The 72,089-nt window shown below is 35.4% G+C and overlaps 5 pseudogenes; all 5 read right to left on the minus strand.

Annotated features, from left to right (window-relative positions):
- Positions 1-1,985: 1,985 nt before the first annotated feature.
- LOC147793103 (14 kDa proline-rich protein DC2.15 pseudogene) lies at positions 1,986-2,333 on the minus strand (annotated as a pseudogene).
- A 19,183-nt stretch (positions 2,334-21,516) lies between these two features.
- LOC147793104 (14 kDa proline-rich protein DC2.15 pseudogene) lies at positions 21,517-21,864 on the minus strand (annotated as a pseudogene).
- Positions 21,865-26,807: 4,943 nt separating this feature from the next.
- On the minus strand, positions 26,808-27,233 carry LOC147793105 (14 kDa proline-rich protein DC2.15 pseudogene; annotated as a pseudogene).
- A 30,396-nt stretch (positions 27,234-57,629) lies between these two features.
- Positions 57,630-58,040, minus strand: LOC147793106 (14 kDa proline-rich protein DC2.15 pseudogene; annotated as a pseudogene).
- A 13,825-nt stretch (positions 58,041-71,865) lies between these two features.
- Positions 71,866-72,089, minus strand: part of LOC147793107 (14 kDa proline-rich protein DC2.15 pseudogene) — a 411-nt pseudogene continuing 187 nt past the window's right edge.

The following is a 72,089-nucleotide window of genomic DNA, read 5'->3' on the forward strand; positions in this document are numbered from 1 at the left end:
ACCATGATCACTCTATTTAAAGAGTCATGTTTGCATGTTCATGCAAATTTGAGATCACCAAATTTTGAAACTTAAAATTCCACTCAAATGTTTGGGATTATGTGGCAAGCATGCATGTTTGAGTTAACCAAATTTTGTCACTCAAAATTCCACTCAAACTTGTGGGGTTTATTTGGCAAGGATGCAAGTTTGGTTAAACCAAATTTTGACACCTCAAAATTCCAGAATTTTTCATTAAATGGAGTCAACATTTTGACTTTCTTCATTTTAATTCAACAATTAATTTGAATAATGAATTTCAAATTAAAGTAACATTAAATGATTAATTAAACTATTTAATTAATGTTTAATATTAATCCAAATGTCAATCCCAATCAATTCCGACACATAATTGATTAAGATATTTAAATCTTATTTAAATATCTCAGATTCTCTCTTTTTGTTTAATTCATAAATAAAACAAAAATGCGGTTAAATATATCGTATATATGTAGCGCATATTCCCTAATTTGAATTCGAACATTTCGAACTCACTCGTCACACTGTTCTATGATTTAGTCTGATATGAGCTAGCAGAGGGACCTAATGGACCTATAGATCACGGGCTCCAACGATCCAAGATTAACCGGTTAAACTCATTAACCTTGTTAACCAACATTCGTTAACTACTAGGACACTCCACTATAGCCTAGTAGTTGCACTCTCCTCACTGTAGATATATTTCTGTCCATTTGGTATAACCATGATTAGTAAGTCGATCCTTCACAGGTTGTTCGTAACTAGAGCTGGGTCAATTTACCGTTTTACCCCTAAAGTTACTTCTTGTTCCTTATGTCTCACTGATCCTCTAATGAACAATTGGTTTGTGGTCCAACCAGTAAACCGAATCCCTCTCATGCTAATGAGAGGGTGGGGCCCCTTGTTCAAGACCTGGAGTCAGTGCTTAAGGGAACTACCCCTCTTCTATCCCTAAAAGTGGGTAGGAGTGAATTCCATCTTGCACCCCACGTCCCCAGCCATTCACCCAGTCTTACCCCTGAAATGGGAGGCCTATTGAGTCGGCGAACTAGAGCCACTCTCACCCATGCAAATCTAAGGATAATTCCGAATAAACAGGAGTTCATGGTTAGCTCAGGATTAAAACCGAGTTACCTAGGTTATCGAATGAAAAGAAAATCAGTCTCAATAGTAAACGACATTATAAAGTGAGAGTGGTTTTCTTCATGGTCCGATCTTATGCAATACTCATTGCATAGGACGCCCCCACTCCAATGTCTCCACATGTACAATTTAGTGATCACATTGTTTATATCATATACAAAAGTGGGCCGCAGTGTCCCTATAATAAGGTACCCAGCCTTATGCTTATACTATAGATCATTTTGACTATATATACTTGAACTTGATCCACTCTTATGTCTCTACATATAGTTCAAGTAATCATACTATAGTCAGAGTGTTCTTAGTTTATTGGATTTAGATTGATGATCGTAAAGTTCACTTTATTCAATAACAATCTTTACTGAATAAACAACAATAATAACTTTATTGAAAATAGAATATGTTTTTGTTTACAAACTATTAGTTTTAAGACATAAAACCCAGCATCATCAACATTGTCATTTAAAACTTGAGTGTTAATATTACTCTCTTTAATTTTTCGTCATGAAAATTTTAAAGTTAAGGGTTTATTATGATTTCATGCAAGTAACACAGGTGAAACAAGATTTGAGGTTTCAAACATATGCATCGTCAAATTTGTAATAAGACACAAGAATAGACGAACAACATTGTTCATTTGAAAAAAAAAACTACGTACCATTATGTTACATTGCATTGTAATGAAACTATAAAAAGATGGTGGAATTCTGAGAAGATTTCCAAACCCATCATAACACGATGTACGACCAAACTAATTATTTAAACATGACATTGAAATGGAAAATTGAAGAAGAAACAAGAAACGGAAATGAAAGGATTTGGTTTCAAGCAGCGCATTGGAAGCCGAACGGAACCTTCTTTCCACAGTAGTTCAAAAGCAAGCTGAGGGAAACTGAGAGGTCAATCTTGAGACCCAAGGCTCTGGCCTTCACCGTAGTGCAAAGGCACACAGCAGCTTCCAGGTCAACAAGGCCTTGGATTAGGGTGCAGCATGGGGATTTTGGTGGTGAGCTGATCACTAAGTGCACTAGATCGTCCAGCAAGTCGGCGCAGACGTCGAGCTTGAGGGTGTCCCTGGGGCACTTGGGGAGTGATGGTTGCTGCCTTGACGGGGTGGGCTTGTGGGGCTTGGGTGGCGGCGGTGGGCAAGGGACATAGGTGGAGCTGACCATAGTGAAGAGGAGGAGGTTGAGGAGGAGGAGGAGGGCAATGGGTGAAGAGAGCTTGGAAGCCATTGGTGGAGAGATATTGAAGGGTTTGTAGGTTTGTGGGATGGCTTGTGAAGAATTATGAGAAGGGTTAGGGTTTTTATAAATGGGGTTTGGGAATTTGTTGTATTTAAAAACAAAAATTCCTTATAAATTGCTGGATATGAAACACCTAACTCTTTGAGTTAGTTTATTAAGTTTTGAGGAATTGATTTGAGAGATGGGTTTTTAATTAGTTTGTCTTTTTTTAAAGTATTATAAAAATGTCAAATGGCCTACAAACTAGACCAAGTGATGTTCGATAATAAGATATCAAATACTTTTTAAAATGAATTATTTGATAGAACCCTTCCAGACAAGTGGGTAATAGATGATAATCTAGAGATTATTTTTAGCACAAATAATTTTTACAAATATAATATGATTTTTTTTTTTTAAATATAACTATGAGATTCCACGTCATTTTGATGGAGTAACGAAACATTTTTTTTTATAAGGGTGTGGAAACCTCTCCCTAGTAAATTGTAAAATTGGCGGCGATATATAATGAGTCAAAGCGGATAAATATATGTTAACAATGAGTTTTGATATATATTGATGTTAGTATGACATAACAGTACAACTTCTAAAACATGACAAGACTAAGATTGTTATTACATGCATGCTTTGAAAATCTTTTAAAGTTTACTTAAGATGAAAATGGTTATAAGATAAAAGATCTAAAAAAAAAAAAAAAATTAGACTTCTATTTAGGATCCCAAAAATGAATTTTAAAACATATATTGGACGGTTAAACTTCGATAGCATGAAACCCATCCTTGTTTCAAATAAAAACATGTTTGAATAAGATATTAAAAGAATGAAAAATTGAAATATAAACAAAACACTATCGAAAGTCTCTCCGAACTTCTATAGCAATCACTGTGCTGCTTAAGATTTCTTTGCCTTTACCTAAAAAATAGAAAATATTGATTATAAAAAATATTTTGTAAATAATCTTATTTCTAGGATTAGTAGATACAATCATAAACAAAGTCTTAATTAGAGGATTAATGTTACTTAAGGGGTAGAATGTAATTAAAGGAGTAAAACAAAGTTTTGAAAAAAAATATACCGTAAATAGAAGTGAGTTATTGGATCAATCGCCTAATTTGCGTTGGATATCAACATCAATTTTTTGAAGGAAGAATCGCCGTTTAAGGAGGTCATCTGAGTAAATTCTATTCTTGAACCCTCTTTTTGTTCATTGTGTTAATTTGCTAGCAATAGTTCAAATTTGAACTAGGGGATCACGTTTTAGTTTTAGAATTAAATTTTGTACCAAGCACCAACTAAAATATGTTGTATACCTAATGTCATGTCATGTCATGTAAAGTAAATGCATGTTATAGATTATATTATACTAATGATGATGCATGATGAAAGCCATGATGAATACTATGCATACATGTCTCGTATGTGTACTATGACATGAATAAAAGGATAAATGAAATGATTCTTACTGATTTTAAGCCATTGGGACCTCATGCATTTATGTATGTTGTGCATCATGATACATCTCCGTTATGTTAGTACATATGTGTACTTTCGATATTTATGTTCGTCATGATATCATGTGGGTCTTTCCCTCTGTGGTGTTCGGCGCGTCAGCACATTTAACCCAACGAGTCAAGCCTTAGGGGTATGTAAACGAGTCCATCCTTAACGGTCCATGTGCGCATGTGCGCTGTAACGACCCGAAATTTTCTGCTTAATTTAAGGTCGCTACTGTATACGTACCATAAACATTGAATGCGGAAGACTTTATTTGAATTCCATAAAACATGACCTTTATTTTAAAACAAAGTCATGGACTTACGTGTTTTGAAAACATCTTTAAAACGACACAACAAAAGACTTAAATAAAATGAATAAGAGTTTAAGTTAAAAACATCCTATTCTAGCCCAAGTCTAAGAAAATAAATACCACTACCCTCTGCATGTGCCTTGGTCTCGAGTTGCGATGTCGTCGTCAACCGTACCGGAATGCCTTGCCTTAACCTGAAAAATGTAGTAGTATATGGCTTGAGTATTTAAAGAAATACTCAGCAAGTGACCCCACTATTGGGGTTAAATGCAACAATCACATGCAATGAAATGATGAGACCTATCTTTCGTTTCGTTTTCCCTATGATGCTATCGTAACGGATAATTTTGGATGTGTACCATATACTAGTACTACACAAAGCCCATACGTTGAGTATGGGCTCACCAGCTAATTCGCACACTGCTGGACCACCTTCCTTACCCGGTGGGCATACTCTGGGAGACCCTTAGGCCAGACACTCGCTAGAACTAGTAACCGTCACGGCAGCGCTATGCAGACATAACGATCGTTGTCCTGCCATTGGATGTACGCATCCGTACCCTCGTGATGGGATAGGGGTATCCGTCCCAAATGCATGAGCACACATAATGCATGAGGTCCCAAAACTTTTCCATTTTCATTATCCTTTAATACAACCCCGCTAGCATTATGTACGTATCATATCATTTTTCATATCGTTTCAAATATCGTTCATCATTCATGTCATATTGTTTCTCATCCTTCAATTCTCAAATCATACATAATTCTAACGGGGTTATACTTCATGTCATTTATCGTAATTTCATGTCATCCATATCATGCTGTATACACACAATTTAGGAGACCTAACATAACGTTCTATGCTTTTAACATAACATTTCATCATATACACATCATACCATAACATATTGCATCACAATGTCTGATATCATAAACGAGTCATAACATAAACACTTCATAGTCATATCGTTCTCTAACTTATCATATCCTTAACGTTCTTTACTTATCACAGACATATCATTACGTTAACGTACCTTAGTCATCTCATCACAAGAACTTAACCTAACGCTATCGTTCTATCAATCTATCACAAACCTATCCCTTTCTACCCGTAGCCTAACTGTATTCTTCCATCAATCTCTCTTATCCATATCACTCCAGTATGTAACCTAACCTTAATGTTTCATGAACGTATTTTACTCCTATCGTTACATTTCGTTTTGTGCATCCTTCTCGTATCCTATCTCAAACATATCATTGAACACATTGTACTGTAATTATTATTAAACAATTCACATATTATAACATATACATAACAAATAAGAAGCATATCGATCCACAGACAATTCACACATATCAATATATATGACACGTGCAGAATCACGGGGCACGTGTCAACAGCAAATATAACCATACCGATAGTAAGTTCACTTACTTGGCTAGCTTAAATCGTTGCCACGAATATATCTTTAATGAATGTTTGATTCCGTCCTTTGAATTCCGAGTCAACCTATGTGAGCCCATGACATCAGTTTCAAATTTGAAATCTACAAAATTATTTCTCTCATTTACATGGGTCCATTGTTAAAAGTCTTGAAATATAATCAATAATTATATTTTTATTAAAAATCTTATTTTCCATGGTTATTGTGGTAGAAAGAGAAGTATATACAACTATTTAAGTTATTCTCGCCTTTACTACTGTCTGTATTTACCATCTATATTTAGTTTGTGGTTTTTAATTCCCTAATTTTTTTTTTTGTTCCATGTGCCCTTTTCATTCTGTTCTCATGTATTCTAAATTTACGATCTCTGTTTCCAAATTGGCTACTAATATAAATTTAATCTAATATTACTAATGATTTGCTAGAATTCATATGAATGATGGAAAATAGAAAGTTTATAATTAAAATATATCAAAAAAAAAGAAAAAAGAAGAACTTGAAAAATTGGAAGGCATCACTCCAAGACAATTTACTTAAAAGAAAGTCAAACTAATGGACAAGCAAAGAGAGGTGTGTGACACATCGTAGAACTCCACCAATCAATACATTGCATAATCAAATATAAAAACATTAATTAGTCAATTTAATGACTTTTATTTCTTCTTTTTTTTTGTAGTCTTAATTTAAACTTTATTCTCCACGTGCAACCATACATAAAAAGTCAAACCTTCAAGATTTGATCCATTAAAAAACATTATATTTCCTTTGTTGTTCATTCTTAATCAATCCCAAAAAAGCCATATCAACTCTACCAATAGTTTCTCTTTAACTATTCAAATATTGTAGTTTTGCATGTCAATAACTAAACTTAAATTTCTACTAATCATAATTTAGAAATAATGTTGAGGTTAAATATTTATCTTTGTATAAGTTTTTTTTAATTATATTTTTCTTTATGATCGAAATAGTAAACGCAAGTTAAATAAATTGTTGAACAATGAATGTATATGTCAACTATCGATGAAAATGTCATAACGGTTCGTATCAGTTATTTACGTGAGGGACCATTATGACTAATAAATTAAAGTAAAAAAAAAAAAAAAAACTGAATGAAATCGACCTACAAGAAATTAATATCCATATATTTATTTATTTATTTTTAAATTCAAATAAAACATTATAGTCAATGATATAATCCAATCCAATGATATATGTTCATTTTGGTTAATAGTCTACATTTTATTAAAAAGATAGGTTTCATATTTATAATTTTAATTTCATGTGAAATAAATTTAATTCTTTTAATTAAAGTAGATTTTAAAAATTAAGAGGTGGAATTTATAATTATTTTAAATTAAGTCATTACTACACATAAGGATCTTGAAACAAATACAAATTTACTTCTCAATACAAGAATGTTTACCCTACTTCATGTGTTCCATGTGTTTATGCTCGGTAAGTACATGATCGACAAGACTCTAGTGATATATTATGAGCCTTTGCAGTTAGACAAAAGCTTGAGTAAAGAAAAAAAATATCTATATAGATTTTAGCTCGATAAGTGATGAAATTGCACATTAGAGAGATAACATTTATCACATGAAAATGATGATGGAGAAGTTCCTAGAGTTATTCCAAGCTTAAGATGTGTGTGTTATTTCTCAATCTTCATACTATCATTTCTTTTATTTCTAGCCAACGCCAATTTGGAGAACATGATGAAGAAAAAAGAAAATGGAGGAAGTCGATTTGGAATTAGTTTTGGAACTATTCCTCAACGAGTAGGATAAAACGAACATCAACTCAAGAAATTTAGTGAACCCTGCACATGTCATTATTATGACTGTTTGCATGTATTATGTGATGCTATGCTATGTTATAAATTACGCTATGTCGTATTATGTATTGTTATAAGCTATGCTATAATACGACCATACCATGTTACCATCTTGTGGAATTATATTTATGATATTGATGATATGATGCATAAAACTTCATACACCAAGCTATGTAAATTATGTTAATTAGGGAAGATATGATAATTATTACGGATGCATGTCTCACAAACTTGGTATGTCATGAATGAATGGAGGTATGACTTGAATCATAAACTTATGTCATGGTTTTAAGCTATGGGGACCTCATGCATTTATGTGCGTCATTTGCACCAGGATACTTTCCCATTGTGATTAATACGAATGCGTACATTACGATATCTATTTTTGTCGTGATATTACGTGGGTCCTTTCTCCATGTGGTTTTCGGTAGCATGAGCGTGCATTAACCCGATGAATGAGGCCTAGGCAATATATACATGAGTCTATCTGGTGAGACTATGTGCACGTGCGTGGGCCGTTCAAGAATGCTGACTTGACATCCATTTGAAAAATCGGCCATTTGAATTAGGCTGCTTGGGAAATTCTAGCGACGGGAACAAACACTTCGTCATAGTCGATTCCCACCTTTTGCTTGTATCCCTTCGCAACAAGTCGCGCCTTGTACCATTCAATCTCGCCTTGAGCATTCATCTTTTTCTTGAATACCCACTTCCCAGCTATGGGCTGACTTCCTACCGGTAATTTTGTCACTTCCCATGTGTTGTTGCGATGAATCGGTTTGCCACTTCGTGTCTCGCACCGCCTCTTCAAAGCTGATATTTTCAGCATCTGCCATAAGACATACAAGATGTACCTCATTAGTTGAGTCATACAAAACTCGCAAACTCCGCATTTTTGGTTGTCGTGGTTCATCTTCATCATTGAAAATTTCTGAGTCTGTTGGTGTAGCGACTGATGATTCTCCTACTTCGATGTTGACATCCATCGAATTGTTCCAATCTCATTCGCTTGCTTCATTTACTCGCACATTGTGACTCACTATCATCATCTTACTGATCGGGTCAAGTAGCTTGTATCCTTTTGTCTTCTCATCATATCAAATAAAGATATACCTTTTGCTTTTGTCTTCGAGCTTCGTTCTTCGTTAGTCCGGTATGTGAGAATAAGCCACACTACCGAACACTTTAAGGGTGAGAAATTGTAGGCTTTTGTCCGTTCCAAGCCTCTTGTGGTGTTTGATCATCTAACTTTGCATGTGGACATCGATTTTGTACGTAGATGGTGCATTGCACGGCTTCTGCCCAAAATTCCTTCGACATCCTTTTTCTCTTAAGCATTGAGATAACCATGTCGAGAATGGCCCGGTTCTTTCTCTTGGCCACACCATTTTATTGAGGGGTGTACGGTGCGGTTAAAAATCACCTTATGCCTTGCTCCTCGCAGTACTCCATGAAAGACGTCTAAGTATACTAGCCACATCTATCGGATCGTACAGCTTTGATGTGTCTACCAGTTTCCTTCTCCACCATTACTTTGAAATTTTTAACACCTCGAATGCCTTGGATTTTCCTTTTAGATAGTAAGCCCAAGTTTTCCGTGAGTGATCATCGATAAAGGAAATGAAATACCTATTTTCGCTGAAGGACTCGAGGTTAATTGGTCCACATATATCTGTATTGATCAACTAGAGACGTTAGTTGGAAGGAGGAACGAAACATTTTTTTTCGATGTTAAGCACTTTTTTACAGCTTTATACACTCCGTTTCGTTGACATTCTATTCTTAATCATCATGCCTAATCATTCCCCAAAAAAGTTTCTTAAAACATGGATAGTTACTCGGATTTTTTTAGCCCGTGTTTCAAACGACCCGGTTTAGGGTTTCGATTTTAAGCACTTTTTTACTGCTTTATACATTCCGTTTATTCGACATTCTATTCTTAATCATCATGCCTAATCATTCCCCACAAAAGTTTCAAAAAACATGAACAGTTACTCGGTTATTTTAGCATGTGTTTCAAACGTCCCGGTATCGGGTTTCCGAATTAGGGGTTCAATTTTAAGTACTTTTTTACTGCTTTATACACACTGTTTTTTCGACAATCTATTCTAAATCATCATGCCTAATCCTTCCCCAAAAAAGTTTCTTAAACATGGATAGTTACTCGGTTTCTTTAGCACGTGTTTCAACGTCCCGATTTGGGTTTTCCAAATTAGGGTTTCGATTTGAAGCACTTTTTTACTGCTTTATAAACTCCATTTCTTCAACATTCTATTCTAAATCATCATGCGTAATAATTCCCCACAAAAGTTTTAAAAAACATGTACGGTTGCTCGGTTTTTTTAGCACGAGTTTCAAACGTCTCGGTTTGGGGTTTCCGAATAAGGGTTTCGATTTTAAGCACTTTTTTACTGCTTTCTACACTCCGTTTCTTTGAAATTCTATTCTAAATCATCATGCCTCGTCATTCCCTAAAAAAGTTGCGAAAAACATGGACAGTTACTCGGTTTTTTAGCACGTGTTTCAAACGTCCTGGTTTGGGGTTTCCGAATTAGGGTTTAAATTTTAAGCCCTTTTTTTTATTGATTTATACACTCCGTTTCTTCGACATTCTATTCTTCATCATCATGCCTAATCATTCCTCACAAAAATTTCGGAAAACATGGACAGTTTATCGGGTTTTATAGCACGTGTTTCAAATGTCCCGGTTTGGGGTTTCCGAATTAGGGTTTTGATTTGAAGCACTGTTTTAGTGCTTTATACACTCCGTTTCTTCGAAATTCTATTCTAAATCATCATGACTAAGCATTCCCCACAAAAGTTTCTTAAAACATGGACAGTTAGTCGGTTTTTTTAGCACGTGTTTCAAACGGCCCGGCTTGGGGTTTCTGAATTAGGGTTTGGATTTTAAGCACTTTTTTACTGCTTTATACCCTCCATTTCTTCGACATTCTATTCTAAATCGTCATGCCTAATCATTCCCCAAAAAAAGTTCTTAAAACATGGACAATTAATAAGTTTTTTAGCACGTGTTTCAAACGTCCCGGTTTGGGGTTTCCGAATTAGGATTTCGATTTTAAGCATTTTTTTTTAGTGCTTTATACACTCCGTTTCTTTGACATTCTATTCTAAATCATCATGCCTAAGCATTCCCCACAAAAGTTTCAAAAACATGGACAGTTACTCGGTTATTTTAGCATGTGTTTCAAATGTCCCAGTTTGGGGTTTCCGAATTAGGGGTTCGATTTTAAGCACTTTTTTACTGCTTTATACACACTGTTTCTTCGACAATCTATTCTAAATCATCATGCCTAATCATTCCTCACAAAAGTTTCTTAAAACATGGAAAGTTACTCGGTTTCTTTAGCACGTGTTTCAAACGTCTTGGTTTGAGGTTTCCGAATTAGGGATTCGATTTTAAACACTTTTTTATTGCTTTATCCACTCCGTTTCTTCAAAATTCTATTCTAAATCATCATGCCTCATCATTCCCTACAATAGTTTCAAAAAACATGAACAGTTACTTGGTTTTTTAGCACGTGTTTCAAACGTCCTGGTTTGGGGTTTCTGAATTAGGGTTTCAATTTTAAAACCTTTTTTCTTGTTTATACACTCCATTTCTTCGACATTCTATTCTTCATCATCATGGCTAATCATTTCCCACAAAATTTTCGAAAAACATGGACAGTTTATCGGTTTTTTAGAACGTGTTTGAAACGTCCCAGTTTGCAGTTTCCGAAATAGGGTTCGATTTTAAGCACTTTTTTACTGCTTTATACACTCTTTTTATTCAACATTCTATTCTAAATCATCATGCCTAATCCTTCCCCAAAAAAGTTTCTTAAAACATGGATAGTTACTCGGTTTCTTTAGCACGTGTTTCAACGTCCCGATTTGGGTTTTCCAAATTAGGTTTTCGATTTGAAGCACTTTTTTACTGCTTTATAAACTCCATTTCTTCAACATTCTATTCTAAATCATCATGCGTAATAATTCCCCACAAAAGTTTTAAAAAACATGTACGGTTGCTCGGTTTTTTTAGCACGAGTTTCAAACGTCTCGGTTTGGGGTTTCCGAAAAAGGGTTTCAATTTTAAGCACTTTTTTACTGCTTTCTACACTCCGTTTCTTTGAAATTCTATTCTAAATCATCATGCCTCGTCATTCCCTAAAAAAGTTGCGAAAAACATGGACAGTTACTCGGTTTTTTAGCACGTGTTTCAAACGAACCGGTTTGGGGTTTCCGAATTAGGGTTTAAATTTTAAGCCCTTTTTTATTGATTTATACACTCCGTTTCTTCGACATTCTATTCTTCATCATCATGCCTAATCATTCCTCACAAAAATTTTGGAAAACATGGACAGTTTATCGGGTTTTATAGCACGTGTTTCAAACGTCCCGGTTTGGGGTTTCCGAATTAGGGTTTTGATTTGAAGCACTTTTTTAGTGCTTTATACACTCCGTTTCTTCGAAATTCTATTCTAAATCATCATGACTAAGCATTCCCCACAAAAGTTTCTTAAAACATGGACAGTTACTCGGTTTTTTAGCACGTGTTTCAAACGTCCCGATTTGGGGTTTCTGAATTAGGGTTTCAATTTTAAGCACTTTTTTATTGATTTATACACTCCGTTTCTTCGACATTCTATTCTTAATCATCATGGCTAATCATTTTCCATAAAATTTTCGAAAAACATGGACAGTTTATCGGTTTTTATAGCACGTGTTTCAAACGTCTCGGTTTGGGGTTTCCGAATTAGGGTTTCGATTTGAAGCACTTTTTTAGTGCTTTATACACTCCGTTTCTTCGAAATTCTATTCTAAATCATCATGCCTAAGCATTCCCCACAAAATTTTCTTAAAACATGGACAGTTAGTCGGTTTTTTTAGCACGTGTTTCAAACGGCCCGGTTTGGGGTTTCTGAATTAGGGTTTGGATTTTAATCACTTTTTTACTGCTTTATACCCTCCATTTCTTCGACATTCTATTCTAAATCGTCATGCCTAATCATTCCCCAAAAAAAGTTCTTAAAACATGGACAATTAATAAGTTTTTTAGCACGTGTTTCAAACGTCCCGGTTTGGGGTTTCCGAATTAGGATTTCGATTTTAAGCATTTTTTTAGTGCTTTATACACTCTGTTTCTTCGACATTCTATTCTAAATCATCATGCGTAAGCATTCCACACAAAAGTTTCTTAAAACATGGACAGTTACTCAGTTTTTATAGCAAGTGTTTCAAACGTCCCAGTTTGGGGTTTCCGAATTAGGGTTCAATTTTAAGCACTTTTTTACAACGTTATACACTCCGTTTCTTCGACATTCTATTCTAAATCATCATGCCTAATCATTCCCCACAAAAGGTTCTTAAAACATGGACAGTTACTCGGTTTTTTTAGCACGTGTTTCAAACGTTCCGGTTTGGGGTTTCCGAATTAGAATTTCGATTTTAAGCACTTTTTACTGCTTTATACACTCGGTCTCTTCGACATTCTCTTCTAAATCATCATGCCTAATCATTCCCCATAAAAGTGTCGAAAAACATGGACAGTTACTCGGTTTTTGTGGTACTTATTTCAAACGTACCGGTTTGGGGTTTCCGAATTAGGGTTATGATTTCAAGCATTTTTTTACTGCTTTATACCCTCTGTTTCTTTGACATTCTATTCTAAATCATCATGCCTAATCATTCCCCATGAAAGTTTCGAAAAACATGGACAGTTACTGGATTATTTTAGCACGTGTTTCAAACGTCCGAGTTTCGAGTTTCCGAATTAGGGTTTCGATTTTAAGCACTTTTTTACTTCTTTATACACTCCGTTTCTTCGACAGTCTGTTCTAAATCATCATTCCTAATCATTCCCCACAAAAGATTCTTAAAACATGGAGAGTTACTCAATTTTTTTAGCACCTGTTTCAAACGTCCCGGTTTGGGGTTTCAGAATTACGATTTCGATTTTAAGCATTTTTTTACTGCTTTATACACTCCGTTTCTTCGACATTCTATTCTAATCAGTATGCCTAATAATTCCCCATAAAAGTTTCGAAAGACATGGACAGTTCCCCGATTTTTGTAGCACGTGTTTCAAACGTCCCGGTTTGGGGTCTCCGAATTAGTGTTTCGACTTGAAGCACTTTTTTACTGCTTTATACACTCCGTTTTTCAAAATTCTATTCTAAATCATCATGCCTGATCATTCCTCACAAAAGTTTCCGAAAACATGGACAGTTACTAGGTTTTTTTAGCACGTGTTTCAAACGTCCCGGTTTGGGGTTTCCGAATCAGGGTTTCGATTTTAAGCACTTTTTTACTTCTTTATACACTCAGTTTCTTCGAAATTCTGTTCTAAATCATCATGCCTAATCATTCCCCACAAAAGGTTCTTAAAACATGGACAGTTACTCAGTTTTTATAGCACGTGTTTCAAACGTCCCAGTTTGGGGTTTCCGAATTAGGGTTTCGATTTTAAGCACTTTTTTACAGCGTTATACACTCCGTTTATTCGAAATTCTATTCTAAATCATCATGCCCAATCATTCCCCCCTAAAGTTTCTTAAAACATGGACAGTTACTTGGTTTTTTAGCACGAGTTTTAAACGTCCCGGTTTGGAGTTTCTGAATTAGGGTTACGATTTCAAGCACTTTTTTACTGCTTTATACACACCGCTTCTTGGACATTCTATTCTAAATCATCATTTCTATTCATTCCCCAGAAAATTTTCGAAAAATATGGACAGTTACTTGTTTTTTTTAGCACTTGTTGCAAACGTCCCGATTTGGGGTTTCCGAATTAGGGTTTGATTTTAAGCACTTTTATTACTGCTTTATACACTCCGTTTCTTCGAAATTCTCTTATAAATCATCATGCCTAATCATTCCCTACAAAATTTTCGTAAAACATGGACAGTTACTCGGTTTTTTAGCACGAGTTTCAAACGTCCTGGTTTGGCGTTTCTGAATTAGCGTTTCGATTTTAAGCACTTTTTTATAACGTTATACAGTCCGGTTCTTCGACATTCTATTCTAAATTATCATGCCTAATCATTCCCCATAAAAGGTTCTTAAAACATGGACAGTTACTCGGTTTTTTTAGCACGTGTTTCAAACGTTCCGGTTTGGGATTTCCGAATTAGAATTTCGATTTTAAGCACTTTTTACTGCTTTATACACTCGGTTTCTTCGACATTCTCTTCTAAATCATCATGCCTAATCATTCCCCATAAAAGTGTCGAAAAACATGGACAGTTACGCGGTTTTTGTAGTAATTATTTCAAACGTACCGGTTTGGGGTTTCCGAGTTAGGGTTACGATTTCAAGCATTTTTTTACTCCTTTATACCCTCTGTTTCTTCGACATTCTATTCTAAATCATCATGCCTAATCATTCCCCACGAAAGTTTTGAAAAACATGGACAGTTACTGGATTATTTTAGCACGTGTTTCAAACGTCCCAGTTTCGGGTTTCCGAATTAGGGTTTCGATTTTAAGCACTTTTTTACTCCTTTATTCTCTCCGTTTCTTCGACATTCTGTTCTAAATCATCATTCCTAATCATTCCCCACAAAAGATTCTTAAAACATGGACAGTTACTCGATTTTTTTAGCACCTGTTTCAAACGTCCCGGTTTGGGGTTTTCGAATTAGGGTTTTGATTTGAAGCATTTTTTTACTGCTTTATACACTCCGTTTCTTTAACATTCTATTCTAATTAGTATACCTAATAATTCTCCATAAAAGTTTCGAAAAACATGGATAGTTCCCCGATTTTTGTAGCACGTGTTTCAAATGTCCCAGTTTGGGGTTTCTGAATTAGAGTTTCAATTTTAAGCACCTTTTTACTGCTTTATACAATCCGTTTCTTCGACATTCTATTCTAAATCATCATGTCTCATCATTCCCTACAAAAGTTTCGATAAACATGAACAGTTACTTGGTTTTTTTAGCACGTGTTTCAAACGTCCCGGTTTGGGGTTTTCGAATTAGTGTTTTGACTTTAAGCACTTTTTTACTGCTGTATACACTCCGTTTCTTCAACATTCTATTCTAAATCATCATGCCTGATCATTCCCCACAAAAGTTTCAAAAAACATGGACAGTTACTAGGTGTTTTTAGCACGTGTTTCAAACGTCCCGGTTTGGGGTTTCCGAATTAGGTTTTCGACTTGAAGCTCTTTTTCACTGCTTTATACACTCCGTTTCTTCAACATTCTATTCGAAATCAAAATGCCTAATCATTCCCACAAAAGGTTTTTAAAACATGGACAGTTACTCGGTTTTTTTAGCACGTGTTTCAAACGTCCCGGTTTGGGGTTTCCGAATTAGTATTTCGATTTTAAGCAAATTTTACTGCTTTATACACTCTGTTTCTTTGACATTCTCTTCTAAATCATCATACCTAATCATTCCCCATAAAAAGGTTTTTAAAACATGGACAGTTACTCGGTTTTTGTAGCACTTGTTTCAAACGTCCCTATTTGGGGTTTCCGAATTAGGGTTACGATTTCAAGGACTTTTTTACTGCTTTATACACTCCATTTCTTCGACATTCTATTCTAAATCATCATGCCTAATTATTCCCCTTTAAATTTTTGAAAACCATGGACAGTTACTCGGTTTTTTAGCACGTGTTTCAAACGTCCCGGTTTGGGGTTTTCGAATTTGGGTTACGATTTCAAGCACTTTTGTACTACTTTATACACTTCACTTCTTCGACATTTTATTCTTAATAATCATGCCTAATCATTCCCAAATAGGGTTATTAAAAGATGGAAAGTTACTTGGTTTGTTTAGCACGTGTTTCAAACGTCCCGGTTTGGGGTTTCCGAATTAGGTTTTCGATTTGAAGCACTTTTTCACTGCTTTATACACTCCGTTTCTTCGACATTCTATTCTAAATCATCAAGCCTAAATATTCCCCATAAAAGTTTCGAAAAACATGGACAGTTACTGGGTTATTTTAGCACGTGTTTCAAACGTCCCGGTTTGGGGTTTCCGAATTAGGGTTCAATTTTAAGCACTTTTTACTGCTTTATACACTCCGTTTCTTCGACAGTCTATTCTAAATCATCATGCCTAATCATTTCCCACAAAAAAATTTATAAACATGTACTGTTACTCGGTTTTTTTAGCTCGTGTTCCAAACGTCTCGGTTTGGGGTTTCCAAATTAGGGTTTCGATTTTAAGCACTTTTTTACTGCTTTATACACTCTGTTTATCGACATTCTGTTCTAAATCATCATGCCTAATCATTCCTCACAAAAGTTTCTTAAAACGTGGACAGTTACTCGATTTTTTTAGCACGTGTTTCAAACGTCCCGATTTTGGGTTTTCGAAATAGGGTATCAATTTTAAGCACTTATTTACTGCTTTATACACTCCGTTTCTTCGACATTCTATTCTAAATCATCATACCTATTCATTTCCCACAAAATTTTGAAAAACATGGACAGTTACCCAGTTTTTTTTTACACGTGTTTCAAACGTCCCGGTTTGGGGTTTGCAAATTAGGGATTCGATTTTAAGCACTTTTTTACAGCTTTATACACTCCGCTTCTTCGACATTCTATTCTAAATCATCATGTCTAATCATTCCCCACAAAAAATTTGAAAAAGATAGAAAGTTACTTGGTTTCTTTAGCACGTATTTCAAACGTCCCGGTTTTTGGTTTCCGAATTAGGGTTTCGATTTTAAGCACTTTTTTACTTTTTTATACACTCCGTTTTTTCAACATTCTATTCTAAATCAGCATGCCTAATCATTCCCCACAAAAGATCCGAAAAACATGGATAGTTCCCCAATTTTTGTAGCACGTGCTTCAAACGTCTCGGTTTGGGGTTTCCGAATTAGGGTTTTGATTTTAAGCACTTTTTTTACTGCTTTAAACACTTCGCTTCTTCGACATTCTATTCTAAATCATCATTTCTAATCATTCCCAACAAAAGTTTCAAAAAACATGAATAGTTATTCGATTTTTTTAGCACATGTATCAAACGTCCCGGTTTGGGGTTTCCGAATTAGGGTTTCGATTTAAAGAACTTTTTTATTGCTTTATACACTAAGTTTCTGAAACATTCTGTTCTAAATCATCATACCTAATAATTTTTACGAAGTGGGTAATAAATGATAATCTAGAGATTATTTTTAGCACAAATAATTTTTAGAAATATAATATGGTTTTTTTTTTAAATATAACTATGAGATTCCACGTCTGTTTGAAGGAGTAACGAAATATTTTTTTTATAACGGTGTGGAAACCTCTCCCTAGTAAATTGTAAAATTGGCAGCGATATATAATGAGTCAAAGCGGATAAATATATGTTAACAATGAGTTTTGATATATATTGATGTCAGTATGACATAACAGTACAACTTCTAAAACATGACAAGACTAAGATTGTTATTACATGCATGCTTTGAAAATCTTTTGTGTGCATGTGTAGAGAAATATGACACATTCAGCTCTATCCAGACTGAAAAGTAAAGATCGTTGCATGTATTTGCATTTTCCGACCGCAACAGTGTGATTATTTACTGAGTATTTTTTTAAATTATCAAACCAAGTGCTATTTTTTTTAGATGAAGGCAAGACAACTATGTAGGGTCACTATATAGGCTATGAGAATGAAAGTATGATAGTTGCATTTTCTATTCAAGTTATAGCCCTTAGGTTAGATATCAAAATTAGTTACTTAACATTAATGTTTCAAATGTTAATGTTGACAAAAAAATATCGAAGTCTCGACTTTATGGAAATGTTAATATCAATATATAATTTTTTTAAAAAAATATATATAAAAAACAAAAATACTAATAAATTAAATTAATAAAAAAAAAACCTATTTTACAATTTTAAATATATTAAAATACTTGTTATTGACTCAGATAAAAGAGGCATATGATGATGTAATTAATATGAATTTTAATGGTTAACAATTCAAAAATTATGAAAAGGTTGTTATAAATAATTATTGGGAAAAAAAAATTAATTGCCCAGATGAGTGAACCACTCATTATTCATCATCTTTTTCAAAATTAAAATTAAAGTTGGATCTATAAATAATTAAATAAATAAATAAAGAAAAGAAAACAAAAAATGTAGCAATTATCTCTACAATTTGCTTTTCATTGACCGAGAGTATTGACACGGACCATTGTATTTTTTTTTTCATTAGTATGTCGATATCTAATATTGTCAACCAAATCCACTTTTTAATCATATCGTTAAAATTGACCTTATATTTTATAAAAATATCAACACATAATATTAATAATAACCCTATTCCTCGTTTAAAATAGTAAATTCTTATGCGACGGTTTAAATATTTTCATAAATTTTTCAAAAGTTCCCATGGACTATGAGATCTCACGTAAGTTGAAAAAGAGAACGAAACAATTCTTAAAATAATGTGGAAACATCTCTCACAGACACATTTTAAAACCGTGAGACTAACGGCGTTACGTCACGGGCCAAAGTAGATAATCCCTGCTAACGGTGAGCTTAGGCTATTACAAATGGCATCAGAGCCAGACACCGAGCGGTGTGCCAACAAAGACGCTGGCCCCCAAGGGGGTGGATTATGAGATCCCACGTCAGTTGGAGAGGAGAACGAAGCATTCTTTATAGGAATGTGAAAACCTCTCCCTAACAAACATGTTTTAAAAGGCTGACGACGATACATAACGATTCAAAATGGATATATCTACTAGCGGCGTACTTGGACTGTTACACTGACATCCATATTTTCATTAAATTGAGGCCTCTACATTTTTCATCTGATGGTGTTAATATAGCACCTGCGGAAGCAATTTGAATCTTGGCACTTTTAGAACATCAATTATAGTAAATAACTAGCATGTTCATAAGTATTAAAACTTAATGAGTTTAGATACTTACCTTTTGTAGTTCAAACTCCTTTTTCCTCACGAACCGGCTTCGAACCACCACTAGTGTCTTCTCCACTATCCTCCGGCTTTGGAACGAGATTGTAGAATCCGGTGAGTGACTAAACTTGGGAGGGATTTTGTATATGTGAAGAGAGTGTTTTTGAGAGGTTTTTCTCAATGTTTTTCACCAAGAAGAAGATCTTCCATGCACCATGATCACTCTATTTAAAGAGTCATGTTTGCATGTTCATGCAAATTTGAGATCACCAAATTTTGACACTTAAAATTCCACTCAAATGTTTGGGAGTATGTGGCAAGCATGCATGTTTGAGTTAACCAAATTTTGACACTCAAAATTCCACTCAAACTTGTGGGGTTTATTTGGCAAGCATGCAAGTTTGGTTAAACCAAACTTTGACACCTCAAAATTCCAGAATTTTTCATTAAATGGAGTCAACATCTTGACTTTCTTCATTTTAATTCAACAATTAATTTGAATAATGAATTTCAAATTAAAGTAACATTAAATGATTAATTAAACTATTTAATTAATGTTTAATATTAATCCAAATGTCAATCTCAATCAATTCCGACACATAATTGATTAAGATATTTAAATCTTATTTAAATATCTCAGATTCTCTCTTTTTGTTTAATTCGTAAATAAAACAAAAATGCGGTTAAATATATCGTATATATGTAGCCCATATTCCCTAATTTGAATTCGAACATTTCGAACTCACTCGTCACACTATTCTATGGTTTAGTCCGATATGAGCTAGCAGAGGGACCTAATGGACCTATAGATCACGGGCTCCAACGATCCAAGATTAACCGGTTAAACTCATTAACCTTGTTAACCAACATTCGTTAACTACTAGGACACTCCACTATAGCCTAGTAGTTGCACTCCCCTCACTGTAGATATATTTCTGTCCATTTGGTATAACCATGATTAGTAAGTCGATCCTTCACAGGTTGTTCGTAACTAGAGCTGGGTCAATTTACCGTTTTACCCCTAAAGTTACTTCTTGTTCCTTATGTCTCACTGATCCTCTAATGAACAATTGGTTTGTGGTACAACCAGTAAACTGAATCCCTCTCATGCTAATGAGAGGGTGGGGCCCCTTGTTCAAGACCTGGAGTCAGTGCTTAAGGGAACTACCCCTCTTCTATCCCTAAAAGTGGGTAGGAGTGAATTCCATCTTGCACCCCACGTCTCCAGCCATTCACCCAGTCTTACCCCTGAAATGGGAGGCCTATTGAGTCGGCGAACTAGAGCCACTCTCACCCATGCAAATCTAAGGATAATTCCGAATAAACAGGAGTTCATGGTTAGCTCAGGATTAAAACCGAGTTACCTAGGTTATCGAATGAAAAGAAAATCAGTCTCAACAGTAAACGACATTATAAAGTGAGAGTGGTTTTCTTCATGGTCCGATCTTATGCAATACTCATTGCATAGGACGCCCCCACTCCAATGTCGACACATGTACAATTTAGAGATCACAGCCTTATCCTTATACTATAGATCATTTTGACTATATATACTTGAACTTGATCCACTCTTATGTCTCTACATATAGTTCAAGTAATCATACTATAGCCAGAGTGTTCTTAGTTTATTGGATTTAGATTGATGATCGTAAAGTTCACTTTATTCAATAACAATCTACTGAATAAACAACAATAATAACTTTATTGAAAATAGAATATGTTTTTGTTTACAAACTATTAGTTTTAAGACATAAAACCCAACATCATCAACATTGTCATTTAAAACTTGAGTGTTAATATTACTCTCTTTAATTTTTCGTCATGAAAATTTTGAAGTTAAGGGTTTATTATGATTTCATGCAAGTAACAAGGTGAAACAAGATTTGAGGTTTCAAACATATGCATCGTCAAATTTGTAATAAGACACAAGAATAGACGAACAACATTGTTCATTTGAAAAAAAAAACTACGTACCATTATGTTACATTGCATTGTAATGAAACTATAAAAAGATGGTGGAATTCTGAGAAGATTTCCAAACCCATCATAACACGATGTACGACCAAACTAATTATTTAAACATGACATTGAAATGGAAAATTGAAGAAGAAACAAGAAACGGAAATGAAAGGATTTGGTTTCAAGCAGTGCATTGGAAGCCGGACGGAACGTTCTTTCCACAGTAGTTCAAAAGCAAGCTGAGGGAAACTGAGAGGTCAATCTTGAGACCCAAGCCTCTGGCCTTCACCGCAGTGCAAAGGCACACAGCAGCTTCCAGGTCAACAAGGCCTTGGATTAGGGTGCAGCATGGGGATTTTGGTGGTGAGCTGATCACTAAGTGCACTAGATCGTCCAGCAAGTCGGCGCAGACGTCGAGCTTGAGGGTGTCCCTAGGGCACTTGGGGAGTGATGGTTGCTGCCTTGACGGGGTGGGCTTGTGGGGCTTGGGTGGCGGCGGTGGGCAAGGGACATAGGTGGAGCTGACCATAGTGAAGAGCGCTTGGAAGCCATTGGTGGAGAGATATTGAAGGGTTTGTAGGTTTGTGGGATGGCTTGTGAAGAATTATGAGAAGAGTTAGGGTTTTTATAAATGGGGTTTGGGAATTTGTTGTATTTTAAAACAAAAATTCCTTATAAATTGCTGGATATGAAACACCTAACTCTTTGAGTTAGTTTATTAAGTTTTGAGGAATTGATTTGAGAGATGGGTTTTTAATTAGTTTGTCTTTTTTTAAATTATTATAAAAATGTCAAATGGCCTACAAACTAGACGAAGTGATGTTCCATAATAAGATATCAAATACTTTTTAAAATGAATTATTGTGGTTTGTTTGGTTGGAAAATAATATTTGATAGAACCCTTCCAGACAAGTGGGTAATAGATGATAATCTAGAGATTATTTTTAGCACAAATAATTTTTACAAATATAATATATATATATATATATATTTTTTTTTAAATATACTATGAGATTCCACGTGATTTTGAAGGAGTAACGAAACATTTTTTTTTATAAGGGTGTGGAAACCTCTCCCTAGTAAATTGTAAAATTGGCGGCGATATATAATGAGTCAAAGCAGATAAATATATGTTAACAATGAGTTTTGATATATATTGATGTTAGTATGACATAACAGTACAACTTCTAAAACATGACAAGACTAAGATTGTTATTACATGCATGCTTTGAAAATCTTTTAAAGTTTACTTAAGACGAAAATGGTTATAAGATAAAAGGTCTCTAAAAAAAAAAAAAAAAAAAAATTATTTAGGATCCCAAAAGTGAATTTTAAAACATAAATTGGACCGTTAAACTTCGATATAGGTTATAAAGTGTTGTTTGCGAATAAGTAGTGATTGATTAGAGATGTAGTGGCAAAGACTTGTTCAATGTCAAAATGAAAGGAAAAGCTTTGCTCTAAATCCGATGGAGAGAGAGCAGATGACCTTTATATCAAGAGCTAGTGCCACTGAGATTTGGCACAAAAGACTTGGGCACTTTCATCATTGAGGTTTGCTTTAGATGGAGTCAAAGAAGTTGGTAAAAAGACTCGCTGACATTAATGATTACATTCCTCTTTGCCGTGCTTGTAATTTTGGGGAGCAACATAGGCAACCCTTTCCTAAACGTTCATGGAGAGCCTCGAAAAAACTGCAGCTGGTTCATACTGATCTTTGTGGTCGTCAACGAACAACATCATTAAATGGTAATCTTTATTACATTGTTTTTATTTATGAACTAACGAGAATGTGTTGGATCTTCTTGCTGAAGCAAAAGCCAGAAGTAGCGGGCGTATTTTGAAATTCAAAGCCAGAGTTAAGAATGAAAGTGCATGCTTGATTTAGACTATAAGATCAGATAATGGCAAGGAGTACACTTCAGAAACTTTTAACAGGTTTTGTGAAGAGGCTGGAATTGAACATCAATTGACAGCACTATACACTCCTCAACAGAATGACGTCAGTGAAAAGAGGAATAGATTCATAATGGAGATGATATTTCATCTATTGAAGAGTTTAGATGACCATAAAGTATGTTATGCATCGTTCATGTTCTAGGATGATGCACAAATGTGTTTCTCAGTCCTAATGGTGGTGTAATCACACGACATTATGAGAAAAGTATTACTTGAGCATGGCCACATGTATAAAACAATAGGAATTCACCAAGAATTCATGAGGCGAATGAGCTTAGCCTAGCCTCGAAATTGGTCTACATTAAGAGAAAGAAGGCAGAGAGATTCATCGTAGACTTGGATGAAGGTATTTGCCTCGACCTAGGCTTACTCAGTAAAGCTATTCATTAAGATTTTCTCAACTCGACCAAGGTGGCCTCAACCTAAGTGACTTATTTCTAGCCTCGATGGCTTAGGCCTCGACCTTGACTCTAAGATCATCCCTTTGTCATGGCTTTCTAATACTGCATGAGTAACAAATTTTGATTTGTTAACTTATTTGATTCGGTTTGGCGTTTTTATTCACTCATTCCCATTAAGGTTTAGCTTCTCCTTTAGTCTCAAGTTAATGTTTTATGTAACAATCCTAAATTTTTACATACTCAGAGTCGCTACCAAGTCTCATGCTTATCTCTTAAATGCAGAATATAACTCTTAGATACTCATCATAAATAACGGAAAATTTAAAACACATTCAGAACACTTCAAACTACTAGACCACATTGTCGGTCTTACGTGTTTCAAAATATAACGTTGGAATTTAAAATTAAAACAAAACAATTACAAATGGAATAATCTAAATAATGAAATAAAAGCGTCCTATACTCCTATGACTAAGAATTTAAACATGCAACTACCTTATGCACGTGCCACAGTATCTATTTCCGATGTCGTCGTCGTCCGTACATGGGCGTCTTCTCTTTACCTGAAAAATGATATTTGGCACACGGCTTGAGTATTTCGAAGAATACTCAGTAAGTGGCCCACTGTTGGGGTCATGCTGATGCAAACACATGCAACATGCCATTGGGATCGAGCTCTAACTCATCTAGGAGTGGCCTCCAATCTCGAACAAATTGGATGTGTAGTACTTCTTTACACATGACCCACACGGGCGAGCGTGAATCCTCCGGGCGCTTGCCTGGACCCTCTAATCAAGCTAATATGTAACGACGTCTGGAAGTTATCGGAACCCCATAGTGTCATGAACTATTCAAACTTGATAGTATGGGTAATTATCATAGGTTTAATGTATGGAGCACAATTGCGAGTATGAACTATTTATTGGGGTTTTTTCTTGAGGCTTCAACTCTACCCTAGAAAGGAGAGACTTAAAATATAAATATATCTAAGAATAGCTTAACAATCCTCACATTTGTGCCGATCAAGGTAGGTCTTAAACAAAGATACTCTAATTTTCCATACATTAATAACTTCGCCTACGAAATGGCTTTAATGTTTGCTTGGTTGAATGTCTTGTATGATGTACGAATGACGAATTTTTCATGATTGTTTGATGCGTTTTGTGTTATGTTATGTTTATGCAATGATACAAGATGTACTATAATATGATTATGTTATGTTATGGTACTATGTTGTGATATTAATGTTGTATGATGCATGAACCTCCATATATTACACTATATAAACTACGATATCATGTACGTCGTGGTATTATGCACGCTCCTTTCCCTCCATAGCTTCTGCCAACGTGAGTTTAAGCTAGCCCAACAAGTAGACTTAGAGGATACGTATACGAGTCTGCTAGGTGGATCTATGTGTGCATGTGTAAAGAAATATTACACATTCAACTCTATCCAGACTGAAAAGTAGAGATCGTTGCATGTATTTGCATTTTCTGACCGCAACAGTGTGATTATTTACTGAGTATTTTTTTAAATTTATCAAACCAAGTGCTGTTTTTTTTAGATGAAGGCAAGAGAACCATGTAGGGTCACTGTATAGGCTATGAGAATGAAGGTATAAGAGTTGCATTTTCTATTCAAGTTATAGCCCTTGGGTTAGATATCAAAATTAGTTACTTAACATTAATGTTTAAAATGTGGAAGTCTCGATTTTATGGAAAAGTCAATATCAATAGATAATTTTGAAAAAAAAAAATATATACAACAAAAATACTAATAAATTAAATTAATAAAATAAAAAAAAAAACCTTTTACAATTTTAAATATTTTAAAATACTTATCATTGACTCGAGATAAAAGAGGCATACGATGATGTAATTAATATGAATTATAATGGATAACAATTCAAAAATTATGAAAAAGGTTGTAATAAATAATTATTAAAAAAAAAATTAATTGCCCAGTGAACCACGAATTATTCATCATCTTTTTCAAAATTAAAATTAAAGTTGTTTCTATAAATAATTAAATAAATGAATAAAGAAAAGAAAAAGAAAAATGTAGCAATTATCTCTACAATTTGCTTTTCATTGACCGTGACCGATAGTATTGACACGGACCATTGTATTCTTTTTTCATTAATATGTCGATATCTAATATTTTCCACCAAATCCACTTTTTAATCATATTGTATAAAATTGACCTTATATTTGATAAAAATATCAACACATAATATTAATAATAACCCTCTTCCTCGTTTACAATAGTAAATTCTTATACGACGGTTTAAATATTCTCATAAATTTTTCAAAAGTTCCCATGGACTATGAGATCTCACGTCGGTTGGAAAAGAGAACGAAACATTTCTTAAAATAATGTGGAAACATCTCTCACAGACCCATTTTAAAACCGTGAGACTAACGGCGATACGTAACGGGCCAAAGTAGATAATCTCTGCTACGGTGAGCTTAGGCTATTACAAATGGCATCAGAGCTAGACACCGAGCGGTGTGCCAACAAAGACGCTGGCCCCCAAGGGGGTGGATTGTGAGATCCCACGTCAGTTGGAGAGAAGAACGAAGCGTTCTTTATAGGAATGTGAAAACCTCTCCCTAACAAACAGATTTTAAAAACGTAAGGCTGACGGCGATACATAACGATTCCAAACGGATAATATCTACTAGCGGCGTACTTGGGCTGTTACACTGACATCCATATTTTCATTAAATTGAGGTCTCTACATTTTTCATCAACATTGTCATTTAAAACTTGAGTGTTAATATTACTCTCTTTAATTTTTCGTCATGAAATTTTTGAAGTTAAGGGTTTATTATGATTTCATTCAAGTGACACAGGTGAAACAAGATTTGAGGTTTCAAACATATGCATCGTCAAATTTGTAATAAGACACAAGAATAGACGAACAACGTTGTTCATTTGAAAAAAAAAACTACGTACCATTATGTTACATTGCATTGTAATGAAACTATAAAAAGATGGTGGAATTCTGAGAAGATTTCCAAACCCATCATAACATGATGTACGACCAAACTGATTATTTAAACATGACGTTGAAATGGAAAATTGAAGAAGAAACCAGAAACGGAAATGAAAGGATTTGGTTTCAAGCAGGGCATTGGAAGCCGGACGGAACCTTCTTTCCACAGTAGTTCAAAAGCAAGCTGAGGGAAACTGAGAGGTCAATCTTGAGACCCAAGGCTCTGGCCTTCACCGCAGTGCAAAGGCACACAGCAGCTTCCAGGTCAACAAGGCCTTGGATTAGGGTGCAGCATGGGGATTTTGGTGGTGAGCCGATCACTAAGTGCACTAGATCGTCCAGCAAGTCGGCGCAGACACCCAGCTTGAGGGTGTCTCTGGGGCACTTGGGGAGTGATGGTTGCTGCCTTGACGGGGTGGGCTTGTGGGGCTTGGGTGGCGGCGGTGGACAAGGGACATAGGTGGAGCTGACCATAGTGAAGAAGAGGAGGTTAAGGAGGAGGAGGAGGGCAATGGGCGAAGAGAGCTTGGAAGCCATTGGTGGAGAGATATTGAAGGGTTTGTAGGTTTGTGCCATGGCTTGTGAAGAATTATGAGAAGGGTTAGGGTTTTTATAAATGGGGTTTGGGAATTTGTTGTATTTTAAAAAAAAAAAAATCCTTATAAATTGCTCCATATGAAACACCTAACTCTTTGAGTTATTTTATTAAGTTTTGAGGAATTGATTTGAGAGATGGGTTTTTAATTAGTTTGTCTTTTTTTAAAGTATTATAAAAATGTCAAATGGCCTACAAACTAGACATAGTGATGTTCGATAATAAGATACCAAATACTTTTTAAAATAAATTATTGTGGTTTGTATGGTTGGAAAATAATATTTGATAGAACCCTTCCAGACAAGTGGGTAATAGATGATAATCTAGAGATTATTTTTAGCACAAATAATTTTTACAAATATAATATGGTTTCTTTTTAAATATAACTATGAGATTCCACGTCATTTTGAAGGAGTAACGAAACATTTTTTTTTTTTTTTATAAGGGTGTGGAAACCTCTCCCTAGTAAATTGTAAAATTGGCGGCGATATATGATGAGTCAAAGCGGATAAATATATGTTAACAATGTGTTTTGATATATATTGATGTTAGCATGACATAACAGTACAACTTCTAAAACATGACAAGACTAAGATTGTTATTACATATATTGGACGGTTAAACTTCGATAGCATGAAACCCATCCTTGTTTCAAATAAAAACATGTTTGAATAAGATATTAAAAGAATGAAAAATTGAAATATAAACAAAACACTATCGAAAGTCTCTCCTAACTTGATTGCTTAAGATTTCTTTGCCTTTACCTTAAAAATAGAAAATATTGATTATCAAAAATATTTAGTAAATAATCTTAGTTCTAGGATTAGTAGATACAATCATAAACAAGGTCTTAATTAGAGGATTAATGTTACTTAAGGGGTAGAATGTAATTAAAGGAGTAAAACAAAGTTTTGAAAAAAAATATACCATAAATAGAAGTGAGTTATTGGATCAATGACCTAATTTGCTTTGGATATCAACATCAATTTTTTGAAGGAAGAATCGCCGTTTAAGGAGGTATGTGAGTAAATTCTATTCTTGAACCCTCTTTTTGTTCATTGTGTTAATTTTGTAGCAATAGTTCAAATTTGAACTAGGGGATCACGTTTTAGTTTTAGAATTAAATTTTGTACCAAGCAGGAACTAAAACATGTTATATACCTAATGTTATGTCATGTCATGTCATGTAAAGTAAAGGCATATTATAGATTATATTATACTAATGATGATGCATGATGAAAGCCATGATGAATACTATGCATACATGTCTCGTATGTGTCCTATGACATGAATAAAAGGATAAATGAAATGATTCTTACTGATTTTAAGCCATTGGGACCTTACGCATTTATGTATGTTGTGCATCATGATACATCTCCGTTATGTTAGTACATATGTGTACTTTTGATATTTATGTTCGTCATGATATCATGTGGGTCTTTCCCTCTGTGGTGTTCGGCGCGTCAGCACATTTAACCCAATGAGTCAAGCCTTAGGGGTATGTAGATGAGTCCATCCTTAACGGTCCATGTGCGCATGTGCGCTGTAACGACCCAAAATTTTCTGCTTAATTTAAGGTCGCTACTGTATACGTACCATAAACATTGAATGCGGAAGACTTTATTTGAATTCCATAAAACATGACCTTTATTTTAAAACAAAGTCATGGACTTACGTGTTTTGAAAACATCTTTAAAACGACACAACAAAAGACTTAAATAAAATGAATAAGAGTTTAAGTTAAAAACATCCTATTCTAGCCCAAGTCTAAGAAAATAAATACCACTACCCTCTGCATGTGCCTTGGTCTCGAGTTGCGATGTCGTCGTCAACCGTACCGGAATGCCTTGCCTTAACCTGAAAAATGTAGTAGCATATGGCTTGAGTATTTAAAGAAATACTCAGCAAGTGACCCCACTATTGGGGTTAAATGCAACAATCACATGCAATGAAATGATGAGACCTATCTTTCGTTTCGTTTTCCCTACGATGCTGTCGTAACGGATAATTTTGGACGTGTACCATATACTCTACACACAGCCCATACGTGCGAGTATGGGCTCACCAGCTAAGTCGCACACTGCTGGGCCACCTTTCTTACCCGGTGGGCATACTCTGGGAGCCCCTTAGGCCAGACACTCGCTAGAACTAGTAACCGTCACGGCAGCGCTATGCAGACATAACGATCGTTGTCCTGCCATTGGATGTACGCGTCCGTACCCTCGTGATGGGATAGGGGTATCCGTCCCAAATGCATGAGCACACATAATGCATGAGGTCCCAAAACTTTTCCATTTTCATTATCCTTTAATACAACCCCGCTAGCATTATGTACGTATCATATCATTTTTCATATCGTTTCAAATATCGTTCATCATTCATGTCATATCGTTTCTCATCCTTCAATTCTCAAATCATACATAATTCTAACGGGGTTATACTTCATGTCATTTATCGTAATTTCATGTCATTCATATCGTGCTGTATACACACAATTTAGGAGACCTAACATAACGTTCTATGCTTTTAACATAACATTTCATCATATACACATCATACCATAACATATTGCATCACAATGTCTCATATCATAAATGAGTCATAACATAAACACTTCATAGTCATATCGTTCTCTAACTTATCAGAGCCTTAACGTTCTTTACTTATCACAGACATAGCATTACGTTAACGTACCTTAGTCATCTCATCACAAGAACTTAACCTAACGCTATCGTTCTATCAATCTATCACAAACCTATCCCTTTCTACCCGTAGCCTAACTGTATTCTTCCATCAATCTCTCTTATCCATATCACTCCAGTATGTAACCTAACCTTAACGTTTCATGAACGTATTTTACTCCTATCGTTACATTTCGTTTTGTGCATCCTTCTCGTATCCTATCTCAAACATATCATTGAACACATCGTACCGTAATTATTATTAAACAATTCACATATTATAACATATACATAACAAATAAGAAGCATATCGATCCACAGACAATTCACACATATCAATATATATGACACGTGCAGAATCACGGGGCACGTGTCAACAGCAAATATAACCATGCCGATAGTAAGTTCACTTACTTGGCTAGCTTAAATCGTTGCCATGAATATATCTTTAATGAATGTTCGATTCCGTCCTTTGAAATCCGAGTCAACCTATGTGAGCCCATGACATCAGTTTCAAGTTTGAAATCTACAAAATTATTTCTCTCATTTACATGGGTCCATTGTTAAAAGTCTTGAAATATAATCAATAATTATATTTTTATTAAAAATCTTATTTTTCATGGTTACTGTGTAGAAAGAGAAGTATATACAACTATTTAAGTTATTCTGGCCTTTACTACTCTCTGTATTTACCATCTGCATTTACCTTTCCCTCTATATTTAGTTTGTGGTTTTTAATTCCCTAATTTTTTTTGTTGCGTGTGCCCTTTTCATTTTGTTCTCATGTATTCTAAATTTACAGTGGATCTCTGTTTCCAAATTTTTCCTTACCTCAATGTTTACTGTTCACAGATTTTCTTGGTCATTCTATTTTTAATCTATTCATTTGGCTACTGATATAAATTTAATCTAATATTACTAATGATTTGCTAGAATTCATATGAATGATGGGCATTTAGTTTCTAACTCAAAGCTAAACCATTGTAATAATTCAATGAAGATCTAACTATAATTGGTTGTCATTTCTAAAAATCAATAGGATAAAAGAAAATGAAGATTTAATATATACCTTATTGATCGGATCTATCTTCACATAAATCTCACATGAATCACAGCTGAGTAAAAAGACCATTCTCATTTTTTTTTTCTCAAGTAAAACTGACGTTGTTTTTCTGTTTCTTTTTTTTGCAAGGAACTGTTGCTTTGTGGCAGAAGGATGGGTTGAGGAGAGATAATTGTGGGGAGGGATGAAAGGTTAGTGGAGAGAAGTGGGGGAAAGGTTTTTTTTTTTTTTTTTTTTGTTTATTTATTTATTTATTATTATTATTATTATTTTAACTATTTTTTTATAATTATTTTATTTGTTTCTTTCTTTCTTTATTGTTGGGCTATTACATGAGCGGTGTCTGAAAAAGTACCACATCCAACCTTACCCAGACTAGAAAGAGCTCAACGTCATGTTATATTGTTTTAAAGCATAGGTCCTATCATGTATATGTTTGTTTGCATTATCTGACCCCAACCGTAGGGTTACTTATTGAGTATTTCTTAAAATACTAGCCACATACTACCCTTATATTTTAGGTAAAGGTAAAGCACCCCTACACATACGACCGTGATTCTAGAATGGTCATAGAAGCTAAGTTATGAGAGTAGTATGCATTGTTTTTCTTCATGGGTAGTTCAGGGTTCTCATCTTCGTACTGGAATCATGTTAATGTTTCTTTTCTAACGTTGATGGTACTTTTTATTTCTTATTTTTAAATTGAATGTGTAAATTCATAGCTTCATAAGAAAGATTCTAATGAGTAATTCGTTGAAGAATCATACGTGTAGTGACACCTCTCATCCAGGTTAGTGAATGTAAGGCATTACCGTAATTTAAAAATAGAGTGACGCACAAATTTATTTGTTTATCCTAATAGAAGTTAGGATAATTCATCAAAATTAAAATGATTAATTGAGAGTGACGCACAAATAATCTACTAGTATGATTTGATTGTTCGAAAACTATTTATTGTCTGCCGACATAATATTTTAATAGATCGAAAATAGAAAGTTTATAATTAAAATATATCAAAAAAAGAAAAAAGAAGAACTTGAAAAATTGGAAGGCATCACTCCAAGACAATTTACTTAAAAGAAAGTCAAAGTAATGGACAAGCAAAGAGAGGTGTGTGACACATCCTAGAACTCCACCAATCAATACATTGCATAATCAAATATAAAAACATTAATTAGTCAATTTAATGACTTTTATTTCTTCCTTTTTTTTGTACTCTTAATTTAAACTTTATTCTCCACTTGCAACCATACATAAAAAGTCAAACCTTCAAGATTTGATCCATTAAAAAACATTATATTTTCTTTGTTGTTCATTCTTAATCAATCCCAAAAAGGCCATATCAACTCTACCAATAGTTTCTCTTTAACTATTCAAATATTGTAGTTTTGCATGTCAATAACTAAACTTAAATTTCTACTAATCATAATTTAGAAATAATGTTTAGGTTAAATATTTATCTTTGTATAAGTTTTTTTTAATTATATTTTTCTTTATGATCGAAACAGTAAACGCAAGTTAAATAAATTGTTGAACAATGAATGTATATGTCAACTATCGATGAAAATGTCATAACGGTTCGTATCAGTTATTTACGTGAGGGACCATTACGACTAATAAATTAAAGTAAAAAAAAAAAAAAAAAAAACTGAATGAAATCGACCTAAAAGAAATTAATATCCATATATTTATTTATTTATTTTTAAATTCGAATCAAACATTATAGTCAATGATATAATCCAATCCAATGATATATGTTCATTTTGGTTAATAGTCTACATTTTATTAAAAAGATAGGTTTCATATTTATAATTTTAATTTCATGTGAAATAAATTTAATTCTTTTAATTAAAGTAGATTTTAAAAATTAAGAGGTGAAATTTATAATTATTTTAAATTAAGTCATTACTACACATAAGGATCTTGAAACAAATACAAATTTACTTCTCAATACAAGAATGTTTACCCTACTTCATGTGTTCCATGTGTTTATGCTCGGTAAGTACATGATCGACAAGACTCTAGTGATATATTATGAGCCTTTGCAGTTAGACAAAAGCTTGAGTAAAGAAAAAAAATATCTATATAGATTTTAGCTCGATAAGTGATGAAATTGCACATTAGAGAGATAACATTTATCACATGAAAATGATGATGGAGAAGTTCCTAGAGTTATTCCAAGCTTAAGATGTGTGTGTTATTTCTCAATCTTCATACTATCATTTCTTTTATTTCTAGCCAACGCCAATTTGGAGAACATGATGAAGAAAAAAGAAAATGGAGGAAGTCGATTTGGAGTTAGTTTTGGAACTATTCCTCAACGAGTAGGATAAAACGAACATCAACTCAAGAAATTTAGTGAACCCTGCACATGTCATTATTATGACTGTTTGCATGTATTATGTGATGCTATGCTATGTTATAAATTACGCTATGTCGTATTATGTATTGTTATAAGCTATGCTATAATACGACCATACCATGTTACCATCTTGTGGATTATATTTATGATATTGATGATATGATGCATAAAACTTCATACACCAAGCTATGTAAATTATGTTAATTAGGGAAGATATGACAATTATTACGGATGCATGTCTCACAAACTTGGTATGTCATGAATGAATGGAGGTATGACTTGAATCATAAACTTATGTCATGGTTTTAAGCTATGGGAACCTCATGCATTTATGTGCGTCATTTGCACCAGGATACTTTCCCATTGTGATTAATACGAATGCGTACATTACGATATCTATTTTTGTCGTGATATTACGTGGGTCCTTTCTCCATGTGGTTTCCGGTAGCATGAGCGTGCATTAACCCGATGAATGAGGCCTAGGGAATATATACATGAGTCTATCTGGTCAGACTATGTGCACGTGCGTGGGCCGTGTGTATAAAAGTACTACACATTCAACCCTGCCCGGACTGAGTTTAAAGTCATGTCATGATGGTTTTATGAAATGATAGGTCCCACCATATTGCATTTGATTGCATTTTTCTTACTTCAACAGTGGGGTTACTTATGGATTATTTCTTAAAATACTAAGTCGCATGTTACTCTTCTTTTTTAGGTACAGGTAAGGTACTTTTGTATGGATGTGACGGCGTCGCGGTGAAGGCCATGAGATCAAAGCAGGGTATTGTGTTCATGTTTGTTTTAGTAGTCCTGAGGTTATATCACGCCATCGCCTTATTTTTTTTTTATCTCATTTGAATTCACATTAGCTATTTTTTGCTATATTGTTCATAGAAATATTGTTTTAATGAATTTATTATGAATGTTTAAGTCCACGACATCGTTTATGAAATATTTTCATAGACTTTTCCACACGTATTAGCCATGTCATGCATGTAGTAGTATCTATATTTGATTAGGAAAATTAGGGTCGTATAGGCCTAGCCTTGTCACTACCTAGAGTACCACAAGTGGCACCATCGATGCCTGTAGTAGTGTCGGTCCCCACTACGACTACCCTAATGTGGGAGACCTTTCGTTTAATAAATATAGACTATGACAACCAAATAACGAGCGTAGGCAACCAACAACCCTAAGATGATAAGAGATGAAATAATTATGAAATTGTAAGAGAAACAGCCTTTGTATCATCAATTGGACTGTTAAAGATCACGTGTTTGTTTAGATTGCTATCAGCTAATATCTAATTAAATCTCGTTGTAGTTAGGAGCTGATTTAGTTTTAATTTGTTTACTTGTTTGTTACTGTAGATTTCTAGGTAGATTTTTTAATATCTTTTTATATTCTCTCTATATATTTAGACCTTTCTTGGTCTTCATAATACAATTTTCTCCTCAACCATTCAATCACTCGTTCTTTCACTAACAAATTGGTATCAAAGCCGTCTTTTTAAGGATCTGTGAGATCAAAATGGAAGGAGAATCCAGTTTTTTAGCTGTTGCACCACCAGTCTTCGATGGAGACAATTATCAAATGTGAAAAGTTCGTATGGAGACTTATTTGGAGGCTTTGGATCTTTGGGAAGCAATAGAAGAGGATTACGAGGTCCCTCCACTTCCAGCAAATCCTATTGTAGCAAAAATCAAAGCACATAAGGAAAAGAAGACAAGAAAATCAAAGATAAAAGCTTGCCTATTTGCAGCCATATCTCAAATGATCTTCATGCGAATAATGTCTCTCAAAACAGCAAAGGAAATCTGGGATTACCTCAAGGCGGAATATGAAGGAGATGAGAGGATTCGTGGAATAAAAGTCCTGAATTTGATTAGGGATTTTGAGTTTGTTGAAAATAACAATTGCTCTGATACCAACTTGTAGAAAATAGACGCTTGCTCTGAAATTAACTTGTTTAAATAACTCTCACGAACCTGTGAAGGAGGTGTCAAGAGGGGAGAGACAAGGGGACAAAAGAAATTATGAAAAAGCTATTTTCTATTACACTGTACACTTTGCTTTTTGTCTCTTGTTCTTGCTCTCTGCCTCTTGCATTTTACAATAAAAACGAATCAATTTATAGGGTTTCTACGGTAAAAAATTAGCTATCCCATCACCCATTTTCTATTGGAATGATTCTTGGCCCTTTATATTTTCTTTGGCCTTTTCACTCAAATTGAAAAGTCTTACTAAGTTTAACAAAATAAAAAACTACCCTTCTCTTCTTTTTTTCATTTAAGTTTATTCCCAACAAAACTCCCCCACATAAACTTCAATGCTCTTATCGTCTGTCATGCCAATCGTCTTCTTGTATTTGTCAAAAAGTACTTTCGGTAGCGGTTTTGTAAAGATGTCTGCAACTTGATCCTGACTTGCCACATGCAGCAATTTCACGTTTCCTTCCTTCACATGATCTCAGATTAAATTTAATCGAACGTCAATGTGTTTGCTTCTTTCACGGTTTACTAGGTTCTTGGCCAACTCAATTGCTGATTTGTTGTCAACTTGTATTACGGTTGCACCTCGATGCTTTTTCTCCATCTTACTCAACAAGTTTCTAAGCCATATTGCGTGACACACACATCAAGATGCTGCTACATACTCAGCTTCACACGTCGAGAGTGTCACGATCGGTTGCTTCTTTGAAAGCCAAGTAAATGCTGTGTTGCCCATGAAGAATACATAACCCGATGTACTTTTTCGATCGTCTATGTCTCCGCACCAATCACTGTTAGAGTAATCGACTAACTTGTAATATTCTGTTTTTCAGTAGAATAACCCAAGTGACAATGTTCCTTGGACGTATCGAGAACTCGCTTCAACGCTTTTCAATGTGAATAAATTGGCTCCTCCATGAACCGACTTATTATGCCAACACTTAATGAAAGATCTAGCCTTATGCATGTAAGATTGCGAAGGCTTCCCACCAGGCTTCTGTACCTATTTGCATCTAACTCGTTCTCCTTCATCGTACTTTGAGAGCTTTGCACCTGGTTCCATTGGTGTAGATACCGGGTTGCAATTTTTCATCTTGTACTTCTTCAAAATTTCCTTTGCATATTTCTCCTGTGATATAAAAATACATGTTTCTCCTTATTTAACCTCCAAACCGAGGAAAAACTTTAACAAGCCCAAGTCTGTCATCTAAAATTCTCGCGTCATTGTGCTTTTGAACTCTTCTATCATTTCATTATTGTTGCCTGAGAAGATGAGGTCATCGACATAGAGAGCGACAAGTATCACATCGCCTCCACTCTTCTTTGTATAATGTGAATGTTCGTGGGGACATTGCTTGTACCCGTTCTCCTTGAAGTATGTGTCCATACGAGTATTCCATCCTCGTGGTGCTTGTTTCAACCCGTAAAGCGCCTTCTTCAATTTTAGTACCTTCTTCTCTTCTCCAATTTTCACATACCCAGGAGGTTGTTCGAGGTATACTTCTTCTTTAAGCACACCATTCAAGAATGCTGACTTGACATCCATTTGAAAAATCGGCCATTTGAATTAGGCTGCTTGGGAAATTCTAGCAACGGGAACAAACACTTCGTCATAGTCGATTCCCACCTTTTGCTTGTATCCTTTCGCAACAAGTCGCGCCTTGTACCGTTCAATCTCGCCTTGAGCATTCATCTTTTTCTTGAATACCCACTTCCCACCTATGGGCTGACTTCCTACCGGTAATTTTTTCACTTCCCATGTGTTGTTGCGATGAATCGGTTTGCCACTTCGTGTCTCGCACCGCCTCTTCAAAGCTGATATTTTCAGCATCTGCCATAAGACATACAAGGTGTACCTCATTAGTTGAGTCATACAAAACTCACAAACTCCGCATTTTGGGTTGTCGTGGTTCATCTTCATCATTGAAAATTTCTGAGTCTGTTGGTGTAGCGACTGATGATTCTCCTACTTCGATGTTGACATCCGTCGAATTGTTCCAATCCCATTCGCTTGCTTCATTTACTCGCACATTGTGACTCACTATCATCATCTTACGGATCGGGTCAAGTAGCTTGTATCCTTTTGTCTTCTCATCATATCAAATAAAGATATACCTTTTGCTTTTGTCTTCGAGCTTCGTTCTTCGTTGGTCTGGTACGTGAGCATAAGCCACACTACCGAACACTTTAAGGGTGAGAAATTGTAGGCTTTTGTCCATTTCAAGCCTCTTGTGGTGTTTGATCATCTAACTTTGCATGTGGACATCGATTTTGTACGTAGATGGTGCATTGCACGGCTTCTGCCCAAAATTCCTTCGACATCCTTTTTCTCTTAAGCATTGAGATAACCATGTCGAGAATGGCCCGGTTCTTTCTCTCGGCCACACCATTTTATTGAGGGGTGTACGGTGCGGTTAAAAATCACCTTATGCCTTGCTCCTCGCAGTACTCCATGTAAGACGTCGAAGTATACTAGCCACATCTATCAGATCGTACAGCTTTGATGTGTCTACCAGTTTCCTTCTCCACCATTACTTTGAAATTTTTTAACACCTCGAATGCCTTGGATTTTCCTTTTAGATAGTAAGCCCAAGTTTTCCGTGAGTGATCATCGATAAAGGAAATGAAATACCTATTTTCGCTGAAGGACTCGGGGTTAATTGGTCCACATATATCTGTATTGATCAACTAGAGACGTTAGTTGGAAGGAGGAACAAAACATTTTTTTTCGATGTTAAGCACTTTTTTACTGCTTTATACACTCCGTTTCGTTGACATTCTATTCTTAATCATCATGCCTAATCATTCCCCAAAAAAATTTCTTAAAACATGGATAGTTACTCGAATTTTTTTAGCACGTGTTTCAAACGACCCAGTTTAGGGTTTCGATTTTAAGCACTTTTTTACTGCTTCATACACTCCGTTTCTTCGACATTCTATTCTTAATCATCATGCCTAATCATTACCCACAAAAGTTTCAAAAAACATGGACAGTTACTCGGTTATTTTAGCATGTGTTTCAAACGTCCCGGTTTGGGGTTTCCGAATTAGGGGTTCGATTTTAAGCACTTTTTTACTGCTTTATACACACTGTTTCTTCGACAATCTATTCTAAATCATCATGCCTAATCATTCCTCACAAAAGTTTCTTAAAACATGGAAAGTTACTCACTTTCTTTAGCACGTGTTTCAAACGTCTTGGTTTGAGGTTTCTGAATAAGGGTTTCGATTTTAAACACTTTTTTATTGCTTTATCCACTCCGTTTCTTCAAAATTCTATTCAAAATCATCATGCCTCATCATTCCCTACAAAAGTTTCGAAAAACATGAACAGTTACTTGGTTTTTTAGCACGTGTTTCAAACGTCCCGATTTGGGGTTTCTCAATTAGGGTTTCAATTTTAAGCCCTTTTTTTACTGCTTTATACACTCCGTTTCTTCGACATTCTATTTTTCATCATCATGGCTAATCATTCACCACAAAATTTTCGAAAAACATGGACAGTTTATCGGTTTTTTAGAACGTGTTTGAAACGTCCCAGTTTGCAGTTTCCGAAATAGGGTTCGATTTTAAGCACTTTTTTACTGCTTTATACACTCTTTTTATTCAACATTCTATTCTAAATCATCATGCCTAATCCTTCCCCAAAAAAGTTTCTTAAAACATGGATAGTTACTCGGTTTCTTTAGCACGTGTTTCAACGTCCCGATTTGGGTTTTCCGAATTAGGGTTTCGATTTGAAGCACTTTTTTACTGCTTTATACACTCCATTTCTTCAACATTCTATTCTAAATCATCATGCCTAATAATTCCCTACAAAAGTTTTGAAAAACATGTACAGTTGCTCGATTTTTTTAGAACGAGTTTCAAACGTCTCGGTTTGGGGTTTTCGAATTATGGTTTCGATTTTAAGCACTTTTTTACTGCTTTCAACACTCCGTTTCTTCGAAATTCTATTCTAAATCATCATGCCTCGTCATTCCCTAAAAAAGTTGGGAAAAACATGGACAGTTACTTGGTTTTTAGCACGTGTTTCAAACGTCCCGGTTTGGGGTTTTCGAATTAGGGTTTAAATTTTAAGCACTATTTTATTGATTTATACACTTCGTTTCTTCAACATACTATTCTTAATCATCATGCCTAATCATTCCTCACAAAAATTTCGAAACACATGGACAATTTATCGGTTTTTATAGCACGTGTTTCAAACGTCCCGGTTTGGAGTTTTCGAATTAGGGTTTCGATTTGAAGCACTTTTTTAGTTCTTTATACACTCAGTTTCTTCGAAGTTCTATTCTAAATCATCATGTCTAATCATTCCCCACAAAAGGTTCTTAAAACATGGATAGTTACTTAGTTTTTTAGCACGTGTTTCAAACGTCCCGGTTTGGGGTTTCCGAATTAGGATTTCAATTTCAAGCATTTTTTTAGTGCTTTATACACTCTGTTTCTTCGACATTCTATTCTAAATCATCATGCCTAAGCATTCCCCACAAAATTTTTTTAAAACATGGACAGTTACTCAGTTTTTATAGCACGTGTTTCAAACGTCCCAGTTTGGGGTTTCCGAATTAGGGTTCAATTTTAAGCACTTTTTTACAGCATTATACACTCCGTTTCTTCGATATTCTATTCTAAATCATCATGCCTAATCATTCCCCCCTAAAGTTTCTTAAAACATGGACAGTTACTCAGTTTTTTAGCACGAGTTTCAAACGTCCCGGTTTGGGGTTTCCGAATTAGTGTTACGATTTCAAGCACTTTTTTGCTGCTTTATACACACCACTTCTTCGACATTCTATTCTAAATCATCATTTCTATTCATTCCCTAGAAAATTTTCGAAAAATATGGACAGTTACTTGTCTTTTTTAGCACTTGTTTCAGACGTTCCGGTTTGGGGTTTCCGATTTAGGGTTTGATTTTAAGCACTTTTATTATTGCTTTATACACTCCGATTCTTCGAAATTCTCTTATAAATCATCATGCCTAATCATTCCCTACAAAATTTCCGTAAAATATGGACAGTTACTTGGTTTTTTAGCACGAGTTTCAAACGTCCCGGTTTGGGGTTTCTGAATTAAGGTTTCGATTTTAAGCACTTTTTTACAGCGTTATATACTCCGTTTCTTCGACATTCTATTCTAAATCATCATACCTAATCATTCCCCACAAAAGGTTCTTAAAACATGGACAGTTACTCGATTTTTTTAGTACGTGTTTCAAACGTTCCGGTTTGGGGTTTCCGAATTAGGATTTCAATTTTAAGCACTTTTTTATTGATTTATACACTCCGTTTCTTCGACATTCTATTCTTAATCATCATGCCTAATCATTCCTCACAAAAATTTCGAAACACATGGACAGTTTATCGATTTTTATCGCACGTGTTTCAAACGTCCTAGTTTGGGGTTTCCGAATTAGGGTTTCGATTTGAAGCACTTTTTTAGTTCTTTATACACTCCGTTTCTTCGAAATTCTATTCTAAATCATCATGCGTAAGCATTCCCCACAAAAGTTTCTTAAAACATGGACAGTTACTCGGTTTTTTTTGCACGTGTTTCAAACGGCCCCGTTTGGGGTTTCGTAATTAGGGTTTGGATTTTAAGCACTTTTTTACTGCTTTATACCCTCCATTTCTTCGACATTCTATTCTAAATCGTCATGCCTAATCATTCCCCAAAAAAAGTTCTTAAAACATGGACAATTAATAAGTATTTAGCACGTGTTTCAAACGTCCCGGTTTGGGGTTTCCGAATTAGGATTTCAGTTTTATGCACTTCTTACTTCTTTATACACTTGGTTTATTCTATATTCTCTTCTAAATCATCATGCCTAATCATTCCCCCCGAAAGTTTCTTAAAACATGGACAGTTACTCAGTTTTTTAGCACGTGTTTCAAACGTCCCGGTTTGGGGTTTCCGAATCAGGGTTTCGATTTTAAGCACTTTTTTAATTCTTTATACACTCAGTTTCTTCGAAATTCTATTCTAAATCATCATGCCTAATCATTCCCCACAAAAGGTTCTTAAAACATGGACAGTTACTTAGTTTTTTAGCACGTGTTTCAAACGTCCCGGTTTGGGGTTTCCGAATTAGGATTTCAATTTTAAGCATTTTTTTAGTGCTTTATACACTCCGTTTCTTCGACATTCTATTCTAAATCATCATGCCTAAGCATTCCCCACAAAATTTTTTTAAAACATGGACAGTTACTCAGTTTTTATAGCACGTGTTTCAAACGTCCCAGTTTGGGGTTTCCGAATTAGGGTTCAATTTTAAGCACTTTTTTACAGCGTTATACACTCCGTTTTTTCGACATTCTATTCTAAATCATCATGCCTAATCATTCCCCCCTAAAGTTTCTTAAAACATGGACAGTTACTCAGTTTTTTAGCACGAGTTTCAAACGTCCCGGTTTGAGGTTTCCGAATTAGGGTTACGATTTCAAGCACTTTTTTATTGCTTTATACACACCACTTCTTCGACATTATATTCTAAATCATCATTTCTATTCATTCCCCAGAAAATTTTCGAAAAATATGGACAGTTACTTGTCTTTTTTAGCACTTGTTTCAAACGTCCCGGTTTGGGGTTTCCGAATTAGGGTTTGATTTTAAGCACTTTTATTACTGCTTGATACACTCCGATTCTTCGAAATTCTCTTATAAATCATCATGCCTAATCATTTCCTACAAAATTTCTGTAAAACATGGACAGTTACTTGGTTTTTTAGCACGAGTTTCAAATGTCCCGGTTTGCGGTTTGTGAATTAGGGTTTCGATTTTAAGCACTTTTTTACAGCGTTATACACTCCGTTTCTTCGACATTCTATTCTAAATCATCATGCCTAATCATTCCCCACAAAAGGTTCTTAAAACATGGACAGTTACTCGGTTTTTTTAGCACCTGTTTCAAACGTTCCGGTTTGGGGTTTCCGAATTAGGATTTCAATTTTAAGCACTTTTTTATTGATTTATATACTCCGTTTCTTCGACATTCTATTCTAAATCATCATGCCTAATCATTCCCCACGAAAGTTTCGAAAAACATGGACAGTTACTGGATTATTTTAGCACGTGTTTCAAACGTCACAGTTTCGGGTTTCCGAATTAGGGTTTCGATTTTAAGCACTTTTTTACTCCTTTATACACTCCATTTCTTCGACATTCTGTTCTAAATCATCATTCCTAATCATTCCCCATAAAAGATTCTTAAAACATGGACAGATACTCAATTTTTTTAGCACCTGTTTAAAACGTCCCGGTTTGGGGTTTCAGAATTACGATTTCGATTTTAAGCATTTTTTTACTGCTTTATACACAACGTTTCTTCGACATTCTATTCTAATCAGTATGCCTAATAATTCCTCATAAAAGTTTCGAAAGACATGGACAGTTCCCCGATTTTTGTAGCACGTGTTTCAAACATCCCGGTTTGGGGTTTCCGAATTAGGGTTTCGATTTTAAGCACTTTCATACTGCTTTATACACTCCGTTCTTCAAAATTCTATTCTAAATCATCATGTCTCATCATTCCCTACAAAAGTTTCGAAAAACATGAACAGTTACTAGGTGTTTTTAGCACGTGTTTCAAACGTCCCAGTTTGGGGTTTCCGAATTAGGTTTTTGATTTGAAGCTCTTTTTCCCTCGTTTATACACTCCGTTTCTTCAACATTCTATTCGAAATCAAAATGCCTAATCATTCCCCACAAAAGGTTTTTAAAACATGGACAGTTACTCATTTTTTTTAGCACGTGTTTCAAACATCCTGGTTTGGGATTTCCGAATTAGGATTTCGATTTTAAGCAAATTTTACTGCTTTATACACTCTGTTTCTTTGAAATTCTCTTCTAAATCATCATACCTAATCATTCCTATAAAAGTTTCAAAAACATGGATAGTTACTCGGTTTTTGTAGCACTTGTTTCAAGCGTCCCTATTTGGGGTTTCCGAATTAGGGTTACGATTTCAAGCACTTTTTTACTGCTTTATACACTCCGTTTCTTCGACATTCTATTCTAAATCATCATGCCTAATTATTACCCTTTAAAGTTTTGAAAACCATGGACAGTTACTCGGTTTTTTACCACGTGTTTCAAACGTCCCGGTTTGGGGTTTCCGAATTTGGGTTACGATTTCAAGCACTTTTTTACTGCTTTATACACTCTGTTTCTTCGACATTCTATTCTAAATCATCATGCCTAATTATTCCCCTTTAATGTTTTGAAAACCATGGAAAGTTACTCAGTTTTTTAGCACGTGTTTCAAACGTCCGGTTTGGGGTTTCCGAATTTGGGTTACGATTTCAAGCACTTTTTTACTGCTTTATACACTCCACTTCTTCGACATTCTATTCTTAATAATTATGCCTAATCATTCCCAAATAGGGTTATTAAAAGATGGAAAGTTACTTGGTTTGTTTAGCACGTGTTTCAAACGTCCCGGTTTGGGGTTTCCGAATTAGGTTCTCGATTTGAAGCACTTTTTCACTGCTTTATACACTCTGTTTCTTCGACATTCTATACTAAATCATCAAGCCTAATTATTCTCCACAAAAGTTTCGATAAACATAGACAGTTACTGGGTTATTTTAGCACGTGTTTCAAACGTCCCGGTTTGGGGTTTCCGAATTAGGGTTCAATTTTAAGAACTTTTTTACTGCTTTATACACTCTGTTTCTTTGACATTCTATTCTAAATCATCATGCCTAATCATTCCCCATTAAAGTTTCGAAAAACATGGACAGTTACTCGGTGTTTTTAGCACGTGTTTCAAACGTTCCGGTTTGGGGTTTCCGAATTTGGGTTACGATTTCAAGCACTTTTTTACTGCTTTATACACTCCAATTCTTTGACATTCTATTCTAAATCATCATGCGTAATCATTTCCCACAAAAAATTTTATACACATGTACAGTTACTCGGTTTTTTTAGCTCGTGTCTCAAACGTCTCGGTTTGGGGTTTCCGAATTAGGGTTTCGATTTTAAGCACTTTTTTACTGCTTTATACACTCTGTTTTTCGACATTCTGTTCTAAATCATCATGCCTAATCATTCCCCACAAAAGTTTCTTAAAACGTGGACAGTTACTCGATTTTTTTAGCACGTGTTTCAAACGTCCCGGTTTTGGGTTTTCGAAATAGGGTATCGATTTTAAGCACTTGTTTCATGCTTTATACACTCCGTTTCTTCGACATTCTATTCTAAATCATCATACCTAATCATTTCCCACAAAAGTTTCGAAAAACATGGACAGTTACCCAGTTTTTTTTACACGTGTTTCAAACGTCCCGGTTTGGGGTTTTCGAATTAGGGATTCGATTTTAAGCACTTTTTTACTGCTTTATACACTCCGCTTCTTTGACATTCTATTCTCAATCATCATTTCTAATCATTCCCCACAAAAGTTTTGAAAAAGATGGAAAGTTACTTGGATTCTTTAGCACGTGTTTCAAACGTCCCGGTTTCGGGTTTCCGAATTAGGGTTTCGATTTTAAGCACTTTTTTACTTTTTTACACATTCCGTTTCTTCAACATTCTATTCTAAATCAGCATGCCTAATCATTCCTCACAAAAGATCCAAACAACATGGATAGTTCCCCGATTTTTGTAGCACGTGCTTCAAACGTCCCGGTTTAGGGTTTCCGAATTAGGGTTTTGATTTTAAGCACTTTTTTTACTGCTTTAAACACTTCGTTTCTTCGACATTCTATTCTAAATCATCATTTCTAATCATTCCCAACAAAAGTTTCAAAAAACATGAATAGTTATTCGGTTTTTTTACCACCTGTATCAAACATCCCGGTTTGGGGTTTCCGAATTAGGGTTTCGATTTAAAGAACTTTTTTATTGCTTTATACACTCGGTTTTTGAAACATTCTGTTCAAAATTATCATGCCTAATAATTTTTACGAAGTGGGTAATAAATGATAATCTAGAGATTATGTTTAGCACAAATAATTTTTACAAATATAATATGGTTTTTTTTTTAAAATATAACTATGAGATTCCACGTCTGTCTGAAGGAGTAACGAAACATTTTTTTTTATAAGGGTGTGGAAACCTCTCCCTAGTAAATTGTAAAATTGGCGGCGATATATATGTTAACAATGAGTTTTGGTATATATTGATGTTAGTATGACATAACAATACAACTTCTAAAACATGACAAGACTAAGATTGTTATTACATGCATGCTTTGAAAATCTTTTAAAGTTTACTTAAGATGAAAATGGTTATAAGATAAAAGAACTCAAAAAAAAAAAAAAAAAAAAATAGACTTTTCTTTAGGATCCCAAAAATGAATTTTAAAACATAAATTGGACGGTTAAACTTCGATATAGGCTATAAAGTGTTGTTTGAGAATAAGGAGTGATTGATTAGAGATGTAGTGCAAAGACTTGTTCAATGTCAAAATGAAAGGAAAAAGCTTTGCTCTAAATCCGATGGAGTAAGAGCAGATGACCTTTATATCCATAGCTAGTGCCACTAAGATTTGGCACAAAAGACTTGGGCACTTTCATCATCGAGGTTTGCTATAGATGAAGTCAAAGAAGCTGGTAGAAAGACTCGTCGACATTAATGATTACATTCCTCTTTGCCATGCTTGTAATTTTGGGGAACAACATAGGCAACCCTTTCCTAAACATTCATGGAGAGCCTCGAAAAAACTGCAGCTGTTTCATACTGATCTTTGTGGTTGTCAACGAACACCATCATTAAATGGTAATCTTTATTACATTGTTTTTATTGATGATCTAACGAGAATGTGTTGGATCTTCTTGCTCAAGCAAAGGCCAGAAGTTGCGGATGTATTTTGAAATTCAAAGCCAGAGTTGAGAATGAAAGTGCATGCTTGATTCAGACTATAAGATCAAATAATTGCGAGGAGTACATTTAACAGTTTTTGTGAAGAGGCTAGAATTGAACAAAAATTGACAGCACTATACACTCCTCAACAGAATGACGTCAGTGAAAGGAGGAATAGATTCATAATGGAGATGATATTTCATCTATTGAAGAGTTTACTTGACCATAAAGTATCTTGTGCATCGTTCATGTTCTAGGATGATGCACAAATATGTTTCTCAGTCCTAATGGTGGTGTAATCACACGACATTATGAGAAGAGTATTACTTGAGCATGGTCACATGTATAAAACAATAGGAACTCACCAAGAATTCATGAGGTGAATGAGCTTAGCATAGACTCGAAATTGGTCTACATGAAGACAAAGAAGATAGAGAGATTCATTATAGACTTGGATGAAGGTGTTTGCCTCGACCTAGGCTTACTCTATAAAGCTATTCATCAAGATTTTCACAACTCGACCAAAGTGGCCTCAACCTAAGTGACTTATTTCTAGCCTCCATGGCTTAGGCCTCGACCTTGACTCTAAATAACGAAAAATTTAGAACACATTCAGAACACTTCAAACTACTAGAACACATTGTCGGTCTTACGTGTTTCAAAATAGAATTTAAAATTAACACAAAACAATTACAAATGGAATAATCTAAATAATGAAATAAAAGCGTCCTATACTCCTATGACTAAGAATTTAAACATGCAACTACCTTATGCACGTACCACAGTATCTATTTCCGATGTCGTCGTCGTTCGTACATGGGCGTTTTGTCTTTACCTAATACTCTTCTCATAATGTCGTGTGATTACACCACCATTAGGACTGAGAAACACATTTGTGCATCATTCTAGAACATGAACGATGCACAAGATACTTTATGGTCATCTAAACTCTTCAATAGATGAAATATCATCTCCATTATGAATCTATTCCTCCTTTCACGTACATCATTCTATTGAGGAGTGTATAGTGCTGTCAATTGATGTTCAATTCCAGCCTCTTCACAAAATCTGTTAAAAGTTTGTGAAGTGTACTCCTTGCCAATATCTGATCTTATAGTCTGAATCAAGAATGCACTTTCATTCTCAACTCTGGCTTTGAATTTCAAAATACGCCCGCTACTTCTGGCTTTTGCTTCAGCAAGAAGATCCAACACATTCTCGTTAGATCATAAATAAAAACAATGTAAAAAAGATTACCATTTAATGATGTTGTTCGTTGACGACCACAAAGATCAGTATGAACCAGTTGTAGTTTTTGCGAGGCTCTCCATGAATGTTTAGGAAAGGGTTGCCTATATTGCTCCCCAAAATTACAAGCACGGCAAAGAGGAATGTAATAATTAATGTCAGCGAGTCTTTTTACCAACTTCTTTGACTGCATCTAAAGCAAACATCAATGATGAAAGTACTCAAGTATTTTGTGCCAAATCTCAGTGGCACTAGCTCTTGATACAAAGGTCATCTGCTCTCTCTCCATCGGATTTAGAGCAAAGCTTTTTCCTTTCATTTTGACATTGAACAAGTCTTTGACACTAAATCTCTAATCAATCACTGCTTATTCGCAAACAACACTTTATAGCCAATATCGAAGTTTAACGGAGCAATTTATGTTTTCATCTTAAGTAAACTTCAATATCAATTGATAATTTTGAAAAAAATATATATATACAACAAAAATACTAATAAATTAAATTAATTAAAAAAAAAAAAAAAAAAAAACCTATTTTACAATTTTAAATATATTAAAAAAAAAAATTAGACTTTCATTTAGGATCCCAAAAATGAATTTTAAAACATATATTGGACGGTTAAACTTCGATAGCATGAAACCCATCCTTGTTTCAAATAAAAACATGTTTGAATAAGATATTAAAAGAATGAAAAATTGAAATATAAACAAAACACTATCGAAAGTCTCTCCCAACTTCTATAGCAATCACTGTGCTGCTTAAGATTTCTTTGCCTTTACCTAAAAAATAGAAAATATTGATTACATTCATGCTTTGAAAATCTTTTAAAGTTTACTTTAGACAAGACTAAGATTGTTATTACATTCATGCTTTGAAAATCTTTTAAAGTTTACTTTAGACAAGACTAAGATTGTTATTACATTCATGCTTTGAAATTCTTTTAAAGTTTACTTTAGATGAAAATGGTTATAAGATAAAAGATCTCTCAAAAAAAAAAAAAAAAAAAGAATTTTTTTAGGATCCCAAAAATGAATTTTAAAACATAAATTGGACCGTTGTTTGCGAATAAGCAGTGATTGATTAGAGATGTAGTGGCAAAGACTTGTTCAATATGTCAAAATGAAAAGAAAAAGCTTTGCTCTAAATCTGACGGAGAGAGAGCAGATGACCATTATACCAAGAGCTAGTGCCACTGAGATTTGGCACAAAAGACTTGGGCACTTTCATCATTGAGGTTTGCTTTAGATGCAGTCAAAGAAGCTGGTAAAAAGACTCGCTGACATTAATGATTACATTCCTCTTTGCCGTGCTTGTAATTTTGGGGAGCAACATAGGCAACCCTTTCCTAAACATTCATGGAGAGCCTCGAAAAAACTGCAGCTGGTTCATACTGATCTTCGTGGTCGTCAACGAACAACATCATTAAATGGTAATCTTTATTACATTATTTTTATTTATGATCTAACGAGAATGTGTTGGATCTTCTTGCTGAAGCAAAAGCCAGAAGTAGCGGGCGTATTTTGAAATTCAAAGCCAGAGTTGAGAATGAAAGTGCATGCTTGATTCAGACTATAAGATCAGATAATGGCAAGGAGTACACTTCAGAAACTTTTAACAGGTTTTGTGAAGAGGCTGGAATTGAACATCAATTGACAGCACTATACACTCCTGAACAGAATGACGTCAGTGAAAGGAGGAATAGATTCATAATGGAGATGATATTTCATCTATTGAAGAGTTTAGATGACCATAAAGTATCTTGTGCATCGTTCATGTTCTAGAATGATGCACAAATGTGTTTCTCAGTCCTAATGGTGGTGTAATCACACGACATTATGAGAAGAGTATTACTTGATCATGGCCACATGTATAAAACAATAGGAATTCACCAAGAATTTAGGAGGCGAATGAGCTTAGCCTAGCCTCGAAATTGGTCGACATTAAGACAAAGAAGGCAGAGAGATTCATCGTAGACTTGGATGAATGTGTTTGCCTCGACCTAGGCTTACTCAGTAAAGCTATTCATTAAGATTTTCTCAACTCGACCAAGGTGGCCTCAACCTAAGTGACTTATTTCTAGCCTCGATGGCTTAGGCCTCGACCTTGACTCTAAGATCATCCCTTTGAAATGGCTTTCTAATACTGCATGGGTAACAAATTTTGATTTGTTAACTTATTTGATTCGGTTTGGCGTTTTTATTCACTCATTCCCATTAAGGTTTAGCTTCTCCTTTAGTCACAAGTTAATGTTTTATGTAACGATCCTAAATTTTTACATACTCAGAGTCGCTACCAAGTCTCATGCTTATCTCTTAAATGCGGAATATAGCTCTTAGATACTCATCATAAATAACGGAAAATTTAAAACACATTTAGAACACTTCAAACTACTAGAACACATTGTCGGTCTTACGTGTTTCAAAATATAACATTGGAATTTAAAATTAAAACAAAACAATTACAAATGGAATAATCTAAATAATGAAATAAAAGCGTCCTATACTCCTATGACTAAGAATTTAAACATGCAACTACCTTATGCACGAGCCACAGTATCTATTTCCGATGTCGTCGTCGTCCGTACATGGGCGTCTTCTTTTTACCTGAAAAATGATATTTGGCACACGGCTTGAGTATTTCGAAGAATACTCAGTAAGTGACCCACTGTAGGGGTCATGCTGATGCAAACACGTGCAACATGCTCTTGGGATCGAGCTCTAACTCATCTAGGAGTGACCTCCAATCTCGAACAAATTGGATGTGTAGTACTTCTTTACACATGACCCACACGTGCGAGCGTGAATCCTCCGGGCGCTCGCTTGGGCCCTCTAATCAAGCTAATCTGTAACGACGTCTGGAAGTTAGCGGAACCCCTAGTGTCATGAACTATTCAAACTTGATAGTATGGGTAATTATCATAGGTTTAATGTACGGAGTACAATTGCGAGTATGAACTATTTATTAGGCTATTTTTCTTGAGGCTTCAACTCTACCGTAGAAAGGAGAGACTTAAAATATAAATATATCTAAGAATAGCTTAACAATCCTCACATTTGTGCCGATCAAGGTAGGTCTTAAACAAAGATACTCAAATTTTCCATACGTTAATAACTTCGCCTACAAAATGGCTTTAATGTTGGCTTGGTTGAATGACTTGTATGATGTACGAATGACGAATTTTTCATGATTGTTTGATGCGTTTTGTGTTATGTTATGTTTATGCAATGATACAAGATGTACTATAATATGATTATGTCATGTTATGGAACTATGTTGTGATATTAATGTTGTATGATGCATAAACCTCCATATATTACACTACATAAACTACGATATCATGTACGTCGTGGTATTATGCACGCTCCTTTCCCTCCATAGCTTCTGCCAACGTGAGTTTAAGCTAGCCCAACAAGTAGACTTAGAGGATACGTATACGAGTCTGCTAGATGGATCTATGTGTGCATGTGTAGAGAAATATTACACATTCAACTCTATCAAGACTGAAAAGTAGAGATCGTTGCATGTATTTGCATTTTCCGACCGCAACAGTGTGATTATTTACTGAGTATTTTTTTAAATTATCAAACCAAGTGCTAATTTTTTTAGATGAAGGCAAGAGAACCATGTAGGGTCACTATATAGGCTATGAGAATGAAGGTATGATAGTTGCATTTTCTATTCAAATTATAGCCCTTGGGTTAGATATCAAAATTAGTTACTTAACATTAATGTTTAAAATGTGGAAGTCTCGATTTTATGGAAATGTCAATATCAATAGATAATTTTGAAAAAAAAAATATATACAACAAAAATACTAATAAATTAAATTAATAAGAATAAAAAAAAAAACATATTTTACAATTTTAAATACATTAAAATACTTATCATTGACTCGAGATAAAAGAGGCATATGATGATGTAATTAATATAAAGTATAATGGATAACAATTCAAAAATTATGAAAAGGTTGTAATAAATAATTATTAGAAAAAAAAATTAATTGCCCAGCTTAGTGAACCACGAATTATTCATCGTCTTCTTCAAAATTAAAATTAAAGTTGTTTCTATAAATAATTAAATAAATTAATATATAAAAGAAAAAGAAAAATGTAGCAATTATCTCTACAATTTGCTTTTCATTGACCGTGACCGAGAGTACTGACACGGACCATTGTATTTTTTTTTCATTAATATGTCGATATCTAATATTGTCCACCAAATCCTCTTTTTAATCATATTGTATAAAATTGACCTTATATTTAATAAAAATATCAACACATAATATTAATAATAACCCTCTTCCTCGTTTAGAATAGTAAATTCTTATACGACGGTTTAAATATTCTCATAAATTTTTCAAAAGTTCCCATGGACTATGAGATCTCACGTCAGTTGAAAAAGAGAACGAAACATTTCTTAAAGTAATGTGGAAACATCTCTCACATACACATTTTAAAACCGTGAGACTAACGGCGATACGTAACGGGCCAAAGTAGATAATCCCTGCTAACGGTGAGCTTAGGCTATTACAAATGGCATCAGAGCCAGACACCGAGCGGTGTGCCAACAAAGACGCTGGCCCCCAAGGGGGTGGATTGTGAGATCCACCGTCAGTTGGAGAGGAGAACGAAGCGTTCTTTATAGGAATGTGAAAACCTCTCCCTAACAAACATGTTTTAAAACTGTAAGGCTGACGGCCATTCATAACGATTCCAAACGGATAATATCTACTAGCGGCGTACTTGGGCTATTACACTGACATCCATATTTTCATTCAATTGAGGTCTCTACATTTTTCATCAACATTGTCATTTAAAACTTGAGTGTTAATACTACTCTCTTTAATTTTTCGTCATGAAAATTTTGGAGTTAAGGGTTTATTATGATTTCATGCAAGTGACACAGGTGAAACAAGATTTGAGGTTTCAAACATATGCATTGTCGAATTTGTAATAAGACACAAGAATAGACGAACAACGTTGTTCATTTGAAAAAAGAACTACGTACCATTATGTTACATTGCATTGTAAAAGAAACTATAAAAAGATGGTGGAATTCTGAGAAGATTTCCAAATCTTCAATCTGCATCTTCCAGAAACCGAAATCGGATCCATCGAACTTCTCAATTCCAATCTTTGAACTTTCCATCTTCACAGATCGTGGTGAATTTTGCCTTGCTCTGATACCAGTTGTTAGGATCGATACCAGTTGTTAGGATCGATACCAGTTGTTAGGATCGCACAACAACGCACACGCTCGATCTAGATGAACACAAAGAGAAGGATAGAGAGAAGTTGTAAGGAGAACTCTGGCTAAAAGGATTTTTTATTGATGACTTTAGGCATGTACAACAAGAGAGTACAGAGAATAGAAAAGTACATTTAAGAGCTTTACTGGACGGGATATATATATGGTTCAGTCTACTAAATATAGCTTTACCAGATTTAACCATCTACTATTTATAGCTTGGTCAATGGCTATATCCGGTAAAGGTATATATGGTACATAGCTATATATAGTAGATGGTTAAATCTGGTAAAGCTATATTTAGTAGACTGAACCATATATATATCCCGTCCAGTAAAGCTCTTAAATGTACTTTTCTATTCTCTGTACTCTCTTGTTGTACATGCCTAAAGTCATCAATAAAAAATCCTTTTAGCCAGAGTTCTCCTTACAACTTCTCTCTATCCTTCTCTTTGTGTTCATCTAGATCGAGCGTGTGCGTTGTTGTGCGATCCTAACAACTGGTATCGATCCTAACAACTGGTATCAGAGCAAGGCAAAATTCACCACGATCTGTGAAGATGGAAAGTTCAAAGATTGGAATTGAGAAGTTCGATGGATCCGATTTCGGTTTCTGGAAGATGCAGATTGAAGATTATCTGTACCAGAAAGATCTTCACGAACCTCTGTTGGGGGTGAAGCCGGATACCATGACCACGGAACAGTGGAAGCTCAAGGATCGACAAGCCTTAGGGATGATCCGGTTGACGCTATCCAGAAACGTGGCGTTTAACATCATCAAGGAGAAGACAACGTCAGATCTGATGAAGGCGCTGTCAAATATGTATGAAAAACCGTCGGCTATGAACAAGGTGTATTTGATGCGTAGATTGTTCAATCTACAGATGTCTGAAGGTGGACGTGTTGCGGATCATATAAATGAATTCAATATGATCATAAGTCAACTGGGTTCGGTGGAAATTAATTTCGAAGATGAAATTAAAGCGTTGATTTTGATGTCATCCTTACCCGAGTCATGGGATACTGTTGTTGCCGCAATCAGCAGTTCCCGAGGATCTGATAAACTGAAGTTTGATGAAATTCGAGATGTAGTTCTCAGCGAAAGTATTCGCAAACGGGAAACTGGAGATTCATCAGGCAATGCTCTCAGTGTTGATCGAAGGGGAAGAAGCAAATCAAAGAGCTCAAACAAACATGGGCGTTCAAAATCAAAGAACCGGGGAAAATCTCCAAACAAACCCAACGTAACGTGTTGGAGCTGTGGGGGAAAAGGACACTTTCGGACAGATTGTACAAAGCTAAAGAAGAAGCAGAATCATAAATCTGAAGATGATGATGATTCTATATACACAACAGAAGATGCTGAGGACGTTTTAATCCTTAGTGTGGATAGCCCAGCTGAATCCTGGATTTTGGATTCAGGTGCATCGTTCCATTCGTCTCCAAGTAAGGAATTGTTTCGAAATTTCAAATCAGGAAATTTCGGGAAGGTGTATCTTGCCGACAATAAAACCTTGGAGATTGAAGGAAAGGGAGATGTCTCCATACAAACTCCAGCAGGAAATCAATGGACATTACAAGATGTCAGATACATTCCTGGTCTCAAGAAGAACCTGATCTCTATTGGTCAGTTGGATAGCACAGGCTATGCAGCAGAGTTTGGAAAGAGTTCCTGGAAGATTGTGAAGGGCGCCATGGTTGTTGCGCGTGGCACAAAATCTGGAACCTTATACACTACTGCAGAGTGTATAAACATGACTGCTGCTGCTGAGAGTGCTTCCAATTCAAGTCTATGGCACAATAGACTTGGACATATGAGCGTCAAAGGAATGAAGATGCTCACTGCGAAAGGAGCTTTAGAAGGCTTAAAATCTGTTGATATGGGTCTTTGTGAGAGCTGCGTTATGGGCAAACAGAAACGAGTTAGTTTCACAAAGGCTGCCAGAGAACCGAAGAAAGTGCGGTTGGAAATGGTCCATACAGACGTCTGGGGACCATCTCCAGTTTCATCACTTGGTGGATCAAGGTACTACGTCACCTTCATCGATGACTTCAGCAGGAAGGTATGGGTTTACTTTCTGAAACATAAGTCAGATGTGTTTACCACCTTCAAGAAGTGGAAAGCTGAAGTTGAAAATCAGACCGGCTTGAAGATCAAATGCCTGAGGTCTGACAATGGAGGAGAGTACAACAAATCAGAGTTTATAACATTTTGTGCAGCTGAGGGAATTAGATTAATAAGAACAATTCCCGGTAAGGCAAGACAAAATGGTATTGCAGAAAGGATGAACAGAACCTTGAATGAGCGAGCAAGAAGCATGAGGATTCATTCTGGATTGCCAAAGGCATTCTGGGCTGATGCTGTGAACACAGCAGCATATTTGATTAATAGAGGGCCGTCAGTACCCTTGAAGTTCAAATTGCCCGAAGAAGTATGGACAGGAAAAGAACTCAAGTACTCTCACTTGAGAACCTTTGGCTGTACTGCATATGTTCATGTTGATCCAGAGAAGAGAGATAAGCTTGATGCTAAGGCTGTGAAATGCTACTTCATAGGCTATGGCTCTGACATGTTCGGGTATAGGTTTTGGGATGAGAAAAATATGAAGATCCTAAGACACTGTGATGTGACCTTTGATGAAAATGTCATGTACAAGGACAGAGAGAAGATAAACTCTGAGACTACGAAGCAAGTGGGAGTTGAATTTGAGTGGCAAGAAAATTCACACAGTGATGGTACAACAGAAGCTCAAGAAACTCCTGATCCTATTGCTGAAGAACCAGACGTGGCTGATCCTATTGCTGAAGAACCAGACGTGGAGCAAGTTGCACCTGAACAGGTGTTGAGAAGATCATCCAAAACTACCAGAGCACCAGACAGATATTCAACCTCATTACACTATCTGTTGCTGACTGACGAAGGAGAACCAGAGTCCTTTGATGAGGCCCTACAAGTGGAAGATTCAACTAAGTGGGAGCAAGCCATGGATGATGAGATGAGCTCACTTGAAAGGAATAATACGTGGGTGCTGACTGAGTTGCCTACAGGAAAGAGAGCTCTGTTGAACAAATGGGTGTTCAAAATCAAGGTTGAACCAGATGGCAGAAGGAGGTTTAAGGCTCGGTTAGTAGTTAAAGGATATTCACAAAGAAAAGGCATTGATTATGCTGAGATCTTTTCTCCAGTTGTGAAATTAACTACTATCCGAATTCTACTGAGTATTGTTGCATCGGAGAATTTGCACCTTGAGCAAATGGATGTAAAAACGGCATTTTTACATGGAGATCTAGACGAGGAGATCTATATGCAACAACCCGAAGGATTTGCAGCTCCAAGCAAGGAGCACATGGTGTGTAAGCTCAATAAGAGCTTGTATGGACTGAAACAAGCACCGAGACAATGGTACAAGAAGTTTGACTCCTTCATGAGCAAGAGTGGTTTCCACAGAAGTGAAAAGGATCAGTGTTGCTACCTCAAGAAATACACTGATTCTTATGTGTTTCTACTCCTGTATGTGGATGATATACTAATTGCTGGATCAAGTATGAGGGAGATAAACCACCTGAAGGCAAGCTTGTCTTCAGTATTTGAGATGAAAGATTTAGGTGCAGCGAAGCAGATCCTTGGGATGAGGATTTCTCGAGATAGATCTGCTGGCACATTAAATCTATCCCAAGAGCAGTACATTGAGAAGGTGTTGTCCAAATTCAAGATGAATAACGCTAAACCCAGGACTACCCCCTTGGCAAATCATATTAAATTGTCAAAGGGGCAATCTCCCAAGACAGTTGAGGAACGTGAGCACATGGCATCAGTTCCGTACGCTTCTGCAGTTGGGAGTTTGATGTATGCTATGGTCTGCACTAGACCTGACATAACACATGCAGTGGGAGTTGTTAGCAAGTACATGGCAAATCCAGGGAAGGAACATTGGGAAGCTGTGAAGTGGCTTCTAAGATATCTGAGAGGTACATCCAATACTACACTTTGTTATGGCAATGGCAAAGTAGTTCTGCAAGGTTTTGTGGATGCTGATCTGAGTGGAGATGTAGACTCCAGCAAGAGCACATCTGGGTATATCTACACTATAGATGGAACAGCAGTGAGTTGGATGTCTAAGCTTCAGAAATGCGTTGCTCTTTCATCTACTGAAGCTGAGTACGTGGCCATAGCTGAAGCTAGAAAGGAGATGATATGGATGACAGACTATCTAGAAGAATTAGGCCGGAAGCAGTGCAAGAAGATCCTTTATACAGATAGTCAGAGTGCCATACAGTTGGTGAAAAACCCAGTCTATCATTCAAGAACAAAACACATTAGAAGACGGTACCATTTCACTCGCAGGTTAGTGGAAGAAGGCGATATGTGTTTGGAGAAGATAGAGGGTGCAAAGAATCCAGTAGACATGTTGACAAAATGTGTTGATGTTGGAAAATTAAAGCTATGCAAAGCCCTAATTGGTATGGTGTAGGATCAGTCTCCAAGTGGGAGAATTGTTGAGTTATGGAGTCTGCTCCCTGTATTTATAGCTTGGTCAATGGCTATATCCGGTAAAGCTATATATGGTACATAGCTATATATAGTAGATGGTTAAATCTGGTAAAGCTATATTTAGTAGACTGAACCATATATATATCCCGTCCAGTAAAGCTCTTAAATGTACTTTTCTATTCTCTGTACTCTCTTGTTGTACATGCCTAAAGTCATCAATAAAAAATCCTTTTAGCCAGAGTTCTCCTTACAACTTCTCTCTATCCTTCTCTTTGTGTTCATCTAGATCGAGCGTGTGCGTTGTTGTGCGATCCTAACAACTGGTATCGATCCTAACAAACCCATCATAACACGACGTACGACCAAACCGATTATTTAAACACGACATTGAAATGGAAAATTGAAGAAGAAACAAGAGACGGAAATGAAAGGATTTGGTTTCAAGCAGGGCATTGGAAGCCGGACGGAACCTTCTGTCCACAGTAGTTCAAAAGCAAGCTGAGGGAAACTGAGAGGTCAATCTTGAGACCCAAGGCTCTGGCCTTCACCGCAGTGCAAAGGCACACAGCAGCTTCCAGGTCAACAAGGCCTTGGATTAGGGTGCAGCATGGGGATTTTGGTGGTGAGCCGATCACTAAGTGCACTAGATCGTCCAGCAAGTCGGCGCAGACGCCAAGCTTGAGGGTGTCCCTGGGGCACTTGGGGAGTGATGGTTGCTGCCTTGACGGGGTGGGCTTGTGGGGCTTGGGTGGCGGCGGTGGGCAAGGGACATAGGTGGAGCTGACCATAGTGAAGAAGAGGAGGTTGAGGAGGAGGAGGAGGGCAATGGGTGAAGAGAGCTTGGAAGCCATTGGTGGAGAGATATTGAAGGGTTTGTAGGTTTGTGGGATGGCTTGTGAAGAATTATGAGAAGGGTTAGGGTTTTTATAAATGGGGTTTGGGAATTTGTTGTATTTTAAAACAAAAATTCCTTATAAATTGCTCGATATGAAACACCTGACTCTTTCAGTTACTTTATTAAGTTTTGAGGAATTGATTTGAGAGATGGGTTTTTAATTAGTTTGTCTTTTTTTAAAGTATTATAAAAATGTCAAATGGCCTACAAACTAGACATAGTGATGTTCGATAATAAGATATCACATACTTTTTAAAATAAATTATTGTGGTTTGTATGGTTGGAAAATAATATTTGATATAAATTATTGTGGTTTGTATGGTTGGAAAATAATATTTGATAGAACCCTTCCAGACAAGTGGGTAATAGATGATAATCTAGAGATTATTTTTAGCACAAATAATTTTTACAAATATAATATGGTTTCTTTTTAAATATAACTATGAGATTCCACGTCATTTTGAAGGAGTAACGAAACATTTTTTTTTTTTATAAGGGTGTGGAAACCTCTCCCTAGTAAATTGTAAAATTGGCGGCGATATATAATGAGTCAAAGCGGATAAATATATGTTAACAATGAGTTTTGATATATATTGGTGTTAGTATGACATAACAGTACAACTTCTAAAACATGACAAGACTAAGATTGTTATTACATGCATGCTTTGAAAATCTTTTAAAGTTTACTTAAGATGAAAATGGTTATAAGATAAAAGATCTAAAAAAAAAAAAAATTAAGACTTTTATTTAGGATCCCAAAAATGAATTTTAAAACATATATTGGACGGTTAAACTTCGATAGCATGAAACCCATCCTTGTTTCAAATAAAAACATGTTTGAATAAGATATTAAAAGAATGAAAAATTGAAATATAAACAAAACACTATCGAAAGTCTCTCCCAACTTCTATAGCAATCACTGTGCTGCTTAAGATTTCTTTGCCTTTACCTAAAAAATAGAAAATATTGATTACATTCATGCTTTGAAAATCTTTTAAAGTTTAGTTTAGACAAGACTAAGATTGTTATTACATTCATGCTTTGAAAATCTTTTAAAGTTTAGTTTAGATGAAAATGGTTATAAGATAAAAGATCTCTCAAAAAAAAAAAAAAAAAAAAAAAAAGAATTTTTTTAGGATCCCAAAAATGAATTTTAAAACATAAATTGGACCGTTGTTTGCGAATAAGCAGTGATTGATTAGAGATGTAGTGGCAAAGACTTGTTCAATGTCAAAATGAAAGGAAAAAGCTTTGCTCTAAATCCGACGGAGAGAGAGCAGATGGCCTTTATACCAAGAGCTAGTGCCACTGAGATTTGGCACAAAAGACTTGGGCACTTTCATCATTGAGGTTTGCTTTAGATGCAGTCAAAGAAGCTGGTAAAAAGACTCGCTGACATTAATGATTACATTCCTCTTTGCCGTGCTTGTAATTTTGGGGAGCATCATAGGCAACCCTTTCCTAAACATTCATGGAGAGCCTCGAAAAAACTGCAGCTGGTTCATACTGATCTTCGTGGTCGTCAACGAACAACATCATTAAATGATAATCTTTATTACATTGTTTTTATTTATGATCTAACGAGAATGTGTTGGATCTTCTTGCTGAAGCAAAAGCCAGAAGTAGCGGGCGTATTTTGAAATTCAAAGCCAGAGTTGAGAATGAAAGTGCATGCTTGATTCAGACTATAAGATCAGATAATGGCAAGGAGTACACTTCAGAAACTTTTAACAGGTTTTGTGAAGAGGCTGGAATTGAACATCAATTGACAGCACTATACACTCCTGAACAGAATGACGTCAGTGAAAGGAGGAATAGATTCATAATGGAGATGATATTTCATCTATTGAAGAGTTTAGATGACCATAAAGTATCTTGTGCATCGTTCATGTTCTAGGATGATGCACAAATGTGTTTCTCAGTCCTAATGGTGGTGTAATCACACGACATTATGAGAAGAGTATTACTTGAGCATGGCCACATGTATAAAACAATAGGAATTCACCAAGAATTCAGGAGGCGAATGAGCTTAGCCTAGCCTCGAAATTGTTCTACATTAAGACAAAGAAGGCAGAGAGATTCATCGTAGACTTGGATGAATGTGTTTGCCTCGACCTAGGCTTACTCAGTAAAGCTATTCATTAAGATTTTCTCAACTCGACCAAGGTGGCCTCAACCTAAGTGACTTATTTCTAGCCTCGATGGCTTAGGCCTCGACCTTGACTCTAAGATCATCCCTTTGAAATGGCTTTCTAATACTGCATGGGTAACAAATTTTGATTTGTTAACTTATTTGATTCGGTTTGGCGTTTTTATTCACTCATTCCCATTAAGGTTTAGCTTCTCCTTTAGTCTCAAGTTAATGTTTTATGTAACGATCCTAAATTTTTACATACTCAGAGTCGCTACCAAGTCTCATGCTTATCTCTTAAATGCGGAATATAGCTCTTAGATACTCATCATAAATAACGGAAAATTTAAAACACATTCAGAACACTTCAAACTACTAGAACACATTGTCGGTCTTACGTGTTTCAAAATATAACGTTGGAATTTAAAATTAAAACAAAACAATTACAAATGGAATAATCTAAATAATGAAATAAAAGCGTCCTATACTCCTATGACTAAGAATTTAAACATGCAACTACCTTATGCACGAGCCACAGTATCTATTTCCGATGTCGTCGTCGTCCGTACATGGGCGTCTTCTTTTTACCTGAAAAATGATATTTGGCACACGGCTTGAGTATTTCGAAGAATACTCAGTAAGTGACCCACTGTAGGGGTCATGCTGATGCAAACACGTGCAACATGCTCTTGGGATCGAGCTCTAACTCATCTAGGAGTGACCTCCAATCTCGAACAAATTGGATGTGTAGTACTTCTTTACACATGACCCACACGTGCAAGCGTGAATCCTCCGGGCGCTCGCTTGGACCCTCTAATCAAGCTAATCTGTAACGACGTCTGGAAGTTAGCGGAACCCCATAGTGTCATGAACTATTCAAACTTGATTGTAACGCCCCTAATTTTCTTTAACATAATTAGTGAGGTCACCCATGCATACTTATCTCATTAGGCGGAAGCTCATCATAAATAACCTTGAAATAGTCTTTCATAAAAATTCATGAATCCAAAACAAAACCTAAACTCCGAAAATAAACCTTCAATACTGAATTCAAAATAAATCCAAATAAAACGATACTCAATCCTATAACTTAAAACAGTCTAATAAAAGTAAACTCCTAAAAATATCCCGTCTCCAACTTCCATGGTGGCCTCAGCTCCGCCGTCAGCCGTACAATTGCGCCTTGCCTTTACCTGAAAAATGTAGGTAGCACGTGGCTTGAGTATTTTATGAAATACTCAGTAAGTCACCCCACTGTTGGGGTTAGGAATGCAAACACATGCAACATATGAGCGGGACCTAACTTTTCATAAACTTTTCATAGCCTTGGGCGCTTTTCTATTCCGGGTAGGGTTGGATGTGTGGTACTCCTTCACACATGGCCCATGTACGTGTACATGAACCCACCAGGCGGGCTCTTATACGTACCCCCTGGGCCTGACTTGGTCGGGCACAACGTGTTACACGTAGCCGGACACCACAGAACAGAAAAGGGCCTGCATGATATCATGGCGAACATAAATATCGTATTTCATTCTTTCGTATCATAAAGGGGAAGAATCCTGATGCACGTGACATACATATATGCATGAGGTCCCTTAACATATTTAACATGGCATTACATAAGCAGTGCTAACATCGCATTTACGTTTCTTACATCACATGGCATCTCACATGACTTACATTACATGGCATATTACATAAACATTTCAGTTGCATAAACGTCTCATGACATGACTCGATAATTCTACGTGTATCTATGGCATGGAAAGTTACTCGGTTTCTTTAGAACGTGTTTCAAACGTCTTGGTTTGAGGTTTCCGAATTAGGGTTTCGATTTTAAACACTTTTTTATTTTTTTATCCACTCCGTTTCTTCAAAATTTTATTCTAAATCATCATGCCTCATCATTCCCTACAAAAGTTTCGAAAAACATGAACAGTTACTTGGTTTTTTAGCACGTGTTTCCAACGTCCCGGTTTGGGGTTTCTGAATTAGGGTTTCAATTTTCAGCCCTTTTTTACTGCTTTATACACTCCGTTTCTTCGACATTCTATTCTTCATTATCATGGCTAATCATTCACCACAAAAGTTTCGAAAAACATGGATAGTTTATCGGTTTTTTAGAACGTGTTTGAAACGTCCCAGTTTGAAGTTTCCGAAATAGAGTTCGATTTTAAGCACTTTTTTACTGCTTTATACACTCTTTTTATTCAACATTCTATTCTAAATCATCATGCCTAATCCTTCCCCAAAAAATTTTTTTAAAACATGGAAAGTTTCTCGGTTTCTTTAGCATGTGTTTCAACGTCCCGATTTGGGTTTTCCGAATTAGGGTTTCGATTTGAAGGACTTTTGTACTGCTTTATACACTCCATTTCTTCAACATTCTATTCTAAATCATCATGGCTAATAATTCCCCACAAAAGTTTTGAAAAACATGTACGGTTGCTCGGTTTTTTTAGCACGAGTTTCAAACATCTCGATTTGGGGTTTTCGAATTAAGGTTTCGATTTTAAGCAAATTTTACTGCTTTATACACTCCGTTTCTTCGAAATTCTATTCTAAATCATCATGCCTCGTCATTCCCTAAAAAAGTTGCGAAAAACATGGACAGTTACTCGATTTTTTAGCACGTGTTTCAAACGTCCCGGTTTGGGGTTTCCGAATTAGGGTTTAAATTTTAAGCACTTTTTTTTATTGATTTATACACTTCGTTTCTTCGACATTCTATTCTCAATCATCATGCCTAATCATTCCTCAAAAAAATTTCGAAAAACATGGACAGTTTATCGGTTTTTATAGCACGTGTTTCAAATGTCCTTGTTTTGGGTTTCCGAATTAGGGTTTCGATTTGAAGCACTTTTTTAGTGCTTTATACACTCCATTTCTTCGACATTCTATTCTAAATCATCATGCCTAAGCATTCCCCACAAAAGTTTCTTAAAACATGGACAGTTACTCGGTTTTTTAGCACGTGTTTCAAACGTCCCGGTTTGGGGTTTCCGAATCAGGGTTTCGATTTTAAGCACTTTTTTACTTCTTTATACACTCAGTTTCTTCGACATTCTCTTATAAATCATCATGCCTAATCATTCCCCACAAAAGGTTCTTAAAACATGGACAGTTACTCAGTTTTTTAGCACGTGTTTCAAACGTCCCGGTTTGGGGTTTCCGAATTAGGGTTTAAATTTTAAGCACTTTTTTATTGATTTATACACTCCGTTTCTTCGACATTCTATTCTTAATCATCATGCCTAATTATTCCTCACAAAAATTTCGAAAAACATAGACAGTTTATCTTTTTTTATAGCACGTGTTTCAAACGTCCCGGTTTGGGGTTTGCGAATTAGGGTTTCGATTTGAAGCCCTTTTTTAGTGCTTTATACACTCCATTTCTTCGACATTCTATTCTAAATCGTCATGCCTAATCATTCCCCAAAAAAAGTTCTAAAAACATGGACAGTTACTCGATTTTTTAGCACGTTTTTCAAACGTCCCGGTTTGGGGTTTCCAAATTAGGATTTCGATTTGAAGCACTTCTTACTTATTTATACACTCGGTTTATCCGACATTCTCTTCTAAATCATCATGCCTAATCATTCACCCCTAAAGTTTCTTAAAACATGAACAGTTACTCGGTTTTTTAGCACGAGTTTCAAACGTCCCGGTTTGGGGCATGCGAATCAGGGTTTTGATTTTAAGCACTTTTTTACTTCTTTATACACTCAGTTTCTTCGAAATTCTCTTATAAATCATCATGCCTAATCATTCCCCACAAAAGGTTCTTAAAACATGGCCAGTTACTCAGTTTTTTAGCACGTGTTTCAAACATCCCGGTTTGAGGTTTCCGAATTAGGATTTCGATTTTAAGCACTTTTTTAGTTCTTTATACAGTCCATTTCTTCGACATTCTATTCTAAATCATCATGCCTAAGCATTCCCCACAAAAGTTTCTTAAAACATGGACAGTTACTCAGTTTTTATAGCACGTGTTTCAAACGTCCCAGTTTGGGGTTTTCGAATTAGGGTTTCGATTTTAAGCACTTTTTTACAGCGTTATACACTCCGTTTCTTCGACATTCTATTCTAAATCATCATGCCTAATCATTCCCCACAAAAGGTTCTTAAAACATGGACAGTTACTCAGTTTTTTTAGCACGTGTTTCAAACGTTCTGGTTTTGGGTTTCTGAATTAAGGTTACGATTTCAAGCACTTTTTTACTGCTTTATACACACCGCTTCTTCGACATTCTATTCTAAATCATCATTTCTATTCATTTCCCAGAAAATTTTCGAAAAATATGGACAGTTACTTGTTTTTTAGCACTTGTTTCAAACGTCCCGGTTTGGGGTTTCCGAATTAGGGTTTGATTTTAAGCACTTTTAATGCTTCTTTTACACTCCGTTTCTTCAAAATTCTCTGATAAATCATCATGCCTAATCATTTCCTACAAAATTTTCATAAAACATGGACAGTTACTCGGTTTTTATAGCACGTGTTTCAAACGTCCCGGTTTGGGGTTTCTGAATTAGCGTTTCGATTTTAAGCACTTTTCTACAGCGTTATACACTCCGTTTCTTCGACATTCTATTATAAATCATCATGCCTAATCATTCCCCACAAAAGGTTCTTAAAACATGGACAGTTACTCGGTTTTTTTAGCACGTGTTTCAAACGTTCCGGTTTGGGGTTTCCGAATTAGGATTTCGATTTTAAGCACTTTTTACTGCTTTATACTCTCGGTTTCTTTGACATTCTCTTCTAAATCATCATGCCTAATCATTCTCCATAAAAGTGTCGAAAAACATGGACAGTTACTCGATTTTTGTAGTACTTATTTGAAACGTATCGGTTTGGGGTTTCCGAATTAGGGTTACGATTTCAAGAATTTTTTTACTGCTTTATACCCTCTGTTTCTTCGACATTCTATTCTAAATCATCATGCCTAATCATTCCCCACGAAAGTTTTGAAAAACATGGACAGTTACTGGATTATTTTAGCACGTGTTTCAAACGTCCCAGTTTCGGGTTTCCGAATTAGGGTTTCGATTTTAAGCACTTTTTTACTCCTTTATACTCTCCGTTTCTTCGACATTCTGTTCTAAATCATCATTCCCCACAAAAGATTCTTAAAACATGGACAGTTACTCGATTTTTTTAGCACCTGTTTCAAACGTCCCGGTTTGGCGTTTAAGAATTACGATTTCGATTTTAAGCATTTTTTACTGCTTTATTCATTCAGTTTCTTTGACATTCTATTCTAATCAGTATGCCTAATAATTCCCCATAAAAGTTTCGAAAAACATGAATAGTTCCCCGATTTTTGTAGCACGTGTTTCAAATGTCCCGGTTTGGGGTTTCCGAATTAGGGTTTCAATTTTAAGCACTTTTTTACTGCTTTATACACTCCGTTTCTTGGACATTCTATTCTAAATCATCATGTCTCATCATTTCCTGCAAAAGTTTCGAAAAACATGAATAGTTACTTGTATTTTTTAGCACGTGTTTCAAACGTCCCGGTTTGGGGTTTCCGAATTAGTGTTTTGACTTTAAGCAATTTTTTACTGCTGTATACACTCCGTTTCTTCGACATTCTATTCTAAATCATCATGCCTGATCAATCCCCACAAAAGTTTCGAAAAACATGGACAGTTACTAGGTGTTTTTAGTACGTGTTTCAAACGTCCCGGTTTGGGGTTTCCGAATTAGGTTTTCGATTTGAAGCTCTTTTTCACTGCTTTATACACTCCGTTTCTTCAACATTCTATTCGAAATCAAAATGCCTAATCATTCCCCACAAAAGGTTTTTAAAACATGGACAGTTACTCGATTTTTTTAGCACGTGTTTCAAACGTCCCGGTTTGGAGTTTCCGAATTAGGATTTCGATTTTAAGCAAATTTTACTGCTTTATACACTCTGTTTCTTTGACATTCTCTTCTAAATCATCATACCTAATCATTCCCCATAAAAGGTTTTTAAAACATGGACCGTTAGTCGGTTTTTGTAGCACTTGTTCCAAACGTCCCTATTTGGGGTTTCCGAATTAAGGTTACGATTTCAAGCACTTTTTTACTGCTTTATACACTCCGTTTCTTCGACATTCTATTCTAAATAATCATGCCTAATTATTCCCCTTTAAAGTTTTGAAAACCATGGACAGTTACTCGGTTTTTTAGCACGTGATTCAAACGTCCCGGTTTGGGGTTTCCGAATTTGGGTTACGATTTCAAGCACTTTTTTACTGCTTTATACACTCCACTTCTTCGACATTCTATTCTTAATAATCATGCCTAATCATTCCCAAATAGGGTTATTAAAAGATGGAAAGTTACTTGGTTTGTTTAGCACGTGTTTCAAACGTCCCGGTTTGGGGTTTCTAAATTAGGTTTTCGATTTGAAGCACTTTTTCACTGCTTTATACACTCCGTTTCTTCGACATTCTATTCTAAATCATCAAGCCTAAATATTCCCTACAAAAGTTTCGAAAAACATGGACAGTTACTGGGTTATTTTAGCACGTGTTTCAAACGTCCCGATTTGGGGTTTCCGAATTAGGGTTCAATTTTAAGCACTTTTTTACTGCTTTATACACTCCGTTTCTTCGACATTTTATTCTAAATCATCATGCCTAATCATTTCCCACAAAAAATTTTATAAACATGTACAGTTACTCGGTTTTTTTAGCTCGTGTTTCAAACGTCTCGGTTTGGGGTTTCCGAATTAGGGTTTCGATTTTAAGCACTTTTTACTGCTTTATACACTTTGTTTATCGACATTCTATTCTAAATCATCATGCCTAATCATTCCTCACAAAAGTTTCTTAAAACGTGGACAATTACTCGATTTTTTTAGCACGTGTTTCAAACGTCCCGGTTTTGGGTTTTCGAAATAGGGTATCGATTTTAAGCACTTATTTACTGCTTTATACACTCCGTTTATTCGACATTCTATTCTAAATCATCATACCTATTCATTTCCCACAAAATTTCGAAAAACATGGACAGTTACCCAGTTTTTTTTTACACGTGTTTCAAACGTCCCGGTTTGGGGTTTTCGAATTAGGGATTCAATTTTAAGCACTTTTTTACTGCTTTATACACTCCGCTTCTTCGACATTCTATTCTAGATCATCATTTTTAATCATTCCCCACAAAAATTTTGAAAAAGATAGAAAGTTACTTGGTTTCTTTAGCACGTGTTTCAAACGTCCCGGTTTTGGGTTTCCGAATTAGGGTTTCGATTTTAAGCACTTTTTTACTTTTTTATACACTCTGTTCCTTCAACATTCTATTCTAAATCAGCATGCCTAATCATTCCCCACAAAAGATTCGAAAAACATGGATAGTTCCCCAATTTTTGTAGCACGTGCTTCAAACGTCCGGGTTTGGGGTTTCCGAATTAGGGTTTTGATTTTAAGCACTTTTTTTACTGCTTTAAACACTTCGCTTCTTCGACATTCTATTCTAAATCATCATTTCTAATCATTCCCAACAAAAGTTTTAAAAAACATGAATAGTTATTCGATTTTTTTAGCACCTGTATCAAACGTCCCGGTTTGGGGTTTCCGAATTAGGGTTGTGATTTAAAGAACTTTTTTATTGCTTTATACACTCAGTTTCTGAAACATTCTGTTCTAAATCATCTTGCCTAATAATTTTTACGAAGTGGGTAATAAATGATAATCTAGAGATTATTTTTAGCACAAATAATTTTTACAAATATAATATGGTTTTTTTTTTTTTAAATATAACTATGAGATTCCACGTCTGTTTGAAGGAGTAACGAAACATTTTTTTTTATAACGGTGTGGAAACCTCTCCCTAGTAAATTGTAAAATTGGCAGCAATATATAATGAGTCAAAGCGGATAAATATATGTTAACAATGAGTTTTGATATATATTGATGTCAGTATGACATAACAATACAACTTCTAAAACATGACAAGACTAAGATTGTTATTACATGCATGCTTTGAAAATCTTTTGTGTGCATGTGTAGAGAAATATTACGCATTCAGCTCTATCCAGACTGAAAAGTAGAGATCATTGCATGTATTTTCATTTTCCGACCGCAACAGTGTGATTATTTGCTGAGTATTTTTTTAAATTATCAAACCAAGTGCTATTTTTTTTTAGATGAATGCAAGACAACCATGTAGGGTCACTATATAGGCTATGAGAATGAAGGTATGATAGTTGCATTTTCTATTCAAGTTATAGCCCTTAGGTTAGATATCAAAATTAGTTACTTAACATTAATGTTTCAAATGTTAATGTTGACAACAAAATATCGAAGTCTCGATTTTATGGAAATGTCAATATCAATAGATAATTTTGAAAAAAATATATATATATAAAACAAAAATACTAATAAATTAAATTAATAAAAAAAAACCCTATTTTACAATTTTAAATATATTAAAATACTTATTATTGACTCGAGATAAAAGAGGCATATGATGATGTAATTAATATGAATTTTAATGGTTAACAATTCAAAAATTATGAAAAGGTTGTTATAAATAATTATTGGAAAAAAAAATTAATTACCGAGATGAATGAACCACTAATTATTCATCATCTTTTTCAAAATTAAAATTAAAGTTGGATCTATAAATAATTAAATAAATAAATAAAGAAAAGAAAACGAAAAATGTAGCAATTATCTCTACAATTTGCTTTTCATTGACCGAGAGTATTGACACGGACCATTGTATTTTTTTTTTCATTAGTATGTCGATATCTAATATTGTCAACCAAATCCACTTTTTAATCATATCGTATAAAATTGACCTTATATTTTATAAAAATATCAACACATAATATTAATAATAACCCTATTCCTCGTTTAAAATAGTAAATTCTTATGCGACGGTTTAAATATTTTAATAAATTTTTCAAAAGTTCCCATGGACTATGAGATCTCACGTCGGTTGAAAAAGAGAACGAAACATTTCTTAAAATAATGTGGAAACATCTCTCACAGACACATTTTAAAACCGTGAGACTAACGGTGATACGTAACGGGCCAAAGTAGATAATCCCTGCTAACGGTGAGCTTAGGCTATTACAAATGGCACCAGAGCCAGACACCGAGCGGTGTGCCAACAAAGACGCTGGCCCCCAAGGGGGTGGATTGTGAGATCCCACGTCAGTTGGAGAGGAGAACAAAGCATTCTTTATAGGAATGTGAAAACCTCTCCCTAACAAACATGTTTTAAAAGGTTGACGGGGATACATAACGATTCAAAACGGATAATATCTACTAGCGGCGTACTTGGCCTATTACACTGACATCCATATTTTCATTAAATTGAGGTCTCTACATTTTTCATCTGATGGTGTTAACATAGCACATGTGGAAGCAATTTGGATCTTGGCACTTTTAGAACATCAATTATAGTAAATAACTAGCATGTTCATGAGTATTAAAACTTAATGAGTTTAGATACTTACCTTTTGTAGTTCAAACTCCTTTTTCCTCACGAACCGGTTTCGAACCACCACTAGTGTCTTTTCCACTATCCTCCGGCTTTGGAACGGGATTGTGGAATCCGGTGAGTGACTAAACTTGGGAGGGATTTTGTATATGTGAAGAGAGTGTTTTTGAGAGGTTTTTCTCAATGTTTTTCACCAAGAAGAAGAAGATCTTCCATGCACCATGATCACTCTATTTAAAGAGTCATGTTTGCATGTTCATGCAAATTTGAGATCACCAAATTTTGAAACTTAAAATTCCACTCAAATGTTTGGGATTATGTGGCAAGCATGCATGTTTGAGTTAACCAAATTTTGACACTCAAAATTCCACTCAAACTTGTGGGGTTTATTTGGCAAGCATGCAAGTTTGGTTAAACCAAATTTTGACACCTCAAAATTCCAGAATTTTTCATTAAATGGAGTCAACATTTTGACTTTCTTCATTTTAATTCAACAATTAATTTGAATAATGAATTTCAAATTAAAGTAACATTAAATGATTAATTAAACTATTTAATTAATGTTTAATATTAATCCAAATGTCAATCCCAATCAATTCCGACACATAATTGATTAAGATATTTAAATCTTATTTAAATATCTCAGATTCTCTCTTTTTGTTTAATTCGTAAATAAAACAAAAATGCGGTTAAATATATCGTATATATGTAGCGCATATTCCCTAATTTGAATTCGAACATTTCGAACTCACTCGTCACACTGTTCTATGATTTAGTCCGATATGAGCTAGTAGAGGGACCTAATGGACCTATAGATCACGGGCTCCAACGATCCAAGATTAACCGGTTAAACTCATTAACCTTGTTAACCAACATTCATTAACTACTAGGACACTCCACTATAGCCTAGTAGTTGCACTCTCCTCACTGTAGATATATTTCTGTCCATTTGGTATAACCATGATTAGTAACTCGATCCTTAACAGGTTGTTCATAACTAGAGCTGGATCAATTTACCGTTTTACCCCTAAAGTTACTTCTTGTTCCTTATGTCTCACTGATCCTCTAATGAACAATTGGTTTGTGGTCCAACCAGTAAACCGAATCCCTCTCATGCTAATGAGTGGGTGGGGCCCCTTGTTCAAGACCTTGAGTCAGTGCTTAAGGGAACTACCCCTCTTCTATCCCTAAAAGTGGGTAGGAGTGAATTCCATCTTGCACCCCACGTCCCCAGCCATTCACCCAGTCTTACCCCTGAAATGGGAGGCCTATTGAGTCGGCGAACTAGAGCCACTCTCACCCATGCAAATTTAAGGATAATTCCGAATAAACAGGAGTTCATGGTTAGCTCAGGATTAAAACCGAGTTACCTAGGTTATCGAATGAAAAGAAAATCAGTCTCAATAGTAAACGACATTATAAAGTGAGAGTGGTTTTCTTCATGGTCCGATCTTATGCAATACTCATTGCATAGGACGCCCCCACTCCAATGTCTCCACATGTACAATTTAGTGATCACATTGTTTATATCATATACAAAAGTGGGCCATCCATAGTGTCCCCATAATAAGGTACCCAACCTTATCCTTATACTATAGATCATTTTGACTATATATACTTGAACTTGATCCACTCTTATGTCTCTACATATAGTTCAAGTAATCATACTATAGCCAGTGTTCTTAGTTTATTGGATTTAGATTGATGATCGTAAAGTTCACTTTATTCAATAACAATCTTTACTGAATAAACAACAATAATAACTTTATTGAAAATAGAATATGTTTTTGTTTACAAACTATTAGTTTTAAGACATAAAACCCAACATCATCAACATTGTCATTTAAAACTTGAGTGTTAATATTACTCTCTTTAATTTTTCGTCATGAAAATTTTGAAGTTAAGGGTTTATTATGATTTCATGCAAGTAACACACGTGAAACAAGATTTGAGGTTTCAAACATATGCATCGTCAAATTTGTAATAAGACACAAGAATAGACGAACAACATTGTTCATTTGAAAAAAAAAACTACGTACCATTATGTTACATTGCATTGTAATGAAACTATAAAAAGATGGTGGAATTCTGAGAAGATTTCCAAACCCATCATAACACGATGTACGACCAAACTAATTATTTAAACATGACATTGAAATGGAAAATTGAAGAAGAAACAAGAAACGGAAATGAAAGGATTTGGTTTCAAGCAGCGCATTGGAAGCCGGACGGAACCTTCTTTCCACAGTAGTTCAAAAGCAAGCTGAGGGAAACTGAGAGGTCAATCTTGAGACCCAAGGCTCTGGCCTTCACCGCAGTGCAAAGGCACACAGCAGCTTCCAGGTCAACAAGGCCTTGGATTAGGGTGCAGCATGGGGATTTTGGTGGTGAGCGGATCACTAAGTGCACTAGATCGTCCAGCAAGTCGA

Source organism: Cucurbita pepo, chromosome 3 (assembly GCF_057944985.1).
Source record: "Cucurbita pepo subsp. pepo isolate OVF chromosome 3, ASM5794498v1, whole genome shotgun sequence".
Classification (NCBI taxonomy): Eukaryota; Viridiplantae; Streptophyta; class Magnoliopsida; order Cucurbitales; family Cucurbitaceae; genus Cucurbita; species Cucurbita pepo.